Genomic DNA, 71,056 nt, shown 5'->3' with positions numbered 1-71,056 from the left:
ACGGCAGCGCTACGACATCACGGACAGGACTAGCGGTGATATAAGAGTAACATATCTACAATAATGGAACGCAACCCAACGCTTTCTATCAATATATTTATGATTATTTATATCTACACCTAGCATTTTGCTGCAATATATTTATGATTATTTATATCTTCACTTATCAATTATCACTATATTGACAAGTGAAGGTTCATGATCCTATCGTGAAAACTGCCCATCTTTACTAGAACAAATCAACATTGGATGGTCGAACTAGGACGACAGATCGGAACCCTACAAATCTTCATGGGTTCGGCCCTTACCCACGAGGGGCTACTGTTGGGGAACGGATCATCATCCCACGATGGCCGTACATGAGATACATGGAAGAGGCTTCGTCAAGAGAATATACCCTTCACCTATACGGTGAAGGCCGCGAGCACCCTTTTGCTACCCTAATGAAGGCCCCAAACACCCTTCGCCGTCCAAGCGAAGGCCTCAAACCCTTACCAAGGATTAAAGGACCGAAGGGAAGAAGCATGCCTTCAGGAGGAAGATCAGAAGGAGCGAAGGGTTAAGGATAGGTGAATGCACCTTATCCGAATTAAAACATATGTACTCATATAGATATCAATGTACATTAATACCCTTTGACCCTATATAACACATAAGGGCAAATCTGTAATAAGCTAGAAGTCTAACAATGGTTTGCTATCTAATTACCCCTTGTCCCATTGTCTCATGTAAGGGCATAGGCATATCACGGGGCTCGGGCTCAAGCCCCCCCCCCCCGGGCCCAACCCCTCTATTTTTTGCAAGAGAAGAAGGAGAAGAGGAGGAAGAAAAAGTAGACCCCCTATAAGCTTCCACTGGGTCTGCCACTATGTAAGGGCAAATGGGTAAAATGTACAGGGCGTTAGGTATCATCTACAAATACTCGCACCCTAAACTACCAAATGGACATGATATTCTAGGTTTTTTTTTACCATTGAATACATACTCCCTTCTTGCTACTCTCAGATCATTATAACCTTGCACCTAGCTTGTAACATCATGAGTTTTAAGCATATAGTTTATAGCAAATCTCACTCCAAATTATTTTTTTTATAATTAATTAAACTAACTAAAATCATGGAAATATAAAATTTAATGTATATATATACCTAGGTGTATATATACAAATGCAATTGTATTATTTTGGCTAAATATTCCAAAGTGCACTAAATTTATTCTAAATTAATCCATGCTGAACTGTTTCATATGCATTTGGTTTATTGCCCTTCTGATTCAAGTGGAGATTTGAAATTGAGAGAAATTTATTCTAAATTAATCAATGCATTGAACTGTTTCATATGCATTTGGTTTATTGCCCTTATGATTCTTTAAGTGGAGATTTGAAATTGAGAGACTCTCAATTTCAAATCTATGCTTAGATTCTATTTAGCTCAAATCCAATTTGAACTCAAATCTTTTTGATTCAAATCACCTTCCAAATCTCAAAGCCTTATTCTCTGTTCATAATTCAAATACGCTTATTTGAATCTATGCCAAGACCAAAGTCAAATCCAAATTTAAATACTTCATTTCAATCTACACCCCCCCCCCCCGCGCCCAAATTCTCTCTTTTGCTTTTTCCTTTTCCTCTCGTGCCACCTCCTTCCTTTCTCTTCTGTTCACAACCGGCTTGGCTCACATTTTCTCCCCCAACCCCGCACCTCACCGGTGCACCTGGGCCATGATCTCTCTAACCCAACCCACGTGCGCCCACCAAACCAGCCCTGCCGACCTCCCGTGTAGGCCATCGCACGGACACACGAGCAAGCACCGCCAGCCCACGTGTCGGCCATCCAACGGCCTGCCCTGTTCTTCTCTGCGTGCCACGCGAGCAGGGAGAGCGCCCACCTCCCTCCTCCAGCACAACGGTGTCGCACTGTCCCTGCCAAGCCACCACGATTGGAGCATTGAATTCGCCGGCAACTTGCATGTGCTCTCTCTCTCTCTCTCTCCCACCGCCCAAGCTTCTGACGTTGCGACTTACACACCCACGCGCACATGGCTGGCTCAGAACTGCCATGCCGCGGGAAAATGCGTGGGCGCCGTCACGCCGTGGGAAATATCGCCGCCAAGGACAACGCAACGTGAGCACCGCACTGCCTCACTACTCCCTCTCCCTCTATAAATAGAGCACCAGCCACCTTTTTCCCATTTTCCCCCATCTCGCCACTGCCGCCCAAATTCCCACAGCCGCCACCAAAATCTGACGAACTCGAGCATGAATCGACCGAGCCCGAGCTGTGTAGAGCAAGGAGAGGAGTGGTGCACAGCATCCCCGACTGGATTGGTGCGCCTTCCCCACCGGATTGGAGCTCGTGATGCTTTCTTCCCCGTCTCCGACCACCACTCGAAGCTGGCGCACGTCGAGCCTCCATTGCAGCACCCTTCCTATCTAGACAAACACGCGGTGAGCTTCCCCTCACCCTTCTCCTTGTTATGCGCATGTTACTTTCCCTTCAGCCCATCGCTGGCATGACTCTCCGTGATGACCAAGCACCGTCGCGCCTCGGCTGCACATCGTTGGCAGGGCTACGACCATGCTATTATCCCCTGAACCCCCTAGATAGACTCCCCACGACATGTTGCACCTTTAAGAACCCTTAGCCGGTCGAATCCCCCTCTCCTTCCTCTCCTCCACTATTGACCGAGTCTCCATCCTTATGGCCGCCTTTGATTGTCGGCTAGACCCGTTGCAGTGGTCATTTGCCTTCACCGACCCCCAATATGGCTCCATGTGCTCGCGTAGACCACGGACCCCAATACCTCAACCTGAGCCGTAGCCCTACCGCATCGACGGTGAGTTTTTCGGTGTTGCTCTGCCGCCCTTGCTTGCTGCTGCTCCGCCTAACCGGTGAGCCCACGTGCACGTACGCGCGTGGTTGGGATCGACCTCACACACGTGGCCAGCCAAACCAATCGTAGCTTGGCCCATAGACCGTTGGCCCATTAAGGCCAGCCCAACTATCAATGGCCATGCCCCAATGGGCCAGCCCAACTTTAACAGCCTGTTAAAACCAGCCAGCCCGACTGGGTGGGCTAAGTACTGTGCTGCCCGGTCCGGGTCCAATCCGAGCCCATTCGGCCCAACCTGAGTATTGTACACATGGGTCCCACCCATGAACACTACTATTTCATATTTTCTCGATTAATTTTATATTACATCTTTCAAGAGTCATAACTTCTTCGTTCTGGCTCTGATTTTGACGATTTTTTTTTTGTCGAAATTCATCTAAATTTGAGATCTACCTATCTATCATATTGTGGTATTCATTAGGACTATGTTGGCTTTCCATTTAATGTTGTTTGATTCTTCTCTAGTGTAGTTTGTTATTGATCGTAGTCGCGTTTGTAGAACCACCAGAGTCTTGTGAGTGTTGCGTAGGAAGCATCAGGAGTCCGGATGATCCTGATTACAACCAAGCCTTGGAGGAGAACTTCAGAGAAGGCAAGTCCTATTTCCTTGATCATATTGAACCCATGTTTTCAGATAATCTATACGATCAACTAAAACTTGACTTATTATAGCATGTGCTATGTATTGTGCTTTTACAAACTACTTATGGTAGTTACTCCGTTTCAAACACTTGCCATGCCTTAAATATCATCATCCAGAATACATATCACCCTAGAATTTACTTGTTGTTATCTATATTAATGTTGGACGATGTCTTGATATCTAGCGTGCTTAGGATTGAATGCGTCTCCTCGGAGATGTCGCTTTTAAAAATATATCTCTTCGGAGGTAACAATTTACTATTATCAATGTTAACTCATATACCATGAATCCTTGATGGTTGTGAATTCCGTGATGGTTGTGAAATCCTTGATGTCGTGTGGGATATGATGTGAGAGGTGTAAAAAATGGATGAAATTATTTTGGCGAGGGTAGGTAGTGTAGAACTCTAGTCGAGGATGCTCTTAGGGGCTTGAGTCACCTTTGTGTATTCATTTCTAGATGATACCTGTCCTGGCCATTTAAGCATCGAATCTTTCGATGTCATGTTTAGACCCCAGTGCAACCATGCATCCTGAATGGGTAGGTCTTGGTTTTTCTTCTCCCAACCGCGTTGGGCATCATAGTAGGAGGTCGAGAGCAACGAGGAGCTAAGTATCCATCTGTCCCTCTATTTGAATACTTTGACAACCGGCAAGAGCTTAAAAGGGGGGTTGGCATTCAACACATGGTCTCCGGAACTTGGGGTGTCTCGTAGAAAAGCCAGGTATGAAAGGTATTTAAAGTATCTCGGTATGATTCGCTCCTCCGTAAGCTATGGTTGGAGGCTGAGCATATCGTATGGGTACAGTGTACACCCTCTGCAGATTGTAAAACTATTTGAATATGCGTGTCCATAGTCATGGACATGTGAAGGCATGACCACACCTGATTAGACTCTTAGTGTGTGTGTCTTGATGAGTGAGTGTGTGTACTAGATGTTCGTGTGATGAGGTTACTGACTCAATCCGCCAGAATCTGTATGGTACTAGAGATACATCAGATGTGATGATAGGGACTGCGAAGAGAGGTGTAGCCCCTCCTAGGATCGAAAAAACCCCAGATATGACATGTTACTTAGTTTCAAACTATTTTAAACTATTTTAAAGTTATCAGTAGAGAATATAACGAATCCCAGCATAAATTGCTTTGCGCTTAAAACTGAGTCGTAAAGCCTTATCCTTGAATTACCCTTTATTCATCTATCAAACATTTAAAGTAGTATAGGGCTTGTTGAGTACCTTCCGTACTCACTCTTACTGTCATTTAGATGAGAAAACTATTCACTAGAGGCTAGCGCTGAACTAATATTTGTAGAGAGCAAATCTTCTCTCAAGGAACTAATTTAGCCTCACCGGATGGTCCGACGCTACCCTAGATAACACACCGGACTAATTCTTCCAGAGAGCAAATTCTCTACACAAAATCATCTTTACATTCATCGGATAATCTGGTGCCACACGGATGCTTTCATCGGACGATTTCTTCTAGAGAGCAAAACTTTCTACACAAACCACCTTTGAACTCACCAGATATACCGGTGCATACATCGAAACATACGCCGGACTAATTTTTTCAGGTCACAAAATCGTCTTTACATTCGTCAGATTATCCGACGCCTCACGAATGCCTTCATCGGACGATTTCTTCTAGAGATCAAAACTTTCTGCTCATTCCATGAATGTTGTTTCATTCCCCACGCGGCTGAATCCAACTCAGTCTTTATCCTGCCGTTCTATTAACTGCGCAAATGTCGTTATCCCGACAGGAGCAAGAGGAATTCCAAATTGGCCTTGACCGTCGATTAGCCAAGTCATGAATTTACATTTTTTGTGCTTTTGGCTTCCCGCGAAACCACCTTTGAACTCACCGGATATACCGGAACATACACCAAAGCAATTCTCTCTGCAAGAAATTGTCCATACTCTCACCAAATCATCCAGCGTTCACTACATGCCTCACCAGACTAATTCTTCCAAAGAGTATGTTTTCTGCACGAAATCCCTATTCTACTCACCGGATAGTCTGGCGACGACACGACCTTAATCACCGGACTATCCAGCGTGTACAAAAAGTCTTCCCATGCCATTTTTTTCTATCAAAACCAGGAGCCCAGCACTCCCATCCTCATTTTTCTCCCGCTTTTCGTTTAGCACATGTTGTCTTATATATGGATAGTTAGTTTGGTTTGAGACATAAATCCATCCTAGATGTGATTATATATTATGGATTCATCTCATCAATTTTGGTGGGCTAACCATTCCTTATGTTTATATTATTCATGTGCTTGTGAGGAATAAGGTGGTAATTGATGGATCTATTCCATTCTTCAAATAAACATGTGGAATAAAGAATGGTGGATTGAAAGAAAGATTTAGCCCAAGAGGATTCCAGAATTTGGAATTGACTTGAGGATAGATTTGAGAGGGATTTGGACTTTGGTTTGAATTATAAAGTTGGTTCAAATTCAAACCTTCACACAAAAATCCAAGAAAACCAAAATGCACGTGAGTCATTTTAATGCATGGTTTGATTTTAGAAATTGAAATTTAGAGTGTATTTGAGTTACTTATCTCAATTAACTACTTTCACTCAAATTTGGCTTGATTTATAAAAGTTCAAAATTTAAATTTTAGTGAAATTTATAACTGGTTTATTATGTTGAAGATGGTGTTGGAGGGAGAACCATTCAATCTTTCACCAATGGGACGAGTCATCTGTGAGTTAGAAAGTCTCATTAGTTTGAATTTTCAAAGTTTTTTGGTTAGTTTTTGTCCCAGAAATTGTACTAAGGTGGCACATGTTGTTGCATAGTTGGGTCCTGTTTAGTAGAGCTCCCAAACCAGCCCTCAGAGTGAAATCAGTGGGAGCTCTGCCAAATAGCAGTTTATGGTTTTTAGCTCCTAGAATGATTCCCTAAAATAAACTAGATGCTGGAAGCTAAAAAAACCAGCTTTCCATGCTTCACTTCCCTTATATAATCACTTTCTATATAGAGTTTATCTTAGAGAATCCCTTTCCCTAGATAATCATTTCTCGTAGAGAATTTAGATAAGGTGGAGCTCTACCGAATAGGTCCTTGGATTGTTAAGTGTTCCCTGGATACTAACCTTAACTGGGAGGGTGGCAGGAATTGAGGTTTTGGTGGCCAACGACATTGTTGTGCCATTAGTTAGATGGAATTTTGTATTCTTTCAAAAAAAAAAAGAACTATTACATTCAGTCACGTTCACAAAACTTAGGTGGAGTTTGGATATTTGGAAATGAGGGGAGGGAATGGGATATGATGAGTGTGATTGAATTGAACCTGCATTTGGTTTGAGGGAATGAGAAATGAGATGGGTTTGAAAAAAGGATACGAGGGGCTCATATCCTACTCATTCAAACCCAGCGGGGGAGGTAGGTTTTGGCTGGGATATGGAAGCTTGGCATCAACTACTCCTCCATCGGAACTCATGAAGATGTCATTGCTGGCATCGGTCACCGCCCCCCCACCCCCCAATGATACTCGCGGCATGCCACCACTCGATTCGATCCGTGCTACCGCCCTCCACTATGACTAGCACCGGCAGCAGCACACCACCCATCACTGCCATATGCAGGTCAAAGCCTACCTGGGAGCTCACCACTTGTGTCGTCAGATTTGGATCAAGGGTCCCGCGCCCGCTAGATCCCACGATCACCTTGCTGCAACTTGCACTCCACACACTGCCAGGTCCAACACTTGATGCCTACTTCAAGTCGCGCTCGACGGTACAACGCTGCTTCTAGATGGATAGTGATGTTGGATGTATTTTTTAGTAAGAGCATCTCCAGCGGATTTGTCAAATTTCACCCTCCATATCTCCATTTGGTTATCTACTCTAAAAGATTCCCTCTATATATTTCTACACACTCTAACAGACTAGCTAAATCTCACTCTACATATCAAATTTACCTATACTTTATTCATAACGGCTAGTTTTTTCGAACGGCTAGTTTTTTTTACAATGGTTAATTTTTTGCAACAACTTTTTCTTGCAACGGCTATATTTTAGAAAATAGTACATTTGTTTAGATGAATATTCATGATTTTTCCTAATTTTTGGGAATTAAATTTATACCCTAAAAATTCAAGTGAAGTACAAAAATTGTCAAATTAGGAGAATTTTCATTTAAAATTTTTAAGAGATTTTTAGTATAAACCAGTTAAAATGTTCTTTGTTATTATTCTATGTGTAAAAAAGGGTATGATTTTAGGAGCTCTTTAAAGTCACCTTTTGAATTTATGAAAGATGAGAGAAGAAATAGAGTTTTGAAGCAAAAGCTAACTTGTTGGCTTCTCTTGTCTCTCTACAAGAGTCACTATAGAAATTTGGTGAGCGGGGAGGTGAACGCCATATTTGGCTAGTGAGTGGAGTCGGATGGCAATGCTATAGGAATAGCCTGTCGTTTGGCTCTTCTGATGGAGTCATGCTTTTTGGTCTTCTGGCCAATTTTAGAAATGGAGAGCCGGTTAGAGCAACTCAAACTGGCTTGGCAAATGGCTCTCTATCGCCAAATGCCAAGCCAGACAGAGAACAACGCGTCGAGGAAAAATTAGACTATTTGGAGTCCATACTCTTCCTCTCGGGTCCGATATTCTTCTCCAACCGGCTCTCCAACCAGCCTCACTACTTTTGATGCTTGCTATCTGTCCGGCTTCGCTCGTCACATTTTGGGAACATGAGAGGCACGCTATCGATATACGTGTTCTGTTGCTCCAAAATGGTCTTCAATTTCCTCCTTCCTATTTAAAACCGTGGTCTTTCTGTTACTCTAAAAATTCTAATATCTTTACGTGTTTCATAATCCATGTGCAATCTATTTTAGTTGGATTCACCCAAAAAAGCTTATGTACAATTTAAATTAAAATTCTTTAAAAAATACTACTTTTATAACTTCTAACAATCGTTAGGGTCTCAAATAAATTTCAAAAATCTGAAAAATTTCACCAATATTCTTCTTATATGATAGAATAATTTCTAAAATTATTTTTAGTTTTAGGTTATATAGTGAAAAAGTGTGTTCTTTTGTAATGCTCCATTTATATTTTTTTTATCATTTCATGTGATATTCTTCTTTTAATTCAACTTAAATTAAAACATATACAAAATTTAGTCGTTGCAAATATTTTTTATTTATAGGGCAGAGTGAAATTTAGGAGGCGTGATTTAGAGAGTCGGTTGGAGCGTATAGAAAAATAGAAAGAAAATCTTTTAAAGATACTATTTATATGAAGATATAGAGAGCGAGATTTAGATAGGCAAAATTAGAGCACTAGAAAAATAGGGAGAGATTTTTTTTAAGATAACTCTATATAAAAATATACAGAGAACGAGATTTAAAAAATCGATTAAATATACTCTGAGCTCTTGTACTGGAGATACTCTAGGCTGTATTTCCGGCTAGAGTCTTCTTTCTCGTAGGCAAGCTAGCACGAGGGTACTTTGGTTTTCAACAGTTCCATTCCAAACTCCAAAACCAAAACATCCAAGCAAGAAAATAGGTTACAAACACGTTTCCTCATCCAAACCCAAAAGCTCATAAGGCTATCTCCGTCACGATCGGTATTTCCGATCCGTATTTCTATGCAGCGTGCCAGAGTGTCCTTTTATCGATCCAGCTGATCGGTATTGAGCTCCAACAGCTTCGGTTTCAGGCGCTACAGGGAAGCGGGATCGAAATACTGTAGCATTGGGAGCCGGAAATTTACCGATCGATTGGAGGTTCCGCATTACTATACCAAGTGTATATCTGGGGATCCGAAGGAACGAGGAGAGTAATAGAAGGTATAAAATAAGTAGCTGTTGGGATGAAAAAAATAGAGAATACTATAATACTGTTAGAGGATACTATAATAGTATTAAATGATGAATTTTTAAGTATCTTCTGAGATAATCTAACCCACATCATTTGCCTATCCCATTCCAACTGTGCATCCAAACACCACGCTAAGGTCAACAAAGACAAAAGGGTAAAACAGAGACGTAGCAGGGGCCCGCGAGACCAGAGATGATCGCTGCTAGTTAAACCAGCGCGAAACGCTCCGCCTTTAGATCCTCCTTTCACATCGGCGATCGGTGCCGGTGGCGAGCGGCGACACGAGGTCAGTTTGGTGCTCGGTTTCAGGCGTTTGATGTGTTTCTCTTGGCAAGAGGTAGATCGGAAGTCGAATTTGCTGCCAGATCTGTAAGATGGTTTTCGGTTCTCTCGGACCTTTTCTTTGTTTAGACTCTTCCGGTTCTAGGACTTGTGCCTTTGCACTTGGAAAGATCGGCGTCGTCTTCTTCTCATAGGCTCAGGCATTATTCATTTCTCTTTTCTTCCTGTGGATAGTGCTCCTTTTGATCCCCTTGTCCATTAAACTAGGTGTAGCGCTACTCAAGCTTGCTCCCTCTTGGATTCCTCTGAGTTGCTTGTTGCTTTTCTTTTTCATGAACGAGGAGACGGTATTCTCCTAGTCGAATCTAATCTCTATGCATTGCTGGTGCGCTTTCAGTCAGCACTCTGGCGCTACTCGAACCTTGTTCGCCTTCTGCGAAAGATTGCAGATTAAACCGTGGTAATCAAACCGAGACCAACAGGCGGAGGCGGCTGCTACCACCTCCCGGCGGCTAGCTGTTCATGGTCTCAAGGAGACACAGGAATTCGCTTCGTCTTCCTCCGAACGTTCCTCGTAGGCGTAGCCCCGCTTGCTAGCTACCTCCGTCTGAGGCCATGGGTGACGTGAGGCTGAGGTCATGGGTGACGTATCAGGAGTTCAGGACGTGGCCGACTTTTCTTTGCATTTCTCTGCTCGAACACACGAGAATTCCACATGCCGACGCATGACTTAAGTTGAGATTCAATGTAGATGAAAAAAAGCATGATGAGTATTAGATAGGAGGAATAAACTATTGGGATTGTTAGGCATGTGAAGGGCGTACAAAGTTGTGTTTCTCTTCTCTCCTTCCGTAACTTCCAGACACGTAGGAACAAAGAAGAGTCTTCGAGGGAAACGTAGAGGACCTCTCCGTGGCGCCTTAAATAGCGAGGCAACGTTCTTGGGAGAACGTTAGATAGCTCAGGGTTTGTACACCGCGCTGGAGCGATCGATGGACCTCGACCGCCACAATTTCCTCACCAAGCTCGGCTTCACGGCGCTGACGTGCAACTCGGCGCTCGCAATCTACAGGTCACGGGGCGACCCGGCCTCCGTCGCGTTCGTGGGCGGCGCCTACGCGGCCATCCTGCTGCTCTTCCGCTGCCTCCGAAGGTTCGAGCGCGGGGAGGGGGACAGGGGCAGGACCAAGGCCGCCGTGTGGGCGCTGACGACGCTGCTCACGGCGATGTTCGCGTCTCGGGTCGCCCCGCTGATGCCGACGCCCGTTGGCATCGTCGTGTATCTGATGGCGGCGGCGACCGCGGGTGCCGGATTCTGGGCCTTCTTTCTCAACCCCTGAAGCTAGCGCGGATCTCTTACGCCGGAGCCGAGCCATGGTTCGCCCCGCGTTGAATACATCTCTCCTCTCTGGGTGAGCACTGAGCACTGAACATGACATGTCTCGACTCGGAGCCATATTTAGAGAAACGAACATTCAAGTTTGTATCTTTTTTTAAAAAAAAATTCTAGTTTGTATAACTGTGCCGAACATCTCTGCTCTCTGGGGGAGCACTGAACATGGCATGTCTCGACTCGGAGCCCTATTCAGAGAAACGAACATTCAAGTTTGTATCTTTTTTCTAAAAAAATTCAAGTTTGTATAACTGTGGCGAACATTAATTGCTTGTGTGTGGTTGTAGGTTGCTGTCGTCTACCCTTGTTTGTAGCTTGCGATCTACAGGCGTGTGAATATCTTCTTCTCCTTAGAAGTGCTCCCTCTGTTTTCTTCTGATGTTCCACAGGTGAGAAATGGCTACTTGACATATTATGTATTCTTGAGTTTGCGGCTGTGTGCATTTCGCTATGCAAAGGCCGGAATAATGTTATTCTTTCGTCTAAAAAAATGTATTCTTGAGTTTTCCGACTGCTTTTGAAAATTTATTTGAACTTGTAAAATAAAATGCACTTGGATTATACTCCTATGTGCAAGTTGTGTGTAATAAGACGCGGGGAGAAATGTATATTCTGATAATTGTTTTCTTCCGATGTTGCACATATAAGAAATGGCTTCTTGACATATTGTGTATACTCAATTCTTCAAAAACTGTTTTTGAAAATTTATCTGATCATGTAAAATGCACTCGAAATATACTCGTTTGATGAGCAAGTTGTGTGTAATAAGTCGCGGGGAGAACAGCAAGCATATTTTTTATAATACTTATTCGAAGTATATTTTTTTTAAAAAAAAATTAAACCCTAATACATCATATAAAAAGAAATTGAGAGAGTATAAAACAAGAACGCTGGTATGGTTCTCTTATTGATGCCAAGTAAATCAGCATGGAAGAATTAGGTTTTCCAAAGCAATTCAGAATTAGCATTTCGAAAAGCCACCGCAAAAACAAATAGGTCCTTAGCCTCATTTTTCAATAAGATGCCAATGATTTTTTCTGGCATGGAGCCAAGTTAGTTTCCCACTAGCAAGGTTAGGCACTTTGGATAAGAGAGCAATTACACTAGCTCTTTTACAAGTGTAATGTATTCTTCTATGGTATATGCACGTCTTTTCTCCGCAAGCAGTACCATTTGTGCGTATAATCGTCATTTTTTTGAAATGATATATGTTTGAGGATAGCTCATGTGCTTTGCGAGTTTTCTAGTTGTGTAATTTCGTTGTCTCATTTAATTTAGTAGTTTTTACAATTAGTAACCAATATCTCTTAAAAGCAAATAGGTAGACTTCCGCTATGCCTTTGCTTGCAAGTATGCTTCTTTGATTGCTTGTCGGCATGGGCATAGCTACAGTAGTCCACCTGAGTGTACTGCCACCAGGGAAAAATCGCGGTTATTAGCAATTAAATTCCACATCTTGTGCATCATCTAATCTCAAACATGTGTAATATCTAGATCTAGATATGTTAAAGTGTGCACTCAGATCTTTGTTTTTTGACCGCACCCTAGCTAATCAGTTTGTTATGGAATGCGGTGGCGCTGATGCTGGCCTCGTACGCTCGAGGCTGATCGCTGTAACCGTGACATCCACTGTCAAGTTATTACCTCTAACCTTTCGGTTTATTAATTAGGGTTTTGCTAAGTAGTGAATGTTCACTCGATCCATCCCCATGGCCAAGGAGTGTGGATGGTGGAGGACGATCGCGACGGTGAATGATTTGTGTGTAAACTAAATTAAGATGAAATTAATTGTGTGATTTAATGCACTGTGTATTTCAGTTCAAATACATTGCCAATTATTCTTCTCTTTAATGAAATGTGTACAGCATCACACCCGATTTTACAAGACCAAATCAGATGTAAACTATATATATATACCATGATCAGTTTTATCATACATGTAGTGATATCATTAGTGATAAAAGTACTATATCAAATAAAAACAGTTTTTTGAATTAAATACTAGAGTTTTAAACAGCAGCGGAAGGATAAGAGGAAACTCCAATGAAAACTTCAGAGCACACCATATGCAATCGATTAGAGGCAACGCGATTTAGGACGCTCCATCTTCACTATAGTCTTTAGCTTCATTGATCTCCGAGTAATCTTCTTCAACTGAGTAGCATTTATTATTAAATTAATGTTTCAAAATTAGCATTTATTATTGAGTAATCTCCGAGCAATTCAAAATTAGCGTTTCGAAAAGCCACAGCAAAAACAAATAGATCCTTAGCCTCATTTTTCAATAAGATGCCAATGATTTTTTTCGTGACATGGAGAGCCAAGTTAGTTTCCCACTAACAAGGTTAGGAACTTTGGATAAGAGAGCAAGTGTTACACTAGCTCTTTTACAAGTGTAATGTATTCTTCTATGGTATGCACATCTTTTCTCCGCAAAGCAGTACCATTTGTGCGTATAACCGTCATTCTTTTTGAAATGATATATGTTTGAGGATAGCTCATGTGCTTTGCACTTCTTCTTATCTCTGTCACCGGACTTGTCAAATTTCATTGAGCAGAACTTATTTTTCTTGGGATCATATATGTAGTCCTTCTTGCTCAACTTGGATATCTACTTTGTGGTTCTTCTCATGAGGTGGGAAAGCTTGATGTCGAAGTCGTCATCATCATCTTCATCACTTTCACTTGATAATGGAAGTTTCATCTTCATCTTCTTTTTGTCTTTCTCAACCATCTTGGCTTTGAGAGTAAGATTCTTCTTGGATAAAGATTCTTCATCTTGATCCCCAAACAAGAATATCTTATGAGCATGAATCTTGCCTACGGCATCGGTAACGGTCATCTCATTGATATCTTTCTCATGAAGTAGAGAGATGACGATGTTGTATTGTGGCTTGGGAAGTACCATCAAATACAACGAATGATGTCCCCTTGAGACAATTGAGTAAGCTTAAGTGAGTTAATTTCCTCAATAAACATATTCATGCGAGAATACATATCATTACATAACTCATAAAGAAACATCTTAAATTGATTAAGATTGTTTATTAGCATATGATATCTTTTCTCTTGGACTTTCTTTGAACCCTCATGAATTTCACATTGACCGGTCTAAATATCATAAGCTAACTCATTGCTTCTTACTCTGTAGAAAACATTTTCACTAATTCCCTCAATGAGAGCATTTCTAGCTTTAACATTCCATCTAACTTATTTTTCGGTAAAAGGTTTTTTAAACCCAATGAAGGTGGCTAGCCAAACTTCGAGAAAAATAATCTCAAGATAACTTACCATGTGAACTTTCCAATAAGTAAAATTCTTTCCCTCGAACTTTGGCACACTACCACCAATCCCAGGGACAATTGATCTAGGACGTTAAGCCTAACAAGAGCACGTGGCTCAGCTACCAATTGAAAGGATCAAATAGCCCAAGAGGGGGTGAATTGTGCCATAATTAAAACTATTTCAACTGAACTTTAGAACAAGTAAAGAATCTTATCCTAGATGAATAGTAAAGTAACTACAACGACTAAATTTAATAGAATGCTAAACAAGAGAACATGCAAGCAACAGCAAGAAGAGAATTGTGAAGCATTAGCTTGTAAGAAAGTAAATGCGGGGAAGTAAAGAGATGGGTAAGAAAACACCGACTTTTTTTCCCGGAGTATCGAGGAGTTGGCACTTCCTCTAATCCCCGTTGGTGCATCTACTAAGGATATCGTTCCACCTTGAGTCACCAAGACTCAAATCCTCTATAGTAATAGTCACTTCTCCATCTCTGGATTGACGAACTTTAAACTAAGCACAAGAACTCAAGAGCTCACCAAGATACCTCCAATCACCAAGACCGGCTAGGTGTTGTCAACCACTAAGAGTAACAAAGCAATAGCTTCACTTGACTTAAATCAAACTTAGACTACAACTAGATGCACACTTGTTGCTCTCCTTGCACTAATGATATTCTTAATCTTCAATTAAGAACTTTGCAAATCACTCTAGTGCACTCCTTTGCCTATTAATCACACACTAAGTGTTTTAACTATTCTAGCTCGCAAGAGATGTCACTGAGATGAAATAAGGAGATATTTATAGGCTAGAGGCCCAAAACTCGCTATTGCCCAACAACCCACATTTTCTGTGAATGCTGGATGATCCGGCGTGCAAGGGCTCCAAACACTGAACCATCCGGTGTAAATCGTCTACTCAAGACTAGCCGTTATTACACTGAATCCTCTGACGAAGTCTCCGATACATACGCCAAACCATCCAGCATGTGTAAGTCCATTTTCCAGTGAACATAAAGAATTCCTCTGGACTTTACTTCGGTGAAGCCTCCGATATGTACGTCGGACTCTCCGATATGTACGCTGGACCATCCGGTGTGTATAGGTCCATCTTTCAATTAACACAAGGAACTCCTCTTTCTAAAAAAATACTCTGGTGTGTATAATGCATTCACCACCGGACCATCCTGCGTATACAACACTTAAGTCTTTCTTCTGAGACAATACACCGGCGTGTACAAATGCTTAAACGTCGGACATCCGGTATGTAGAGGATTTTCAAAACTTATCCAATTCAAATTTCTTTAAGTTCTATCTTCTTTTCAACTCATCCATAAGCTTTTCTAAGCTACCTAGTGTTAGAATTTTACAAGTGTATATCCAATCAAATTTAGACTCAACTAGAAAAAGCTACTATTCTTAGCCTCTCCTATAGTATGGTCAAAGAATAAAATAGAGCATATGCTACTCTAAGTATCCTTCGTCTTCTTGTAACACTTAGAGTTAGTATGTCCTTAAACTTGACATTCACATCCTTTGATTGCTCAACCACTCAATTAAGGGATCAATATCACCTAACAACATTGTGAACTAGTCTTTTAATCGTCATTCAAAACAGACTTGTTAGTCATAATAATATAGTTATTATTAATCACCGAAACACTTATCACTTACCCAGTGACCTAGATGCTACATATATCACATAAGCAATATATGGATAGTTAGTTTGATTCGAGAGATAAACCCATCCTAGATGTGATTATTTAATATAGGTCAATCCCATTTATTTTGGTGGGACAACCCCATCTCTTATGTTTATGCTCCCTCCGATTGCAAATATAGGTCGTTTTAGACTTATGCACAAGGATTAAGAAAATAGATCAAATGACCTTGTTGCCCTTTATTTATTCTGCATTGGAAAAGATAACTCATTCATTTATGAGAGTGGTAGCATTTATTAAACAATGGCAAGAAGGGAACAAAAGAGAAAAAAAATACATAGAAGTTCAAGAATGACCTATATTTAGAGAATAGTTGAGGAGGTTAAAACGATCTATATTTGTAATCAGATGGAGTATTAATTATGTACTTGTGAGGAATAAAATGGTGATGCATCAATCTATTCCATTTCTCAAATAAACATGTGGATTAAAAAATGAGATGGTGATGTATCACCTCGTTCCTTGAACAAATAGCCCAATAATGAACGAACGAGCTATAGACGTCTGTTGATTTTCTAACGGAGAAGCATCGAAACTTCTGCCCAAATTGAGGACCGATCAGCCCGATCACCAATCTGTAGTGGTCCATGGCCCGTCAGCTAACCAGTCTACAAGTAGGACTTTGACAAAATTATATCAGGAAACATAAATTTCAAACAAACTTCCGTCCAAAAGAATGAAGAAAATCAAACACATGTTTAACACCGCGCTCATGGCTTAGAAAGTTTACCAACTATTGAAGGTAATGCTTGAGCTGTCTGGTTTTACCAACGAAACTGTCGAGTGAATTTCGGACGTCCTCTCTCTGACTCCCTGAGTTTCTTTCCCCTCAGTAGCCAGTGGCCTGGAGCCTTTGCACGCCGTCCCAACGCTCAAAGTGAAAGTGCCGCCGACAAAGCCACAAAGGTGTGGACAGTGCCGAAGTGAATGATACTGTACTGCTACTTTGAATCTACAGCAGAGTAGTCTCAGGCCCCGTTTGGATACACTGTTTTTGGGCTTTTTCGCCAAAAAGCTAGAAGCCTATCATTTCTATCCAAATGTGTAGCTCCTCAAACGTGCTTCTCCAAACGCGGCCGACTTTTTTTCATGCAACGCAGAAGCCACTCGAATTGTGAGCTTCTACCGATCGCATTTACCAAAATGCCCTCAAAGTTGCATGGTATTTACCCACCCTTTGCCATCATATAAATACGCTTCCCTCATCCTCCCGTTCGGTTTCAGCCTCATTTCTCCCCCACTTGCCCGACTGCTTAGCTCACCCGGCTCACCTGCAGTACCACCCGCTCGCCTGTCTACCCTCGCTGCCCGCTTCCCTGTTGGCCCCGTTGCAGCATCCTACCTGCCCCTATCGCTCCTGCTCGCCTGGCGCACCACTTGAGCGGGCTCATCGCCCCTCCTCAGCTAGATCTGGTAGCAGGATCGACCATCTATCGCCGTACTACACCACCGCGAGTCATTGTTGTACCGCCGGTCTACCACTCGGTCAGCCTACAGTAGTCGCTACCCAAGGCGCTTGGCAGGTGAAGCCAACCATGCCGCCCTCGCCACCTGACACGCCTGAGGTACGAATAGCGCGCTTGAGTCTTGCCTAATACTGGATTCAATCTAATTTGTGGGCATTGTGTTATCCACAGTGGTGGGGGGAGCGTGCATGTTGCTGCCAGTGGGAGTGGATGGCCACGTCGGGTGCGCCGCGGCGCGGGCCGGTAGTGTGTGCCTCCACTACGGTTATGTGCTCTTTTCTGTTTTTCATTCGAACCTGTATTGTATTTATAGGTGCCTGAACTCTATTTTTGTATGTAGGGTAAGGTGGATTTGCATAGCACGAGGACCTACAAGTTCGGGCGGTAAGACAACAAGATTTTAACACACATTTCTTTGCTGCGCTTTAAGTGGTTAGCGATGCTTCAGGATCCATACACAACCAACAATTCAATTGGTTATTGCTCTGAGAGGAACCAAAGCAATCAACTCGTTAGATTTGATTTTAGTAACTTCAATTCGTACTTTATTAGGACTAGTGTAGTTTTTGCCACTTAGGACGTATTGATCTCAGATATGAGTTGGAAGCAAGGAGGAGTATGCAAGCTACAATATTCTGGAACAAAGGGATGCTTAAGTATAGCTTGGGTTTGGTTGTGTTAAAGTTTGCTTCTTTCTAGCATAAACCTTGGGTTATGACAGAATGAGTATGTGATAACATTTTTAGAGCAAGTAACTTGATTGTGTGAATGTTTGTGTAATCTTGATTCCTTTTTCCATATTGTTGTGTATTTTGAGTAGACAGGATTACTTGAACACCAGCCATGGTAATTATTAGGAACCTTATTTCAGAATAAATAAGCTTGATTTTATTGTATTAGGGTATGGATGGATTGGAGATGCATGCATTGATCAATGAGTTGTGTTGAACTTATGTGTTGTTCAATTTATGGTGAACTTATATGTTGTTCAATTAGATGCTGAATTAAGATGTTATCATATGTAGATGGATTATTCACATGAAGTATCATGGCCTAACTTCAAAGTTTATGTGGATGACTCACAAACTATGTTCAACTTATCTTAGGAGGAATTTAAAGTTGAAGAGGAGGAGGAAGAGGTTGCGGATCTAACAAGGCAATATCTTCCATATGTCATAGCGGCTGGTTTTGTAGGTAACTCTTACTACGAAACATATGAGAACAAAAGATCATATAGGACACCACAACAAACTAGTTATGAGTGGACAATAGAACAACTAGTTGATAATAGGGATTGTTACTCAATGTTCAGGATGTCTCCAGAAGTATTCTATGCATTGTATGACACTTTAGTTGCAAACTATAATCTTAAATCAAGTAGGTTATGTATCTCAGTTGAGAGTTTGGCTATATTCTCATGGATAGTAGGAGCAGGAGAATCAGTTAGTCAAGCAAAGAATAAGTTTAGGAGTTCTGATGAAACAATTTGTAGAAAATTTCTACATGTCTTGCGTTCTGCCAATGCCTTAGTTGCACAAAATATTAGATCTAGAAATCCAAACTTTACCATCATGTATTCTAGACTGCAAGATGGTAGGTTTTTTCCCCCTCATTTTAATGGATGCATCGGTTGTATAGATGGCACATATACGTGTCATTGTACTTTACGATGAGATTGTCGATCACAGTGGTCAACATGGCTATCCATCTCAAAATGTGATGGTTGTTTGTGACTTTGATATGAGATTTACCTTTGTGGTGGCTGGATGGCTAGGGTCAGCGCATGATACTCGTATATTCAAGGACTCATTAGGGAAATACGCGGCAAGTTTCTCTCACCCACCTGCAGGTAACAATTTTCACTAATCCAATGATTGTTCACCTTTTTGTGTACTCACCACTGACATGTGACCTTGCATGTAGGTATGTACTATCTTGTTGATTCCAGATATCCAAACAACTAAGGGTACCTTGCACCTTATAAGTGAAACAAGTATCACCTTTAGGAATTTCATCAAGGACGACAACCAAGCGGGAAGTATGAAGTGTTTAATCATGCTCATTCCTCTCTTCAAAATGTAATTGAGAGGTCATTCAATGTTTTAAAGATGAAATGGATGATCTTATTGGGCACCGACATACCCAATGGTAAAGCAAACTCAAATAATTCTTGCATGTATGGCCCTTCATAATTTCATACGTGACAATGCCTTGCGTGATGAGGAGTTTGAAAAATGTGACACTGATGAGGACTACATTCCGGGAGGTTCTCAACCACACCAAGTGGGAGGTGCTGGCGACACCGCTATGACAGATGAGCAAGACATGAACCAGTTTCATGACAGTATTGCTACCTCTTTGATGGCAAGTAGAATTTAGTAATATTTTCATTACATGCTACTACTACTACTATTTGGCGACTTTGGTATTCTAACGTCACATAACCTACTATTTATAAAAAATTCTCTATGATGGATGCATATATTGTTTGATGTCGTTGTTGTACATATGTCATTGCAGCTTTATAAGGGTTTAAACAGGTCAATTACACTTTAACAGTATATTTACAACTAATTGACTAAACCAGAGGCATTTCAAACATTTTCTCATTCAGCAACAGCTATTACTACAGCTAGCCCATCCAAAAGCCAGCTATCCAAATGGCTTTCTTCTCAGCTTAGAAGCCCAACAACCACATACGCTTCCCTGGCCAGCCAGCTAGCAGCTGCTTTTGCAGAAGCTACAGCCTATCCAAACGGGGCCTAGTTGTCAAAATCACCGATCACCTAGCTAGTACTCAGGTGTCACAATGCTATTGACTATAAATTTTTTAAAAGTTTTTAAAATCACGGTCTGAAATATTATATTTTTAGGTTTTCAAAGTAAATATTTTAGAAGTTATTGGCAATCAAAGTTTTAAAAGTTTGATCAGATTTTGGTCAAAATGTTATATATTTAAAACTGGAAAGAGTACCTCCAAACGAATGCTCCTTTTCCCATCCCAGCCTCAGATTGTGACTTGACTGTGCGGTGTGAGCCTTCAATAATCGTGCTAGGCACCAAAGGAAGGGAAGTGCCGCTGTTCTATTTCATGGGCGCGTGTTAGTACAGTAACTCACAACTTTCTTTTTTTGGAAATTTTGTCCCTATGTAATTTTTCTTTTTTGTAAAGTTTTCTAAGAAAGTTATCAAGACAAGTTTTCTGAATAAGTTTTTTGAAAAAGTGAACAGGAAAAGTTTTGAGGAAAATCTTAAGGAAAAGTTAACGAGAAAATTTTGCTTAGAAAAGTTATTCGGAAATGTTTTCAAAAAAACTAAATTCCAAAAATGGAAAGTAGATGACCTATCGGGAGGCACAAGCAGGGCTTCGCACATGCGTGTGCGAATCAGACTTTTCGTGACCGGTGTGACACCTGAGACTTACAACGGTCTCGGCCCTCGACAGGGTGTCAGTCCGAAAGCTCATTTTCGCTATGAACATGGGCGGATTAAGGGGGTTGAGCCCCTCCTACCGGCATGTGGGCCATGGAGCTTCTGTTTTTGGATGAAGGGGAGGGAGAAGAAAATGGAGAGGGAGAAGAAGAGGAGAAAGAAAAAGTTAAAGTAAAAAATGGAAAAGAAGGTGAAGAAGGCCCCTACTCTGCTGCCCTACGTCCGCCACTGACGACAATAGAGGCCCCGAGTACCATGCCCACACATCTGTTGCGGCGCGAGCGATGGTGACCGGTGAGTGTGAGTTTGCTGACCATGCATCGAGGCCAGTGTCACTACTTTGAAGTTTGAACTACTACTGTTGTTATAATATGTAGTACTACTCCAGCTCCACGTCCACTTCATTCCAGATTGAAAGTTCATGTCAGCAATGGTGAGACAACTTGAGCGAGCACTGGTATCACCGTCGGATGTAAAAAGGCGCGTACACCACCCCTCTCACCGCCTAGGGAAAAAAAGCGTGCAACCTCCTCACGGTCGTGATAAATCCCATCTACGGAGTCCTCCCAACAGCATGTGGATTGCCTTCCCTCTCGTCTCCTCCCTAATCCCCTTCTTCCCGACCTCCTTCCCCTCCAAATCGTCATCTTGTTGACCTCCAAATCCAGCCTAGGTATGTGCTGATCCATCAGGTTCCTCTTCTCATATGCTTTCACTTCTAACCCCTTGCTCATTTCATAGATCGATTGGCTACAGCAATGGGCAAGTTTTTTCCTCTCTTGGCCTGCAGATCTGAGGTAAACACCATCCTTTTGGTTTTCTTCTTTGCATATTGGATCACGGTGAGCTAGTGTTGATTTTTTTTTTACCTTTTTCATCACCTCCATGTGTGGTCCATGCAAAGTCTGCCATGTGAGGTACTACAGTTTATTCACTCTATTCAGGCCCTCCAATCTCAAGGTATGTGCTACGTCATCTTCCTCCTCTCTGATTACTCTTCTACTCAACCGATCTGATCAGCACGTGTCGGTGGATAAACACCACAAGCAGGGATCATGAGGGACCTCCTTTGAGATTCGGCTCGGGGGCTAGTCCTGGAACTACCTCGTACGTGGGATTAATACGTGTGGGACTTAGGCGGGATGGATCATCGTCGGCTAATAGCAATGAATGCACCAAGGGTTTAGACAGGTTCAGGCCGCACGGAGGCGTAATACCCTACTCCTGTGTGTTTAGTATGTTATCAATGCTCTTCGAATGCCTTTCTCTAGATCCTAGCTCTCTCGTCTTCCACTGTCTTCCTCTGTGTTACAAGGTCTGGGGCCCTATCTTTCAGGTGTCCGAAGTCCCCTCTCTACAAAGTACTCCCCCCCTTTTATCTACCGGGGGGAGGCCCTCCAGGGAGTGCCCAGAACGAAGGCACAAGTTCCCGTAAACAATAAATGGAAAGCAATCATCATGGGTCTACAGTTGATGTTACAGAGGATTGAAAATACATCCCTCGGATGGTCCCATCGGTCTTCACGTCCCAACTTTAGCAGGCGCAGGGGCGCCCACCGGCCAGTCTCTGAGTACTCTCTCATACCCATCTGGTCAAAGTAGGTTTGACACGGTCTGATGCAACAGGGCGATAGGTGATAAGCCTCAAGCCCATCAAAGATATCTTTAAGCCGTCTTTCTTTATAGGCCCCGCGAGGGGACATACGATGGGACCCGCCGTATTAATTGTGCCTACGCCTTCCTGCCAGGCGGTGACAAGGACTAATGTATTCAGTATGACAGGCGTGGGGGAGAGCAGTTGGATGTGACCATCCACGCTCCCTATTAAATGCAGCATCGGGCCTCCCACCGACCGACACCTCATCGTGGAGTCCTTGCGGGATCCACCGGCATGGGGCTCACCGGGTGCTCGGAGCTCTCTGGGTGCTCGGGAACCAACTGCTCTTGGCCCCGAGCATCCACTCCTGGACCTGGCTATTCTCGGGTCCTCGGGGCATTCTGGGTACTCGGGGACCAAATGCACTTGGCCTTGAGTGCCCACTCCCGGACCTGTCTCTTCTCGGGTCCTCGGGGCACTCTAGGTACTCGGGGACCAGCTATTCTTGGCCCTGAGCACCCACTCCCGGACCTGGCTTCCCTCGGGCCCTCGGGGAGATGGGCCCCGAGGGAAGGCGCCATGTGGCACTGCGTTGTCCTGACCTCGGGACTCGGGAACCCCCGGATCCCATATCACCGACAGCACGCATCACCACAACAGGTCGTTTCTATAGTTGATGTTGTCTCTGCCCTGCCTCTTGCCCTCCAAATCGTTGTGTATCTGAGGTATACTCCCATCTTTTTGCCCAGTTTGTCATGGATTTTGAATCTTGATGTTGCCTATTACAATTATTGCAAAGATTTTTCTACATACATAAGTTACAAATTTATAGCTCATGGTGATCTCTAACAGTAATGGATATTGTTTGTTGCTAAATTATCTTGCTTGATCTTCTATGTGTTGAAATTTTATTTATGGGCCAGGCACGTGGTGTGCTCGCTCACCACGCTGCTCACAATGATGTTACCATCACGTATCACGGGAGATCGAGAAAGTGTGAACCCGCAGTTGGCGCTAACGATGACAGTTTTTGGTGTCTTGATGTGCAACTCTACGCTCGCCATTCACAAAACCAGTAGCGATGCGGGTTCCAAGTTGTTCGTGTTTCTCGCATATGCCGGCCTCGTCACGATCATCAGCCTCTTTTTAGGTGAATTCAACGACCACGCCAATGGTGTTGTTGGGCAGGGGCAGGACCAATGCCATAGTGTGGGCACTATCGACACTACTCATTGTGATGTTCGCGTCGAGTGTGGCACCGCCGATGCTGCCGGTCACGGCTGTGGTGGTGTGAGTGATGGCGGTGACCACGATCGCCAGTGGGATCTGCAATTAGCACTAGTGATGACAGCCTTCGGGGTCCTGACGTGCAACTTAGATCTCACCATCTACGACACCCACAACGACATTGGCTCCAAGGCGTTTGTCTTCGTCACATATGCTGGGCTCGCGACGACCGTCAGCCTCTTTCTGGCTAAGTTCAACTATGGTGCTCACGCTGACAAAGCGATATGTACGATTGAATTGTCTTTCCTTCCCTACGAGCTTAATCTTTTATGTGAGTTGATCGGTACATGCAACTCAATATGGTATCAAAGTCAGAGGTATTTGAGTTCGAGTCCTTAAAATGTAAGTGAATTGCTCACATTTTTTCCATCAGTTTAGGCTTCTGGTGGGTTGATCGGAGAAATACGATATATACTTAGTGTGATTCTACAGGTTAATTAGTCTAAGGTTTTTATGGGTATGTGTGTGCATGTTTTTTGGTATGTGTACAGAATATACATAAGCATAAGTATACATCTATGTGGTATTCTATATGTGCCATAATTACTCTTTCTAGTTAATGTTATCATTTAAGCTTATCTAGCATTTATACATAATTTCTAGGCATTTATCTATTAACTATACTAATTAAGCTAGTATTTACTCATATTGAAATTACATTTAAGCCTAAAAGAACAAACATGTTGACCTAGAAAAAAAAACTAGTCCCTCGTGTTTCCAAAAGAAAGGATGTGTCAGTGACTATTAATACATCTGTAGTTACTGCAGAGGATCCCGGTGGAAAAGAAAGAGACTGACTTTCTTGCAATGCTCGGATCGTGTCATCATTTTGTATTTATTATTAAGAGAAAGACTGTAAGCTTTGGCGGTTGTCACCGAGGCTGTCGGCTTTGTTGCCTCGTTCCACCATCCGTGACATGAAGAAACAATGCATGAATATATACATGATGTAATGTAAAGTTGGTTGCCTGTTGATTCATCTTTGTGTACGTCCGGCTATGCATGAATCTCCACCCGGTAAGCAGTCAAGCTATTACCCTTTCTCTTAATGACATACGTGCACTGCACATTCTTAAAAAGAATCCGCCGTTACTTAAACAATTTTGAAGATGTCTAGTGAATTATTCTTGCAGGTTAATGGTGGGGGTGACAAGTTTATTGCTATTCGGTTTAGGAGCACAATAATTTCATTAGAATTTACTTTTTAACAGCAAAATAGTATAAATTTTGCATGAATCTTGCAAAGACGAGATCGATGGCATGTGATAGAATTCATCCGTTTTATCATGGTATGTTTACTTGCTCAAGCTTACTAATTAAGGTGTGGATGGTGGAGGAGAACATCGCAATCATGAATGATTTGTGTGTAAAATAAAATAAAATAAGATGAAATGAATTGTGTGATTTAGTGCACTGTATATTTTAGTTCAAACACATTACCAATTGTTCTTCTCCTCAATGAAATACATGCATTACACATTCTCGAAAAACATTACCAATCGTTTGTATATTCAATATATTTTTCCCCTTTTGTGAGGACGCATATTGTACATTCTTGTAAGGGTTGCAATAACAAGTAAATGATGAGTTGTTGATCTAAGAAATGTTTTCCTGCCACTTGCACTGCTGGTTGGTACCTATTTTTCACAGCATGAACAAAAGAGTAAAAAAGTTGTTGCCTTACTAAAATTTGGAGGCAGGGAGCGATCTAGTTTACCCAATGTTTACCACCGATAACTGTGACACGAGACTATTTATCTTTCCTACAAAGGACAGATTAACAAGTTGAAAACTCTAACTGCCCTCGGGAAAAAAAATCTTATGATTCGAGAGGCGAGTATCACCGATAACAATAACTTGAGGTAGCAAAATCACATGTCTTTATTCACATTTTGTGAAACTTACTATGCATAGAAGTTAGCTAAGGAGTTTTACAAATCACTAGCGGGGTGCTTGAATGAAGAGAAGTTTAGGCTTAAATCCTAAGGTATTTTGATAGGCGCTCATTGGGTTGAGAAAGACTAGAGCTGTCAACGAGCCGAGCTTGAACAAACTTGTCCTGTCAAGCTCGAGCTCGCTCAAATGAGTCTACGGTGGCCGAACTTGGAAATGGGCTTGAGCTCGACTCAAGTCAAAGCTCGAGTTCAGCTTGTCTAAACTTGGTAACATAAGAAATCTTGAGTAGGTCTTACCAAGTAGAAAAGTTAATACCGTATAGACTTGGTAGGGTGATAAATTTAAATAAAAATGCAATACTCATTAATTCAAGTCTTATCGAGGGTGAGTCTCACGAGCCTTGGATTAGGCTCAAGTTTAGCTCATTTTGAGATCGAGTCGAGCTCCAATCGACGAGCTCAGCATGGAACAAGTCGAACTCAAGTAGCTCGGTTGGAGTTTTTTTTTTTTTACAGCCTGCGACCATTCTAGAAGAGGAAATGTCATCTATAGCATCAAACTAGCCATGGTACCCAATAATGCCATCAATTTTCCCCCTTCAAATTTCTTTCATCCATACCACTAAAATCTCACAAACCCCTGATAGGAGCTAGATGGCATTAACCAAGGTACAAAATACCCCTCAGTTCATCATCTTCGCTTCCGCCTCCTCACCGTCGCTTCCAGCCTTTAGTCTCTGGCCACCGGCCCTTTCTTCATTCGTTGATTTAGGCCCTAATTGAGACCCCTACGGCCAATTGGATCACGCCATGCCAACCCTTTTTTTCGTGGGCTCCTACCTTCGGTTGTCGTGCAAGAAGCACAGGCCACCACCACAGCGCTGACCGTCGTGGGCACGTGACGTGTTGGAGCTCGTGTCTAGACTGGCGCCAAGCAACGCCACTGCGGATGATGCTGTCGAGCTTCGCCGTGTGCATGCGACGGACTGAAGCTTGCGTGCAGACTAGCGGCCAACAACGCCACCGCGGAGGACGAGCCTCGCATGTGCCACTACTTCACTGGCCACCACAGGAGTCCGCACAATTTGTCAACCGATGGAACTACAAAGTTGTTTTAGAGTTTTTTTTGCTTTGTTTCGTGCAGAGTTTTATCAGCAGTTAGTGTGTTCTACATTCAGAAGCGTTTGTATGTGTGAATCAAAGTGGTGAGCACCATGTATGTGAAATGAATTCAACTTTGGTTCAGGTCATGTATATACGAATCAATTCAGCTCATGTGTGTGTCAATAAAGGTAAATACATATGCACATTTCAGCAACATGTATCCTGTGTGGAAAAGTGATCAGTTCAGCACCATGTATCTAGAATGCAAGACATATTTGGTGAATACGTGCATGTAACTGACAAATTTAGTAATATATTTTTAGAGGATAAGAGAATACAGACATCTCCAGATATTTGGATAAACATAGCATTTAACAAGTACATAGGATTCTAAGCTTTCAGCAAGTACACAGGATTTGCAATGTGCTTCACTATTGCCCCCAAAATATCATTCAAGACACATGACTCCATTTTGCACACTACATGAAAGAAGTTGCAACATCCGGCTGAGGCAAAGTCATTGCAGTAGTCAGCTGAGATGAACTTGTTGTAGTAGCTGGTTGCAGCAAGTTGGCATATGTACCTTCCATTCATAAAAGTTTAGTCACATCCTAGATATGACCTGCACCCTTTCAGGAATCCATCAATGCACGGCTTGAAGGCAACAAATAGCCTATTGAACACCGGCTTCCCATTACGAGTCTTGACATCGATGTCAACAATGCTACCTGGGTTGGCTCTCTCGGCAGCTGCCTTGAATCTCCAAAGCCCTTCAAAACTATCATTCCATGATCCATGTATAATGTCTAGAGCCTTTTGCCTCCCATGCCACACTCTCCCATACTCCGATTTCACATTGTACTTCTTTTCCAACCTGTCTTACAATTTCCTAGACCCAATGTTTGGTTCTTCAATCATTATGTTTTCCCCCTATATGCAATCCAAGCTTGTGAAGCCATCTTGCTGGGAATCTTGTGTACATATATGTATGTTCATCTCCAATTTCCATGATCTGCAAGAAAGCAAGGTAGTTAGATTACACCCAAACACTAAAAAGAGTAAATGAAAAGGCAGAACTCATAAGTACCATGAAGGTTTTTGAATCTTTTATCCTTTTTTTCTTTTTGCATGAATGAACCATTGACAATCATTGCTGCTACAACATTTTGCCTTGTACCTTTTCTGCTCAAATTCACGCTTAATGGATGTTGCCATACATCAAGCTTGAATGTATCACTATCAACAAATGTGGCATCAATTTCAAAAGTTGGGTCTTCTATATCGAGCATATACACAGGCACAACACCATCTTGCTCATCTTTAAGAAGCTCCTCATCTGGTACAACAGCAGGGTCATGATCATTAGGGACATCTAGGAAAAAGGTTTCACTAGGGGGCGGACAGTGGGTTGATAATTCCATACAGATGTTCCTCCTCAACACCAATTGGTCCATCTTCATCCAGGTTTCTCTCAACAACAACACCAGCAATATGATCATCCTAAAATATTGTCTGTCATGCTAATTTGTTCTTCACTTAATTGGTTGTGTTGGTGTCTGAATTTTTTCCTAGTGGTGCTTCATTTTCAGCTCCTTCATGAACCACAATGCCCCCCACATCATAGTCCACCACTTCCAAAAAAAGACTTAGCTACTTTAACAATGAACTGGACTCAACTAACTCAGCTAGCTCAGTATCGGTGCTCATATTTATGAATTGACCTAAGCCATAAAGATGACATATCTTGGCTTTCTGATGCACTCCCCGTTGATAAAACAAGCCTGTCTCTTTCAACAAACAACTGAGCGTAAATGTTCTGTAATCAATTACTATGTCCCATTTTCTCCCTTTGCAATATACCTTCAAGTCCTTCCTCATATATCACTCCACCTGAATAAATACTCGATACTCTGATGTAGGATCAATTCTATAATAGCAAAATTATTGAACTATCAACTACACATCTGAAGATGGGAAGGATTATGACGTGTGAGCACTTACCCATCACAATTTTCCTCCGAATCAACCATTCTTCAACTTGTTCATTCCCTTGATCTAGCACAAAACCCCCGCAACAACCATCAAAATCCACCAAAAAAACAATGAAATTCTTACCTAGGATTTCCAATACAACTAAAAAGGGGAGGAAAGAAGGGTAAGAAATCGGTTTCCATTACTTATTGGTGGTGGAGAAGCCCTTTTCTCGCCCCTGCCAGGTAGATGACGAGCAGCCACCCTTCGTCACCTGACCAAGTGCTATTTTTTTCCTGATTGGAGAACGATGCTCAAGTCCCAGAGGTAGTCTGGACAATGGAGGAAGATGTAATAAAGTGGTGATTGAGCATCTCATGACTGATGGTATGGATGAAAGAAATTTAGAGAGATGATAGTATGAATGAAAGAGGGAGAAAAGTGATGATATTGTTGAGTACTATAGCTAGTCCGATATATTTCCTCATTCTAGAAGGAACCACCAAGTCACCAACACGACAAACCATTGCGCCGTGTTGTGGACCGTAGAGGCCGGGGCGAAGGCTCCAAGAATCCGGGCGGCCCGCTAGCCACAGATCTTTTCTTCCCTTTGCTGCGCTGCTCTCGTCTCTCTCCCGGCTCCTCCCTTTCGTCGAACCCCCCCCCCCCCCCTCCTCCCCCCAAAACCATGGCGCTCGCGTCCGGCACGTCGTCCCGCCTTCTCCTCGGCCGCCCCGCCGGCACCGCGCGCCCCCACCTCGCCGTCTCCTCCTCTGCCTACTCCTCGATCCGGTTCCTACGCGGCCGCATGACCGTCTCCCTCCGCGGCTCCGCACCTCCAGGTCCGTGGTCAGCTCAGATGCTATTTCTTTGCCTCATGTAATCGGAGACAGTGGAGCTATTTTTTTAAGTAAAAGATATGGGTTTGTTGATGCTGGGATAGCGGAATTTGTGCTGTGGAGACCTATGAAATGAGCTTCGATTGGATTGATCCGTACTGTGAGAGATATTGAACGGTAGTATAAGAACCGATGTTGATGCGGCACACCTCGTTATCTAGATGCATGGCTTCAAGAAGTTGGAAACTATTGTAGCTGTGGATAGGGATGCTTGGTAGCCTGGGAGATTATCGAACGATTCATTAATGGGATAACTGACAATATAAGCATTCGAGACCTTCCACAGAATTCCTATTATGCACATATGTTGCAGCCTATAATGCCTTTTGAGTTACTAATTTAGTATTTTGTTGCCTACTCCGTTCTGTGCGTGGCGATTTAGTTGGAGGCAATTCCTAGGATTATCACTTGACCGTCCCCAACCAAATAGTAGATCTTTAATTAAGGAGGTTTTAAGCCGTGCCTACGTCTGGCCTCTGTTATCAGAGAAAGAAGGAACATGTACTCAAAGTTTGAACCTGTATTCAGCCATAGTCCCAAAAAATAATAAATTTAATCCACAGGACCATGGTAGACACTCTGTTTTGGAAGTATTGGATAAACCTTCTTACCAGAATAAAACTTATATTGATAATAGATGTGATTACTTATACATTTGATCATTACGTTGTATAGGTCCAATTGTAGGTGGTTAGGCTTTTTGGCACAATTCCTTTTCCTTAAAGGTGATTTGCCTCTAGCATATTATATTCTCTTTCTAAATCTATGTGTAATTTACAAATACAATGTTGCTAGGCCACTCATAGCCTGGACAATTTGCAACTAGCTTATTATATTGATTAGGTCAGTCGCAACTGTCACTTCTGTAAGCATTTCTTTTTTCCGCTGTACATGATTGGGAAGTTGTAGCCTTGTAGGTTGAACTGACCTTTAATACCTATTCCTTTGAACCAACATCAGTCACTTCCATAAGCATTTTTTGTTGCCGATGAACATGATTCGAAGCTACAAGAAGTGGACTTTAGTAAGCCAGTCCACATCAGTCTTAGGTTCATCTTTCCCATATTCGCAAGAGAATGGATGTTAAGGGGAACTATCAATATTAAATGTTATGACATGGTGCAGTTTTATGGATATTAAGTGCTGTATACAAACACCATATAATAGACAGAATTTCACACAAGTTTCATTTAACGCTCAATGAGTAATTTATTGATTATATTTTGCAGCAGCAGCAGCAGCAGCAGCAACATCTGGTATCATTGCTCCGGCTATTTCATTGACTGAGAAAGCCTTGAAACATCTTAATAAAATGAGGGCTGAGCGGAATGAGGATCTCTGCCTAAGAATTGGAGTGAGACAGGGTGGATGCTCAGGCATGTCCTACATCATGGAGTTTGAAAATCGTGCAAATGCCAGCCCTGATGATTCAGTTATAGAATATGATGGTTTTGCAATAGGTAACTTCTTCATCCTCAACTATGCATTATTTATGTTAGGATTTAGGGTTGACAACTGTTTCTACAATTAGACTTCAAAATACCAGCTTTTTCAATGTTTTTTGAGGGTTGTTGTCTGAAGTAGCATGGTGCTGGCAGCCTGGCAAAGTTATTAATGATATTAAGTTGGATTGTTGGACATGTACTTCTATAGTAAAATTGATGAAGCTAAAGGAAATGCTTAATTGAAAAGCTTGATAAGTGATAACTAGTCATGAGGATATCCTGCCTGCAGTTTCAGAGTGGCTGTAGGGACTTTGTCTTCTTTTGAATACTTGCTACAGTATAAGGAGAAGCTAATCTTTCAAAGTTCTGTCTTAGAACTGATTGTGGTTCTCTATGTCCTGAACGGACCAACTGTATATATCATTTGATTCAACAGATCTCTAAGGATTGTTTTGCGCTTCTGCAGTCTGTGATCCAAAAAGCCTCCTCTTCATGTTCGGAATGGAGCTGGACTACAGCGAAGCGCTCATTGGCGGTGGCTTCACCTTCCAGAATCCAAATGCAACAAAAACCTGTGGGTGTGGCAAATCTTTTGCGACCGGGAAAGAAACTGAGAGCACGGCAACTGCCTGCAACAACTGAAGAAGTGGAGAAATAGTTGTGTCAAAAATGGGATCATATGTAACATGCCATATAGCTTTGCTGCTGTTGGTAAAACGAGTCTGATGGATATACCACAGATGCATACTGAAGGGTGTCTCGATTTGTGCTAGTACAAGTCTGCCTGTATCCAGTATCCAGTGGGACTTTTTACTGCTGTAAGCTTGTAACTGCTCAATAGGATTCAAAGATTAGTTACCATTACCCCCAGATTTCGATGGTGTGGCAATCAATCGGACGCGTTAAATTCCCATCGGACGGCGTACGTGGATGGAATCCCGTTGCCAGTGAGAAGGGCATTTATTTAAATAATATTATTTTATTAGAAAATTGTAAAAATATAATCCAAAATTAGATAATTGCATAAATAGATATATGTCGGCACTCGGAATGTGGGGATCTATCGGCACTCTAGGTGGTAGTGGGTCCTGGTGCCTATTGGCATGCAAATGAGATCGAAAGGGTCGGCATTTTGTGTGTCGACAGGCCTTAGGTATATGTGGATAGGTATGTTGGTAGAGGTCGTTAGCTGATAGATCTATTTGCATGTGATATGTCGACAGGTCTATTAGCAACCTGCGCGTTGACATATATGGTTTTTTAGTTGTTTTGTGTTGTTTTTTTTGGAAGGAACAATTATTTAATAGGATGGTAAATTGCAATGGAATACACTCATAAATATTGAAATGTTAAATTGCGTGAAGCACCGGTGGGCCAGACACCGACTCAAACAACAATAGTATGTTCGGTACAATTTTCATACTATCAGCTATGTACTGATGATGAACTTAACATACCTTAGGGAATTTGAAGAAGTCGTATTCAGATTGTAATAACGATATTAGCATGTACAGTACAATTACAAAACTAACCTAGACAAGTAACGATTCTAAACCTAACATGCCTTAAAAAATTGAAACTAGCCGATTACTACCGACACTCTACTAGGTGTAGCGGTGTATTTTCCCTTCCTCACCGTCTCGGGTCCAACTTCACGAGCCCGACGTGCCGTCTTGTGCTTCCGCTCCCTATCTACCTCATGTGCCTCCTCCTTCTGTTGTTCCTCTTGTAAGCGCTTGTGTAGCGAAAATAGTCTTATTAGATCATGATTGTGATTTTAGTGATTAATGACAATATAGTCATTGGGACTGATATGTTTATCAAGAATATATGTTAGTAGGTCTTATGTGTGCAAATACATCAAGAAGCTACTGCAGTCGGGATAAAGTTTGATTGAATTGGAGAAGTCTCAGAAGAATTGACCTCACCGAAATGTCTAGTGCATAGGAGTTTGCACTTATCGGAGCATTGTGCATAGAGGCAGATAGCCTCACCGGATAGTCCGGTGCTCTATGTGTTGAACTAACTGGAGTATTTTTGACAAATGGGGAGAAGACTGAGAACCTCACCATATAGTACGGTGATCTGCACAGGGTAACACCGGAGCATTTCTTGCAGAGAAGAATACAAGTGCAGAAGACTAAAGATCAACCCACCGGAAGGTCCGGTGCTTGATTTGTGCACATCGGAGTATAGCACCGGAGCATTTCTTGCAAATACGACTGCAATTGCTCAAGAATAAAAATCAACTTATCGGATAGTCCGATGATCACAGAGATAGTTACACCGGAGCATTTCCAAGGAAAAGAAGAGAAAGTTTAACTCATCAGATGGTCCGATGTGAATAGAATGAACATTGGACTAATGCACCAGAGTATTTTACACAGAGAGGCTGCAGAGGCTCAGATGGCTCAAAATAACTCACCGAAAGGTCCGGTAATGGATTTGAAGGCACATCGGAGTGTCCGATGTTCACAGAGGCTATGAGTGAAAGTCCAACGGCTAGTTTCTGAGGTTGTTCTCACCGGATGATCCGGTGTTAGTACTATTATTTTCACCGGATCATCTGGTATTAATAGCTTTTTTGAGCCGTTGGGAAAACGGCTAGTTGTCGGGTTTGAGGCTATAAATATCTCTCCACTCAGTCATTTGAAGGGGTGGCATGCTGCTAGAGTCCAAAAAACTTCATAGACACTTGAGAAGACATCCAAGCCACCAAAATGCACAAAATGATTATCCAAGGTAATTAAGCACAAGATTAGAGAGTGTTTAGTGCTTATAGGCCTAGAGAGAGTTGTAGCTAGGTGTTGCAGCTTAAAAAAAGGGATCAAGGAGTGATCCTAACTTGTACCAAGTGGTACGTCGGTGCCTTGGAGTCTTGATGACTCGTCGACATCTTGTGCCTTAGTAGTTCAAGCTTGTTGACCATTCGACTTGGTGTGGAGCGGCAACAAGACATGTGTATAGGGACACGGAAACCCTTGGCTTAGTGACTCAAGCTCCAAAGTGATCACGACGGTAAGAGAGCGGAAAATAGATTTGTGGTGATGCTTTGCCTTGGTGGTTTGATGGCTCATCCGGGTTGAGACATTGTCTTTGTGACTTGGTGGCTCAATAATCGTGACCGGGTGCCAACCGGTAGTATATCTTTTGTGAAGCTCCAACGTGGACTAGAGGGGACATTTATACCATCGATACCACAGGATAAAAATCCCTTGTGCCGAGTTTGTCTCTCTATCCTTATTTACGTTTCCGCATTTACATACTTATAATTTACCTTGCTAGAGTAGGTTGTAATCCTCTTAAGTGGTACAGTAGACACACTAAATAAACATAGAGTATATTTAGATAGAAATTGAGATAGGTTTATCTTGTAAAGTTTATGGAACCGAATAGTTTTTAAGTATCCTAATTCACCCTCCTCTCTTAAGATGTCACCGTTCCTCGCAGCTTGCAACTATTCTACTACAAAAATTCTATTTATTCTAAATTTCTTCTCTAATTTCTATGTTATTATTCCTATATCTCTAAATTTCTTCCTCTACTTTACGTCCCTATGTTTCTACCTAATTTTTATACAACTATTTTCTATTCTAAGCCTCTATGTCTCTAATATTCCTACTTTTCAACCTAAATTTCTCTAATCCTAATTTTTACAACAAAAAAAAAATTACCGCTGACGTGCCGCTTGTCGTCGCCCACAGTTGCTAACATGCCGCCCGTTGCCAATGCACCGAGCCTCGACGCCGCACTGCCACATGCTTCCCTTCTGCTGCCCCTACTTGTTGCCGCTGCTCGTGCATCGCCTCATCGCCGTTGCTTGACTCACACTATCGCGCGTGTTGATGTGTCGAAGACAAAAGGCACGGGAGCCAAATCGGCAGCCAGAGTATTATTATAGGCCTGTAGGGACTCTGTGTGCCGACATGTACATATTTGTGCAATTATCTAATTTTGGATAATATTTTTGTAATTTTTAATAAAATAATATTATTTTAAAAAGGGTTTTCAGATTTATGTCATTATAAACGTTGCGATTTAGAGATATGCCACTGCACTTCACTTAATTGGAATGCTATCATTACAGATCAATTAGCTTTGCAAACATGCCATTTTGTACGTCTGATGCACCTTTTAATCGCTTTGTATTTCCGTATGGATGATTTTGCCCTCAAGAGGATTCATTCAAGCGCCTAAGCAACCTGCCTGTTTGGTATGACCTGACCACTTCTCCCTGTTCGATGAAACACCCTAACCCTAGTGGCGCAGAGGCGAGTGGACGGCGACAGAGGCGACTGGGAGGCGGCTGAACGACAGATGAGCTCTTCACCAGAGATGGAGGCAACGTCAACTCGGCAAGGTGACCCCCGCGAAGCAAGTCATCTTGGAGCCATAGCCCGTCGCTATATCCTCGTGATGAGGTTGCGCATCAATGGAGGAGGTCAGCGATTCCGGATTGAGGTACCCTTCTCCCCCTTCTGGATCCCAGTAGGATTCCAGTAGTTGGATATTCATATTCTGGTAGGATTGACGAGGTTTAATCCACTTTGTGGCTAGGAATTTTTTCACGCTACACATTAAGGTCGAAGGATTTCTCACCACAGATGCAGATGGTAGGAAATGTTATATAAAGGGCAAGGCTATTAAATGGGTTGTGGATGTAGAATCATTTTCTCTAGAGTCGTTGATGGAAAGTCTTTTAACCGAGTTGAAATGGGGAATGAACCAGACTACTACAATATGGTTCCATGATAAGTTGTTGGGTGAGGATGCCAGATTAGTAGATGAAACTCAAATTTTAGGGTTGTTTGACATGTACAAATCAGAGATGTGTGTGGATCTTGTTGTAGGAGTGTATGAGAGAGCTATATCTAATGAATATGAGCGCAACTTGTTGCAATCTGTGTGTGTTGTGCCACCTGAAGAACCGCTTAGTCAGTCATGCCCTCTAACTCCTAGTCAGCATGCTCAGTCCATTCCAAATGTGGATCCTTTATCTCAAAATTTTAGTTCACACACAAACACAAACCAAGACAAAGAAGGGACCATCTGCATCTAAAGTAGCAGATTCTAATGAATCTACAACCAAAGAGGCAGATGATTCACAGCCTGATATTCTTGACAATGAGGAGGAGTATGTTGAAGTCAATGATGAGCACTTTGATATTCATGTACCACCTTCGCAACCTCTAGAACCCAATGAGGCAGCTGTAGAACCTTCTGAGACTGCAAAAGCTAGTGCTGTCACAGGGGTTGACCCTTTTGAGGCCTAGAGTTCAGAGGATAAGGGGTGTACTTGAACCAGGGAGAAGAAGGATGAGATGCAAAATATGCAAATGTCTTGGGCATTTTGAGAAGACATGCAAGCTGATTGAAGCAGATGATGCACTTGCAGATGGTACTGAAGAAGGTGAAGATGCACTTGCAAATGGTACTAGAGGAACACCTTAAAAGAGGTATTGTTATATTTGTTTGTCCACATATATGTGCATGTACAATGCAGAACCACTTAGTGACAAAGTTGTTTGTAGGAAGAGACAAGGAGAAGGCACTTCCTCAAGCAAGAAGAGAAAGACACCCAAGAAGAAGAAGACTCCTAAAAAGAAGAAGACACCTCAGAAGAAGGAACAAGCTGGCTCTAGTGCTCTACCTCCTAGAGTTGTTAGGAGTCTAGCATATTATCTTGGCATGTGAACGTATATGTGTATTATGCATGTCCTGATGAACCTTCTGTGATGAACTTATATGTGGTCAAGTTGTTAAGTTGTGTCCTAGTATTATCTTGGCATGTGGTCAAGTTATGAACTTATGTGATGAACACATATTGAACTTATATGTGTGTTATGTATGACCTAGTGAACTTTTATGTGGTCAAGTGGTGAAGTTATATAAGATTTATCTGTGATGCTTCCTGGTAAACTTATTTGATGCTTCCTGATACTTGTCTATGATGTGAGCTGATAACTATTATACTGAGTTTGTGATCAAGAATACAAGTTATATGTAAGTATATTTGTGAGTTGATAAGCATCAGGTGGCTAGTACACACATGCTATTATACAGGTTGAAAGCATCAGATGTCAAGTGCAGACAACAAGACATATAGGTTGAAAGCATCAGATGGCAAGTTATACAGGATGAACAAATGCATCTCCGAGTACATAAAACAATACATGTTGTCCAGAATGCAACTATGAATACAAAGTGACATACAAATGACATATTGTTCAGAATTCATCTATGAGTACATACAACACACACCTAAATCTATCCAGGAACTACTAGCTTATCCGAGTATATGAATTGGCAAACACTAATAGAAACTGGTACTGCTTCAGTATACTCTTGATCAAAAAATACTAATAGAAGCTGGGCTCTGCCTGATCTTTGATTGTTGGGTACCCTTGATTGTTTTCTCCCTCTGTGATCAAGGACAGCAACAACATCAGTATAAAACGGCACTGGTAAAGCTCCAAATCTCCCTTCTTGCTTGTTGTGTCAATGCCTAGCCCCTAAAGCTATGTAATAACAACATTAGAACACATTCACATAATAAGAGTATCAGCAGACAACATCTCCCTTTCTTGATCAGAACTAAAAATCAGAGTGCAATGAAGAAGAAATCAATGAAGCTAGCTACTGCCCGTGCAACAATCTCGCCGAGCTCCTCCTCCAGAGAACACGTCACACTAGCATCAAGGGAATCACCGGACCGCATCTTCTCGAAGCTCCTCTATAGTGGCGGGGGGCGCGGGATAGGATCCTACCATCGCATTGCACTTGGGGGCTCTCCACAAGGCATGCGCCGTGGCGGTTGCAGACGCTGGTCACATGGACATCGCCAATGACTAGCAACGACAGGGCCGTGGGGAGGTGGATTGTGCGATCGCCGTGGGAGACAGAGCAAGGAATGTTAGACAGGGGAGATAGAGAAAGAGGATGAGTGGACACAAGTCAGGCACATGAATGAATCGATTTGAGGGCAAAACCGTCCATATGGAAATACAAAGCTATTAAAAGGTGCATCAGATGTACAAAAGGCCAAAAGGGCATGTTTGCAAAGTTAATCGATTTGTAATGACAGCATTCCAATTAAGTGAAGTGCAGTGATAGATCTAAACCGCAACATTATAATGGCACAAATCTTGAAAAAGCCTAAAAAAATTCGTGCGAAGCTGCCGTTATCCAAAGCAGCTGGAGCCTGGAGAGTAGCCGCTGCTCTCGACCACGTCTCCCCTGCGCTGCACGAGGAAGCAATGGCGACCACGGCGCCGCTCCTCTCGTCCCAGCGCGCTCGCCCTGCCTCCCTACCGCTCCCCCGCCGCCTCCCGCCCCCGCATCTGGCCCTGCCCCTCGCGGCGCCAGCGGGGCTGCGGCTTCGCCGCGCGCCGGCTCCGTGCACGGCCAAGTTCGGCAAGTTCGACGCCTCCGACGCCCCCGCGGAGGCCGAGGAAGCGGAAGTGGCGACGGCGGGCGACGGAGCAGCGCAGCAGGCGGAGGAGGACGACAGGTCAGGCTCTCTGCTACGATCCTCAACTCGTGCGTAGGCACACGAAAGTTCGTCGCGTGCTGAGGCGGCCGCGTGTTGCGTTCGTTTGTGCTGTGTGGTTCAGCTGCTTGCCGTCGGACTTGGAGGGCGCGATTCGGCAGTCGGGGAAGGCGAGCGCGGATTTCGTCAACTCCGGAGGCTTGCGAGCCATCGTATGATTCCTATTGCTCATATATGTATTGCTTCAATAATTCGATTCAATCTTATTCTTATGTGCTGTAAAAATAGTGGTTGCAGTACTCATTTTGTGCTGACCATGCATCTCTATCATACAATTCTTGAGCATTTGTGCTTGGTTGTATCACGACTGCAGGCAGAGCTGCTGATCCCTCAGTTGGAATTCCTCAACGAGGAAGGAGCACAGGCTGAGCTCTGGGCACTGTCGAGAATATTCCTGGACACACTTGTACAAGAGACAGGCCAGGTTTGGATACAAGGTCGTTTAGCAGTAGACATGGCTTGTGTTCTCTTTGTCGCCCACTTACAAATTACGATTGCATCGCTCTAGCTCCTACCTGGCCCTGATTGATACATAGGATTACTACTTTGGCAGTCGGAAATTTGTGGCTTGCGCTTTATGTATTTGCTCTTTGCTGATGCAACTTGATGTTTACAGAAAGTTACGGCCATTTTCCCCGATGCTGGAGCAGCTGCCCTTCTGAAGTATCAATGGAAAGATGCACAGTTCAAGTGCTCTAGGTACTACTTCACTTTCTGTAGTCCGCTCAGAGAAAGACAGAAAGTGATGGTTGCATATCGAATTGATGTAACATGTTATATCTCATGAATTCCTGAATTCATGTGACATTCTATCAGTATCAATACAGAAGCACAGTCGTTTTTCTCTTTCGAAACAAAGCACAGCTAATTTTCTCACTATCAAGAATTGTCTGGTTCTTGAATAGTACTCAGATTGCAGCTTCAATCTATTTTTTTACTCGAATTGCAGCTTAAGCGACCGGAAGCCAGTTGATGCTGAGGATGAAGTTGCTGTTATGATTATCCCTGATCATCAGATGCTGGAATCTGTTGAACGCATCGCATCTAAACTTTCTGACGATCCTGTATGTAACTTATACCTGATCAGATTGCAAAATGCAGACAAACTTGCATTACTTATATAAAAAAAAAGGAATTTCATTTAGTGTTCCAAGCAAAGTTGGTAGAATAAGATTTACATGAACTACATAGAGTATTAGTCCATGTATGTATATATGCAGGATCTAAATGTGCTTGCACCAGCAGATTAGTATACATACCTACATGTATAGTCATCACATGAAAGAGCCCATACAGATTTTCATGCCTAATCACATCCATCCATATTCGCATCAAGCCATAAATTTAAGATTGTATATTTTGAGCAGCAGCCTTCCTTATATTTCTCTGTTTTATTATTTGTGTATATATTCCATTCAATATTATATCCTGATGTAGTGTCGAATTTTAATTTAATGAAGATAAGACCTCTTGTCATGTGGAACCCACGTCTTGTTAGTGGAGATGTTGGAGTAGGCTTTAATGTTCGGAATCTACGCAGAAATTTCTTAAGGTAAGTCAGTGGAAACATCTGTACACTGTTTTTCTGTGAGGAACATCTGTGTACTGCTGCCTGTCAATGTGTAAAACTATCTCTGCTTCACAAATCATAAATGACTATTGCTTACAGAGACCAGGGTGTGGACAGAGACACATCTTTTGTGAATTATACTGCTATGTTCTAAACATGTAGTTGTACCTGTAAACCATTTGGTTAATTCGGTCAATTTTTTTCTAGAAATGTTCAATGAATCGAGTAAGCGATTCTGTGTTAGGAAGATAAAAAACCATGGGGTTGGGCAACCTACCTTAACTCTTATCAATTCAACATGTATAATTTTTGTTGTCAACTGCAGGTCTAATTGAATTAGGGCATGTTTTCTTCTTATATATTGGTTTGTCTTTTTCTTTTGCTAACATCCATGACTCACTTTGCAGTACTTTTACCACTGTTTACTCAATGAGGCCGTTGCCGACCGGTGCAATCTTTAGATGCTATCCTGGGTATGTAGATACTTGTCTTTTCCATTCATACATGATCCAAATAAATTTTCGTCGAAAGGATAAGCTAAGGTCTATGTTTCTTTTATTTATGTTACAGAAACTGGAAAGTGTTTTATGATGATCCAAAAAGACCAAACCGGTATTTGCTTGCCAGAGAACTCACAAGTCGCCCTGATGCAACAGATATTGAGGTAAGGCACTGTAACTAACTAATATTTTATTTGTTGTTGTTTTCTATATTTGATCACTACCTATTTAAGTAATTATACTGAATTGAATCTGTGCACTGTTGAAAAAGTGAGTCAAATTATTCGACTGCTATAGAAACTGCAAGCACCCAATAGTCTAAACAACATTTTTGTGACTGTACGCACATTAAGAAGCCAAACTACTGGCATTCAATACAAGCTGGAGAACATCAATTCTTTTTTTAAAAATAGACCATATATTTGCTGTTGGTAGGAAAATTGCTTGATTACATATGCTGCTGTACTTTATCAATAAAGTTGGTACGGTCCATAAAAACTACATTTTAAAAAAAATTGACACCATTCTAATTTGCAGAGGATATTTGGAGGTGTCGATGAGCAATCTGAAGGGGCACCATCGTTGCTCAATAATGTCAAGGGCGTGTTTAGTTCTGTGAGCCAGTTTATGAGGGTCATCTCCAAGTGAAAAATCACAGCAAATCTTCGTCACATTTGATGCCATTGATAATCATCTTGAATCTTGATGGCTTATTCTTGTGTTATGCAAGAAGATGGTTTTGGTGCATCAGTGCTGCGATGTTGCTAGTCTGCAACTCCCTGAGCAACTGTGTACAGATAACATACCGTAGATTCCTTAAATCGTCCGAGGATCCTACACCGTGCAATTCTTATTTACATAATTGTATAAAAAATTTCAGTAGATAGATCTTTTTTCTGGAAGTTGTGGAGAGTTGAAATGTAACTACAATTATTTCTTGACTTTTAGTCACTTGTGTTCATGTATCATAATCTGAGCTCACTTTTTGCTTACTGGAAAAAAGGAATGGATTGAAAAACTGAAACTCATTTCTCTGTTTTACATGTGTACTGTGAATCAAACAATTTCTTTATCCTAATATCCTACAGTGAGTCAGGATATCTACACCAAATGATGAAATGACCAAATTCCAATAACTTTTGAATGAACTAGACATATTCAGAATATTTAGCTAATGTGCTCCCTGTTCTCCACAGGAGACGTAGAAGCACTGTGAGAGCCTGACAGCCCCAGCGACGGCTGCAAGAACGTCCGCGCACTCGAGCTCTGAGCCGCCACCGCCGACGTCGGCGGCGGCTGTTCCAGAAGTACTGACGAGCATGCCGCGCTCGTGCTTGACGGCGACAGCCCCAGGCCGAGATGTTGCCGCCACCTGAGCCCCTGCAGCTGGCTGCCCTCACCTCCCGCCGATGACCCACCGCCCTGCGTGCCGACGTACGACGTGATGGCGGCCGCCAGCGCCGTGTGGAAGCCCGGGTCCGACGTGATCGCCTTCGCTATCGTGTCGGTGAGCTTCTGCTGCTGGTTGTGGTAGAGCACCGGGCCTTCTCCGCCTTGTTGCCTTCCATTGATGCTGCCCAGTGCAGCTTCGGAAGAGCTGAGCTTGCCGACGTCGTACGACGACGCAGCTGGTGACCCATAGCTCAAGTACCCAGCACCACTGGCCGGCCATGCAGCGCTGGACAGCGCGCTCGACCCGGAGCTGGAGAAGGAGAAGCTCGTGGGAGGGTACCTAGTGCCGTGGCCGAAGCTCGAGGAGAACCTGTTGCTCAGGGAGAAGGCCTGCGAAGTGGCCGCTGCTGGCGAGGTGAGGTCGAGTGTGATGGTCGGGTAGGACAGGGTGGAGGTGATGGACGCGGCGCCGGCGGGGAGGCAAAACGGCTTGGGGGCGTCGGGCGCTGCCGGGAAGCCGAATCTGAGGTCGGTTGCGGAGGCGGCCGGCGGGGCGGTGGGGAAACCGAGGGAGGTGGAGGAGCCCGACGTGAGCATGGACACCGCGGCGGAGGTTGTGGAGGCCATGGCGGTGGCGGAGGCGGAGAGCGGGTGGTTGTGCGTGCCCTCGTAGGTGGTGATCAGGATCGACATGTCGTCCGCGCATCTCTGCACCTGCAAATGTGCATGGTAAGGACACGGATGCTTAATGATCCCAAAATCAAGGCATGCAGCAGTGGCTAGAAGATGAAAGTAATCTATACTATATATAAAATACGAAGTTGTTCTCGTTTCAGTTCTTACCTTACTCTCATCTTATTTAATAAAAATTTATAAAATTTAAATAATTTACTTACTTTTTCTATCGTCTAAGTACCAACTATGGATATAATATATATTTTACTCATGAAAATAAATAAAAAATTAAAAAAGAAATTATAATCTTCTTTTTTTATCCTATCTAAAATCAAATTACACCATCGCTCTTCACAAAGTATTCATTCAGCGGCGCTCCTATCACGTATCCATATCTCTATACATTAATATTTATATTTTTGTTGCAAGTCTAAGTACTTAACTAGTTCCATTTCCATGCATATGCCACTATTACTTAGCTAGTTCCATTACCATACATATGCTACTATTTATATACAAACATGTCACTAATGCCGCACCGACGACATGCAGTCTCAGTCACATCACAGCCAGTGGTGTATTGTAGAACACACACTTAATCAGTGTCATGTCGTGGAATTTCTCAAGATGAAATTAAAAGTTCAGTCGTGTTAAGCCGTTCTGTACTCTTCAGTAGTACTACATGTTTTAGATACGTCTGGCCTTAAAAAAATCCAATTAGGATTACTTTCTAGTATATTTGTCAATTAAAAAAGTATAATGTTAATATGAAACTAATAGTCATGGCAAAAATTCAAACATCAATAAAGTATAAATAACAGTGGTCTAAAAAATCGATTACTCCTATTTCAAATACCTATATTTTAGTAGAGTGAGTATAATACAATGAACAGCGATCCAACAGCTAAATCACGATCTCCGAGATGGAAATTTCAAGTGATTTTATAAAAATAGTAAGTACAGTTTTTCTACCAGTATCCTTCTAATGTGTGCAGTATATGTGCATGCGTGTCCTTATTGTTACGGAAAATGAAATTATACAAGTATCGGACAATTGCTAAATGCGAAATAATGCCATCTTTTTTAAGGGTGCAACAAGGACATACGAATATATGCATATGCGTCTCTTACACATAAAGAGAATAGATCTGCACCGCATTCTGAATTCGACATATTTTTGAATTTGAATTAAAAAAACTAAAAAAACACAAAAAATAACAAAAACTTCTAGAAATACTAGAGAAAATTCTAAGACCTTTTGCAAAAAAAAAAAATCAAAAATAATATCATTTGTATCATATTTCATGGAGAGAAAATTAAAAAAAGAAAAATGTTGAAATAAGTCGTATGAACGGGATGATTTGGCCTGTCACGTTAAGGAAAAGCTTAACATGTAAACATATTTTTTAGGCGTATCTTAAGAGGATCTTTAAATTTTGTTTCACTTCATTTAGAGTTTTATTAATTTCTTCATGATATTTACAAAGTTCACAAGTATACAGTGAATATGTTAAGAGACAATACTGTAATTAAAATTTTCATACCTACCATTATTTTTCCTACATAAAGCATAGTATAGTTACACTAATAAAAGTGGTTTCACTAATTTAGGAGATGTGATGGGTTAGTTATGAATTAATCTAGTTGCAACCCATTTTCACTAATTTTGCATGTTAAAATAACCATTTCATGAGTTCATGTATTTTTAATAGACATATGATCATGTAAGAAGACTAAAAAATTAATTTCATGATTTTTGGATTAGCAAAGAATTAACTATGCATTTAACTAGGTTTAGTAAATACATTTTCTCACAGAAAATATTTATTTTTTTATAAGTATATATACTTTTATCATGTAAGTCATGTTACAAGAAAATAAACAAAATTTGTTTCACTTTATTTTTAAGCTCATATGAATTAGCTATTGATTTTTCAAGGTTGAGTTATTTTTTGGATTTTTTTTAACTTCACTCAAATTCGAGAAATACGCTCGATAAATTGGGAAATTCGACTAGCTTTCAACAACTTCATTCAAAATGCGGAAAATTCAGTCGGTAAATCGGAGAATTTTCTCGGTTTTTTTTAATTCTACCAGTTTTTGCTGACTCAATTCGATTAATTTTTGTCTCCAATTTACAAATTTGATCGAGTGAATTTATCTGAATTATCACCATATTTTGATCGAATTTTTTTGTTTTCACGAATATAAAAAAATCGCTAGTCCCGATTTTTAGGTGCCTAATTGTTTTGTAAACCTGGGTCCAACTAAATAGCACGCGTGTGTGCACCTAACCTTACACATCCTACATTGGCAACTTAGAAATAGAAATGGTCACTACCTATGGGCCCGTAACCCTGCCCCTCAGGGTTGAGGAGGATGTGACTCAGTCCAGCCCTTTTTGAGCACTAACTTTCCAAGGCCCAAGTTCCCTTCAAATTCCGAATGGGAGGGATCAACATCAAAAACGTTTTTTTATTTTATATTTTAAATTTTCAAATTTTAGCAATTTTAAGTGTCTATTTGAAAAATTAGCTTAAATAGACGTATATCGTTCGTGAGAAGAGCGAACATTCCAACAGGCGATAAACGCTTATAATTGCTATTTCTTCAAACAGCCGTAAAATATTACTAAATTTGAAAAATTAAAATATAAAAATAAAAAATTCCACCAAAACCCCCCGAGCAAGCGCGCGAACCAGAAGCCCGAATCGGCGAGGCCGCGGACGAACCCCCGCCGGCGCACCCCTCCTCCGCTCCTCTCTGCCTCCGGGCACGCCCTCGCGGCATCGACCCCGCGAGAGCGTCCGGCGGCGACGGCGAGAAGAGGGCGGCGGTGCTCAGCAGGCAGCGCCGCAAGTCCCGCGTCGCGCTCCCTAGCTGTCCCCGCCGCCGCCGCCTCGCCCTCACAGCGTCTCCCCCGCGATCGGGTAAGGCTCCGAGTCTCCGATCTCCAATTTCTCGTTTTCCCGGACTTCAAAATTTTGATCCGTGCTAGGCGATACTAATTGATTGCTTGATTCGTGAGTTTATATGCGTGATTTAATTCGTTGCATTTGGTGGTTCCGGTCATGCTTGTAGATGAGTTCGTAAGACCTAACCCTCAATTTAGCATGTCGACTGCCAATTGGCAGATTCCATCGACTAAACAGAGGCTTGGGTGGACATTGGATCCATTTAATTGGGAATTAGAGACCTCGTAATTAGGCATCATCATTTGTTAGTTAACTGGTCCATGTCAACCAATCACTTGCAATTTTAATTCCTCGTAAACCGCAAGCAATGATGGTTCAAACTGAGCATAATTTGGGTCATCCATTGACTTCAAACCCATGTTCTGTAGCAATTGTATAATGATGCCTTTGTTTAATTGGAGACTTAGATTCAGTACCCACCCCAAGTCAATCTCTTGCGAGTATATTGTGTTCATGAGTTCATCTTAAATAAAGTAGCATTGTAAAAGGAGACCTGGATTCAGAACTTGGATTTTCCTTGTTAGAAAAAATATACAGCATTGTATTTTGGAATGAAAAATGTCTAGCTTCGGAGATGAGCAATATTGTTTGATATAGATCATATGCTTAATGTACCTGCTTCCTGACGGGGCATCCTGCTGCAACGGTGCACCGATAGTAGGCGCGGGGACACGGGTTCCCCTTGGCTATCTTCTGCCCGTACTTCCTCCATTGGCATCCGTCATTCATCTGCGCAACAATAGAAAGCATGTTTGCATCTTGTTCAGTTCATCTCATCACCATGTGTTTCTAGCTACCCCTACATAACAAGTAAGCATTATATTTCTCTGAGAATGTATGTGTCTACGCACCGTTGGCGCATCACACCTTGCCCTTACGGACACCCTAGCCTTCTTGGCCTGAGGCAGTGGACCTATGTCTTCCTCAGCTTCCACGCCAACGCTCAAGTTCTTCAGCGTTTTGCTGGGCGGCCACTGCTCTGTTGTCTGAACTGCGTCGTCCTTGGCATCCTTCGAGCTGCCTTCAGGACTCAAGGTCAGCACATCGGGCTGTATCTTCACACTGTTAGTTGCACCAACTTTGCAGTCTGATAATCTAAGAGAGAGGCCTCCTTCTTTAATATTCATGAAGTCTTCTCTCCCTCTGCCTTCGGCAATACTACTCTTCTCTTCCTTCTTGTGCATGCTTGTGCTCGTGCCGAGGCTCAGTGAGACGAATCCAGGCTCCTCGATGTTGGTGGTCAATGCGATCGTAGGGTCTGCAAGCTTCTTGACTTGTCCTTGTTGAAGAACGTCATGGAAGTGCATTTGAAGAGATCGGTAGTCCTCTACAATGCGTGATAGCATCTTTTTTAGCCTCTCGTTCTCTTCTCTTACCTCACCCATCTCAGCCCTTGTGGATGCGAGTTTGTCCTCCTGAACCTGAAGCCGTCAAAACACAACTGTCAGATCCAGTAGTCATTTCTGAAGCAAATCACATATGATAACGGATAGTTGTCTTGGTGTAAACCTAGAAAGACTATTGATATAATTATAATGCATCCTGACCTTGTTCTGAGCCTTCAGATTTAATGAGGTTTGCTCTGATGCTGAGTCCATTTGAGATCTTTCCCTTGTGCTTGGTGAACACACCTAGGGGAAAAAAAGGCTGATCAAAATACCGCAGTAGATGAGAAAAAGTAAAATTACACGGAGCTAATGAAACTAGGTTGTCTTCTCTTATCGTGAAATTCTGGTTAGGAAATTTCAGGGTAAGGAACTTAGACTTCAAGCTTAATTGTGCTATTTCTTCTGAAGTAAAAGGGAAAAGTACTGATTTTATCCTCCTGTGGTCAGCTATGAATTTTCCGTGGTTAATAAATTATTGAATATGCATGTATCAATAGTTATATACCTCTTTTTTTCTGCTTGATTTGTTGAAGTACTTGAAAAAGTTGCCATCCGGCATCTGATCATCATCTTTGATCTGCAATAATAACATGGAAGATTGCATTTGTAAGATCAATGAAAAACACCACAAAAGTATCTTGGGGACCAGCTATGAATGGAACACGAACCGTTCCAATTCATAGTTTATCCACATGTTTTGTCTGTGTTACATACATGCACCAGAACTGGTGGTTCCTAATATTTCGTAATAAGATGGACACCTGGTTGATTTGGACATCATATTTTGTCTCTAAACATGCATCTCTAGTCCTAGCTAGTTCCAATCATGCATATATATACTGCATTTCTGAAGGACCTCCCTTTTCACAGATCAAGAACAACAAGCCGAGAGAGAATACTCACCTAAGTCCTGATCGTACTTAATCAAATACTGAAATACACAAGCAAACTCTTCAAAGCTTCAAACCACAGAACAAAAGGAGAAAAATTCCAAACCTCGTCTTTCAACTGCTCTTCACGGTTACCAAGCTGCTTCTCCCCCTTGATCATCTCTCCTCTTTGATAGAAGCTAGCTAACTTTTGAGGAGCACAATCCGTCTTCTCTTCTTCCCTAGCTTCTCTCTATCTTGAGTTCTTTCTTTTCAGATCTCTTTGTTCCTGCACCAGTCTTATGGCTTATAAAGGCAGGCCATGGCCTCTTCCTCTCCTATTTGGACTTTGGTATAAAAGAAGTCGTGACCCAATGCTTACCTATGTTATGCGGTCAACATCCAATATGTCAAATATCGCCGCATTCTTCCATGAATTGGAGACGGAGAAAAAAAAAGGCACAGGCGACTGAGATTTATGTGGACTTCAACGTGAGCAACATGTTGCTGTTGTTGAGAAGCCAATTAAGATGTGCATCCAAATTGCGTACGTCCGGCTGGATGAGCGGGTCCACAGTTAATGTCCGTATGAAGCTTCCACGAGTCATCGCGTCAGCCGACTATTATAAAACTGTCCTCACGTCAGAACTTGATTTCAAAGCTTCAACATAGGACACTAGAACAATCGGATGGCTATAGGCAACTGGTATCCATAGGATAGTACCCATGAAAGGAGCTTATGCGTTTACCGTTGTGGAGCTGAAAGCTATGGATAGCTCGTGTTGAATTTATGAAAACAGCTGAAGTGACTAATAAGCATGCGATTTTTTGGAGTCCAATCGGAAAACCATTGGTTTAGATGAAACTAGATCACAGAGAGATAGTCGAAATTTTGTTTCACGAAATTCAGTCAAAATTAATTTCTCATGCTTGAGTTCTTCACTGACTACTTGTCTGTATTGGCATTTGATGAGAGTAGAGGACCACATACGTAGTCTTTTATCTGTATCACTATTCGGTGAGACTAGAGGACCACATGCGGTGAGACTAGTGGACCACATGCGTCTTTCTCAGAAGTCGATCAACATTTATCTTAGAGAAAAGTCCAACTAATTCCACGAGCTGTATTTACCTGCATGATATGATACGGTGATATTAGCTTCTAAATTGAACCAATTGCTTTGGATGCATATATGAACAGCCATTGAACATGCAATTAAGTTTTGTAATGCTGATATCTAGCGATATTTCTCCAAGCTCTGAATCACATGTCATTGACTTGTGATTCAATATGTATCATTTGATTAAAAATAGTATTAGTAGTACAGTAGTGGGTTTACCATTTGGTCCAAAAAAAAGTGGAACCTATATTAGGAAAAATGCAGAAATCTTACACTTGTTTAAAAGCCTTTGATGTATGTATATGCTCAGAACATGCAGGTCACAACAAAGTGACCAAGTATATAGCAGCTTCTGCCACAAAACAAGGGGATATTAGTTAGAATAATTAGAACTGATATTAATAAAAAGATATACAATCTATGATGCATCTAACCGAAAAAATTCCTTGTTCAATAAAAGTAATGATTTGTTGCTATCTAGATCTATCATCAAGGACTGAGCTACCTGCAAAGCTTGGATTACGACTATATATCTCCTTAGATCCAAGGTTTCCCCTGCCTCAGGTGCATCAATGGTCCACTTGTATGGTTGTCTTTGGGAAATCAACAAGGCGACACATTAATCAAATGCAAGACCATTGACCTTAATCATAACTAACTTTTATAGAAATTAAGAACATGATGCAGTGCTGTGATCCAAAGTTAGCTGTACCATTTTTCTAGAATAACGTGTGGATTCAGCTGGGGTGGTCTTTGAGATTCTGACTGCCTCTTCTGATGACACCATTGGTGCTCTTTTAGAGGCTGAGTCCATGGATTTGATTCTTTTTAGATCACAATAATTTGAAATCTCCATTTTCTATAACCTATTTTCCTTGCATGCTTGCATGGTTCTAGTCTTCCAATAGTAACCGTGTTTATTGCCTTCAGAAGTGGTAGATACTTACCCTCCTACAATTCAGTGCAATTTATACTTAAATCCTTAAGGAATTGCTCTCAGTGCTTTTTATTAATCTTTGTTTGCTTTTCCATTTTGGACCTTCATAGCTAGCGCATATAGATCACTAGATAAAATTAGATATGTGTCACTCCATAGCTGGCGTTGGCACTTTGAACTTCTCAGCATACAGCTGAGGTAATCAGTTACTGTGTGCAGTGCCGTTTAAGGTTTCTCTTTGAATCTGTGTACAAACTGGCCTGGCTTTACATCCTTATGTTAGGTAGTGTGATGCAGTTAAGCTCAGAGCTTGCAGAACCATAATTTTTAAAACCAGTCCAGTTTCAACTAAACAGTAACTTCATGTTAGTTCTCTTCAAGTTTGCTTTGTCATCTGTTTAGCTGTTTAACTTATGATGGTATTTATTAATTTAACTTATCAACTAATGGAACATTTTCTTTAAAATCAGTCTTTGATCTTTCTCAGTGTCACATGCGTACATTTGTTTGACTTGGAAGAAAGTAAAATAACTTGTTAACTCTCATAATTTGAGTCCTGTTATGCGCAGAGATCAGATTAGTTATATTGGTTTGTTAGTTTGAATCAGATTCAGTTAGAGATAAGATTAAAAATATGTTAGTTTAAATCAAATAACAGTTAGAGATAAGTTAGAGTTGGATTTAAATTAGGACTTTGTAGGCCGCTGGGTTATCGGCTATATATATACACGACACCAGCTGTGATTAAAGAATCAAGCAAGCAAGAGAAGAATTAATCTAAGTCTCCTCCAATATTCTAAGTATCTTCAATCTATAGTCTAATCCTTCCATTAGCAGCCAACGCCGCCCAGCCATCCACCCAACGGGTGTTTATCCTAACACCTGTTGAAGTTACAAAATGAGCAGTGTGATAGATATACATGCATTTATCCTTATCCCTTATTCCAATGCTCTGTTGCTCCCCTGTTTCTGATCTGGATTCATGGATCAGAAGTCAACTCAAGTTATAGTGTTTCTGGTTAAGAGGTAAACAAATGTCGATGAGCTGTTACAATTAGTAAGGTGTTTTGACCTTTAGACTTGGAGAACTATTTGTATTTGTACGGTACATGTTCCAAGTTCCATTGAATTCATGTTCATCCTTACAGTTGACTATAGCTTGCCTTGTGCCTTTGTGTATGTATATATTCGTTGACTTCACTAGGTATCTTTTTGTATTTTACACTTTGAGGCCATGTGTTTTGGTTAGTTGCATGCAGAATCTACCAACCTATGCATAAAAATGAAGCAATGGACTGTGCTGCTTCTACTAATCTAGCTCTTCGAAATGTACATAAAGCAATCATGAGAAGCATAAAAGAACAGTGGCTCAAGCTCTTGTTCATCGACGTTGGGTGTTGGACATCAAAGGGGCTCTCTCAGTCAGTGCTCTTGTGGAATATCTTCATCTATGGGATCTTTTGGAGGAAATCAATGTGCAGCAAGGTGTGGACGATAAACACATTTGGAGATTATCAAGGTTAGGTGTTTATTGGACTAAATCTGCTTATAATGCCTTCTTTGTCGGCTCCATCACATTTGCTCCCGGGAAAAAAATCTGGAATACTTGGCACCTCTTCTATATAAGTTTTTTCTTTGGCTTGCCACCTAAATAGATGCTGGACCGTGGACCGGTTGGCTAGGCAGGGGCTTCCAGACCCAGCCTCCCGCCCCATCTGTTATCAAGCCTATGAAACCATCCATCATATTTTGATCTCCTGCGTGTTTGCCCGACAAGTTTAGTTCACCGTCCTTTCGAAGCTCGGACTGCAAGCTGTGGCGCCTCAGCCGGGTGTGGTGACTTTCTCGAGGTGGTGGTGCCACGTGATCAAACAGGTTGACAAGCAATATAAAAAAGGGCTTAGTTCCCTCATTGTCCTTGTGTCTTGGAAATTATGGAAGCATTATAACGATTGCGTTTTCAACAATGCAGCTCCTAATGTGGGTCTAGTGGTGCATTTGGTTGATGGTGAGGGTACCCTTTGGTGTGCGGCTGGTGCTATGCATCTCAGTGCCTTATTAGCTGGGCCTTAATTTTTTATGTTTCTTGTTTTTTTCTTTTGTGTCCAATTTCTTTTTTCAGGCGTTTTTGCCTCTGTTTTGCTGTTCTTTTCTCTTTTGGTGTGGTGTTCTATTGTTGTACCTTATTTTTTTTCTCTTTAATGAAATAACACGTATCTCTTCTACATATTCGAGAAAAAAAAAACAGATTTATGGTTAGATTTAGCAATATATAAATGTTAGGATGCAACAATTGCAACTGTGCAAGCTGCACCGTTTTCCTTGAATGTCTGAACTCTAAAGTGGAAGGAAGAGTTAGGTACAACATATAGTCAAATGGTTAGGGTATAGCACAGTACACAACAGACGGGTAGTTTGACATACTGGAATTAGTGCCACTGGCCATTGTTTTAGGAAACGTACATGGGGATCATGTTGGAGGTAACCTATGTTTACGCGATTGTCAAAAATATTTGGTTTAGGCCACCAAGAGATTTGACAAGTAGATCACATAGGGTTGTTATATCGGTATAGGACAGATCGATCACACGAGCACAATGAAAAGACTGAAAGTACGTGTCATGCTTATGTCATATTAGATCGGTATAGGACAGATCGATTATAGTAGGGATCAGGAGGAAGCATCAACTTGACGTCCAACTTATGTCATGCTTATGCGCCATGCATCAACTTGAAGATTGGCTGTGTCTTTCTTGATTGCACACCATGCAAGCATAGCAATATTTTCAGAGTAGAGATTTTTTCCGTCTGTTTTTTGCCTTGCTATTCTTAAACTAGATGCTGTGCTGAATAATAATTACTTCAGAGTATAAGCAATAGTTATGAGATGAAGTCAGACTCAAGGGGTGTGTATGCGAAAAAAAATGCATTCTTCATATATTTTTACCAAACAAATTAGAATATATGGGGCTGAGCTTTTTAACGATCCCGTCAAAGTGGTGCCTAATAGCAGGGCAATCCACATGCGAGACTCATTGTCATTGGGTGAAACAACTGGGCAACCAATTGGAAATTCTGAATATTCGGATTTCAATCTGGTTGCTTGAAAGCAAGTGACTTGCCACGACACAGCCTTTGTTTTTGTATTGTTCTTGTTGAATTCCTAATGAAATAGTGGGACAGGGAGTTCTAGCTATACATTGAATGAGTTACTTTATTTACTCCTACTTCCTCGTAGAGAGAGGGGGGTTTTCTCATCTATATATACCAGAGGATTTAATCCATTGTAATGTGAATTATTCATTGTAATAAAGTAGAGATGTCTCTATCATACATTGTGCCTCTTGTTCTTCTATTTTGGATTTTAGACTGTTGGAGAGTCGAAGAGGGAGAGATCCTATTCGCCAGTAACTTTATTCAATAGTTCGGTCAACTTTCGTGGTCTGTACAGTATTGGGAGTCCTCACATAGCATGTACCAACCATTATTCTCCTATTGGTTGAGCTTTTCCATTGAACTGAGCACAAGTGGCATCCGGTGGTCAAGATCACCGGTTCCGAATTTCTTATTGTCGAGTTCAGAATTCTCGATGATGAAATTATGGAAGTCTTTGGTGCATTTTCCTATTGATGGAGGGCTTGAATTGCTGTTGAACAATTTGCAAGTGGTGTCGCATGGTTGTAGGCTTGTAGTCACACATGACAGTTTCCTAATAGTTTGAAGAGAAATTATTGGGGGTGGGGGGGGGGGGGTGAAGAGAAAATTGTTCTAATTGTGAAGTTAAAAAAAGTTCTCCAGTTAGTTTCATGAAGTAAATCAATAGTACTGATTTCCCCCCCCTAAAATTCCCATTTAAATACTTTTGCATTACTGCAAGTCGAATGCTAATTCGGCTCAAATTTCGTCATGAAATTGCAGAGGCCTTAACAATTTCATAGGGTTATGTTGACACATAATTAGCCCTATGCACTCGTGGAGCCATCTAATTGTTGTGTGAAAACCTTGTGATACACGAAAAGTGAGTATCTCGTCTAAAGTCTGAATTCCGATTGGGCTGGAAACTTCCACGTACTTTCAGCAGCGGCGCATCTCTTTCTGTCATTACTTCGGAATTCGAACAACTGCAGTGTCGAGCATGGACGCTTTTTCATGGTCTACTTCTCTTCTTTCGGTAAGGTCACATGATCCCTTTTCAAACATGTTGTTCGTTTCCTCTTACAACTTGTTCCAATTTTGATCTTTCAGAAAAACTTCTTCCAATTTAGTTGCGCGTGATGGAGATGGTTCATTTCTTTTCGTTAGTTTCTTTGAAGAGCCATGTGAATTGGTACGACTTGGGAGTCCATAGATCTAATGTACAATTTGATGCTCTGGTACAGAAGTATCAGTTGGAGACTATTCAAACGTTGTATTTGACCATCTGCGAGACACAAGTGGACAAAATCATTTGTCCCAAACAGACTAGGATCTGCTGTCCGTAGTTATCTCACAACACGGATCAAACGTGCTAACTGTATAGAGCCTAATTTTTCCATTTATTTTTTCTTTTTTAAAAAATCATTGAAGCCTCACTGTCAATCACCAATCAACTCGTTGACCTTAAGAAAATTTTGTACTCTCTATTTCAACATTTTTAATATTTGAGACTTCCATCAAAGAGAGGAATGCTCAAGCTGCCTATGATAGTAGTAAGACAACACTATTATTGTAGCATCAAATAAATTGGCAGCTGGTGCTAATCACCCAGCTGTATCTGATACCCAGTCCTACAGCACCTAGAAGACTTATTTCAAAAGTGGATAACATTGACATGAATAAACTAGATACACCAAAATCTGGCTGCATTCGCAATCCAGTAGAACCCAACCACGTAGAGGAAAATGGAGAGAGCGACAAGTTGTTCACAATTCAAAACGAGACGTAATCCAAGGTCATAAAATTACTCTTTAAATAAAATTATCTCATAGAAGCAGCTCATACTTGACATGGGCAATGTGATTTGTCCAGCTCCTCTTTCACCTTTCCACTTTGGCCTCAGTTTTTCAGCTCTGACGGTCTGACTCGTGCATGTGGCGGTTGGACTCCTGAAGATCATCAGTAGCTTCGGACCTAGCTGAAAATCTTATGGCAGTCTGACCGGCGAGTGTGGCGGTCAGACCATCGGGTTGCAGAGGTGAAATGCCTCTGACGGTCAGACCAAGAAACTGGCGGTCTGACCGCTAGAACCTGCGGACTCCAGAACAAAACTCGAAGGGGTATTCTCCCGTGAGAGGTGTGTGTGCTCATTTGTAATAGGGAGAGTTCACTTGTGAGAGAGAGCTAGGGTTAGGAGACTTGAGGGAGAGAGTTTGATTCACCAAATCCAACCACAAAAAGAGTGAGATTCGTGGGGTATTTGGAGCTTCCCCTCCATTGTTGGCTCTCACTTCTTGTACTTCATCTTCTAGTAGATTGCTTGCTCGTCGCTGCTCAAGGTTTTTCCCCGCAAGGGATTTTCCACGTAAATCCTTGCGTCTACTGTGGATTTGGTATTTCTCTTGTCATATGTGTTGATTGGTCATCATATTGCTTGTTATTGGTGCCATCTCTCAAGTTTATGGTGTATGGTTGATTGACATATGAGGTATGGTAGTGTTCTTTGATATGTTGATGTTGAGATCAAGGAGATTCATGTTCTAGTGAGTTAATAGTTGCAAGTATATGCTTGTTAATTCATTGGATAGCTTGTGGTGAAGAAATTTGAAGCTTAGGCTTTGTTATTATTCACACCCACAAGGTGTTCGATGAAATTCTTGTGGCATATTAGCTCACCGATTTGCCATGCTTTTGCTGCCCCTCTGCGCATGCTTTCGCTGCCCCTCTGCGCTCACAAGTGGTATAAGAGCCTTGGTATATCAAAGGCACTTGTTTAGTCGTTGTCTTGCTTCCAAATATTAAGTTTGGAAGTGAGCAAGTTTGATGGCAATGATAATTTTTGGTTATGGTAAGTAAAAATACAATATGTGTTGGTTGACAAGGGCTTAGATAGTGCTATAGAAGAAGGTGATCTAGATTTGGCATCCACTTCCAGAGATGAGGTGAAGAAGATTGACAAGAAAGCATCGACAGTGCTCCGTTTGACTCTTGCAGATAATGTGTTGAGGTAAGTTTGTGAGGAGAAGAGTGCTATAGCTCTTTGGAAGAAATTAGAAGCTCTCTATTTGTACAAGTCACTCTCAAGTCATTTCTACCTCATGATGCACTTGTTTAGGATGCGTATGCCAGAAGGCCCTCCTATCAAGCAATATATTGATGAGTTCAACAAGACGATGCTTGACTATCAAAATACGGGAAGTTCTATGGACAAGGAATATTTGGCTATCTTGTTCTTGTGTTCACTCCCATATTCATATGACAACATTAGATACCAGATTCTTTATGGTACTGATTCTATCTCCATGGATGTTGCTACTTATATTCTTTTTGTCAAATGATTTGCTCAAGAAGTCTCGCATGGAGGGTCATGGTGAAGGTGATGGTCTAGTTGTGTCATGTGAGAGGTTCATAGATCGTGGTCTTAGTGGTGGTGACTCTTCTAGCAATGTTAGAAGGAAATCAAAGAGCCGTTCAAAGTTACGTTCGATTAATAAAGGCATTTGTTGCAACTATTGCAAGGATTTGAGCCATACCAAATGGGATTGTCCTAAATTGAAGAAAAAGAGGGACAAACAAAATGATGGCAACAAGGGTGAAAATTCTTCAGCTACTGTAGCAGTTGCAAATGGCGATTCAGTTGAGTCTGGTGAGTTATTTGTTGTCAGTGCAAATTCTTCATCAGTTGGACATTATGTTTCTATTGCATTAGCTGGTTGTGATATGAGTTTCAGCACTGGTTGGGTTCTTGATTCTCCTTGCTCTTATCATATGTGTTCGCATAGAGAGTGGTTTTCCACTTATGAACCTATGGATGGTGGTTCAGTTTCTATAGGCAACAACACAAAGTCCAAAGTTGTTGGTATTGGCACAGTCAGATTCAAGATGTTTGGTGATATTGTTCGTACACTCACAGATGTTCGTTATGTTGTTGGGCTGAAAAAGAATTTGATCTCTTTCAAGGCACTTGATCGATAAGGCTACAAGTTCGTGACTCATAGATATCAGATCAAGGTGTTCAGGGGCTCCTTGTATGTGATGAAGGCACTTACTACGCCAAATATAGATTATTTGTATTTCTTGTAGGGTAGTTTGCTTACTGGGTCAATTGTAGTTGCTTCTTATTCTCAGATGGATGATGACACTATGACTACATTATGGCATATGAGATTGGAGGACATGCCAGAGCGTGGTATGACAGAGTTGAGTCATCGTGGTCTGTTGGGCAGTCGAAAGACAAGTAGTTTGCAGTTATGTGAGCATTGCATCTTTGGGAAGCAAACTCGTTTGAGGTTCAACAGGTCTGTTCACACGACTAGGGCCATTCTTGACTATGTGCATACTGATTTGTGGGGTAAAGCATCGGTAACTTCTATTGGAGGTGAAAAATATTTGCTAACCTTTGTTGATGATTTCAGCAGGAAGGTTTGGGTCTACATCGTAAAGTCCAAGGATGAGACATTTGTTCGTTTTCGTCAGTGGAAGGCTATGGTGGAAACACAGACAGAAAGAAAGATCAAATAATGGCACTGAGTTTCGCTCGAGAGAGTTTGAGAAGTTTTATCAAGACGACGACATTATTTGACACTACACCATAGTTGGTACTTCACAGTAGAACGGAGTTGCGGAACATATGAACATGACATTGTTGGAGAGGACCTGTTGCATGCTCTCTCATGCCGGGCTACCACAGAGTCTTTGGGTAGAGGCAGTTACCACAACATGCTATTTAGTCAGCCGCTCACCTTCGATAGCTATTGAGTGCAAGACACCAGAGGAGGTGTGGTCTGACAAGCCACATCAGTATGATCACTTGAGGGTATTTGGTTGTCCGGCGTATGCTCATATTTGCCAGAACAAGTTGGAACATCGAGCATTAAAGTGTGTCTTCCTTGGTTATGGTGATGGAGTTAAGGGGTATCATTTGTGGTGTAAAGATACTAGACCTCCTAAGGTGATCGTCATCAGAGATATGACCTTTGATAAGATGACGATCGTTACTCCAGCTTGTTGACAGTTAGGAAAGGCTTCCACTTCTAGTGGAGTGTCTACAGGTGGTGGTTCAGAGGCCGAGCAGGTAGCATAGAGGGTAATATTTGAGGTGGAGACTCCAGTGACCGAGTCTACTACAGTTGACCGTTAGCAGCAGGAGCAGCCATTATTGTCAGAGCCTGCAGATGGTGATCAGGATTACACTGATGAGGTAGATCATGAGTCAAATGCAGCTGATAGTTAGTTAGAGGATACAGTTTTAGGTGAAGCTTCAGAGGCTTCAAACTCTCCTATAGCACATCATCTTCAGCGATCAAGGAGAACACCACAGCACTATGGAGAATGGGTCACACCAGTTGCGAGAGGCAGAGGTACAGTTGCTTTCGCTTTGACAGTTGCTGAGGATATTGAGTATGATGAGCCTAGCACTTACAGAGAGGTAGTTCGCAGTCCTCAGGCAGCTAATTGGATCTAGGCTTTGACAGAGGAGATGGAATCATTGCACAAGAATTGCACTTAGGACTTGGTGTTGCCGCCCAAAGGGAGCAAGATTGTTGGTTGTAAATGTGGGTGTTTAAGCTCAAAGATGCTTATCCAGGAGTTGATGCTCCAAGGTACAAAGCTAGATTGGTCGAAAAGGGCTTCAGTCAGAAGGAAGGAATTGATTACCATGAGGTATTTTCTCTAGTTGTGAAGCATACTTCGATTCGGGCTTTGTTAGATTTGGTTGCTCTATTTGATTTGGAGTTAGAGCAAATGGATGTGAAGATAGCGTTTCTTCATGGTGAGCTTGAGATCTTTATGGCACAACCAGAAGGCTTTGTGGTTGAAGGCAAAGAAAATCATGTTTGTTTGCTAAAGAAGTCATTGTGTGGCCTGAAGCAGTCTCCAATGCAATAGTACCATCGTTTTGATTATTTTGTCAACAGCCATGGATTTGAAAGAAGTTCATATGATGCTTGTGTGTTTCAGTAGGTTCTTGCAGATGGCTCAAGGGTGTATATGTTGCTTTATGTTGATAACATCCTTATTGCAGGAAAGAGTCATTCTGCTATTGATGAAACAAAGGTCATGCTCAATGGTGAGTTTGAGATGAAAGATATGGGTGCAACTAGGAGGTTGTTGAGTATGGATATTCGTCGTGATAGGTCTTATGACAGACTTTGGCTTTCACATAGTCAATATATTGAGAAGATTCTGCATCGTTTTCACATGTCACAGGCGAAGCCCGTTTCTACTCCATTGGCTGCTCATTTCAGGTTGTCTACTTCATCTGGGCCATTGGATGCAGAGGAGGAAAGGTACCTATCTAAAGTTCCTCATGCCTGTGCAGTTGGTAGTTTGATGTATGCTATGGTTTGCACACATCCTAATATTACACATGCAGTTAGTGTTGTGAGCTGTTTTATGTCAAAGCTAGGTAAAGAACATTGGAAGGAAGTATAGCGGATCCTTCGGTATCTTAGAGGCACAAGCAAATATGGTTTGATGTTTGATCAAAGGGTAGCAAATCTGGGACAGATTGTTGGTTATTCTGATTCTGACTTTGCCGGTGATCTTAATGAGAGGCACTCCCTCATTGGTTATGTGTTTCAGCTTTGTGGGTCTTGTGTTAGCTGGAGGGCAACCTTGCAACATACTGTTGCATTATCTACCACAGAAGCAGAGTTTATGTCTTTGGCTAAGGCAGTGAAGGAAGCTATTTGGTTGCATGGTTTTCTTGGTGATTTGGGCATTGAGCAAGTTGATCATGTTGTCTTTTGTGATAATCAAAGTGTGATTCACCTTGCAAAAGATGAAAAGTTTCATGAGAGAACCAAGCATATTGATGTGCGTAATTTTTTTATTTGGCTTCATGTGAAAAAGAAAGCTTTGTATGTTGAGAAAATTGGCACAAAAGACAATCTGGCTGATATGTTAACCAAGGTGGTTCCAAAGGTCAAGTTTGAGTATTGCTGGGACTTGGTTGGTGTTCGTGCTTGCCCAAGTTAGCTCCATGTGGAGCTTTGGAGGCGGTGAAGTTGCTACATGTTAATTGGTCACTTGAAGACGAAGCATTTGAAGATTGAACTTTTGGCATCAAGAAGCTTGATGTGTTGGCTCTATGGTTCAATTGTCGCAGAGGTGGAGAATTGTGATTTGTCCAGCTCCTCTTTCACCTTTCCACTTTGGTCCCAGTTTTTCAGTTATGGCGGTCTAACTCGTGCATGTGGCAATTGGACTCCTGGAGATCGTTAGTAGCTTTGGACCTGGCTGAAAATCTTCTAGTGGTCTGACCGGTGAGTGTGGCGGTCAGACCGCCGGGTTGCAGAGGCAAAATGCCTCTAGCGGTTAGACCGGGAAATTGACGGTCTGACCGTTGAAATGTGCGGACTATGGAACAAAACTCGGAGAGGTATTCTCCCGTGAGAGGTGTGTGTGCTCATTTGTAATAGGGAGAGTTAACTTGTGAGAGAGAACTAGGGTTAGGAGACTTGAGGGGGAGAGTGAGATCCACCAAATCTAGCCACAAAAGAGTGAGATTCGTGGGGGATTTGGAGCCTCCCCTCCATTGTTGGCTTCCATTTCTTGTACTTCATCTTCTAGTGGATTGCTTGCTCATCGTTGCCCATGGTTTTTCCCCGTAAGGGATTTTCCACGTAAATCCTTGTGTCTACTGTGGATTTGGTATTTCTCTTGCCATATGTGTTGATTGGTCATCATCTTGCTTGCTATTTGTGCCATCTCTCAAGTTTATGGTGTATGGTTGATTGGCATATGAGGTACGGTAGTGTTCTTTGATATGTTGATGTTGAGATCAAGGGGATTGATGTTCTAGTGAGTTAATAGTTGCAAGTGTATGTTTGTTGATCTATTGGATAGCTTGTGGTGAAGAAATTTGAAGCTTATGTCTTTTTTATTGTTCATGTCCATAGGGTGTTTGATGAAATACTTATGACACATTAGCTCACCAATTTGCCGTGCTTCCGCTGCCCCTCTGCGTTCATAGGCAAAGTAGATAGCAAATATGACCGAGGAACACTTATCTTGTATCTGGTTAAAAAAGGTAGGAGGTCCCTTCGCTGCTGGTTTCTGTGTGCTAAGGATATCCATACACTTTAAAACTATACAACTTTAAATCTTTTACTTAACTTGAAGCAGGCTCTCATTTCGTTTGCAACTCTTAGTTCGTACCCCACCATTTACCTTGCTCAAGCTTCACCACTAATTGTCACATTGTATTTAGAATACCACTGCAACAGTATTTCATTTTTCATAAACCTCAAGGGTGATCAAATGAAACAAAACCCCACATGCAATTGAAAATTGGGAATAGAAGTAAGTTCAAGCTTTGAAAATTTGGATTTATTAACATATCATTACAGTAGCTTGCACAACCACACAACACTTATAATAATGACGCATGTCAATGCTTTTATCAAGCATTGAATTGTGCATGTCAAGAACACAAAATTTCTTTAGTTCCCTTTCGGTTGCATTGCATAAGACCTGCAAATAAGATTTGATTCCTTCCGGTTAAAATATTAAAGCTCTAAACTCATTGGCTCTTTGGTATTGACATGGGTTATTTATTTTTTTCGCGAATATGCAGGAGAGCCACGTATCTTTATATTAAGTATGAGAATAAGTACATAGCCTTACACGACGCCCCAAAGGGGCACCGCAGCACTCGATAATTAGAAGGGAATTACAAGTCGATGGAACAACTAGGAAGAGTAGTAACTAAACTAGGTAATCGAACCGAAGCTATGGAGCCGGACCATGATGATTGATAAGTGCTTAGCCCTGGCTTTGCACCATAGATCTATATCCACACGGATAAGGGACATCAGGATGTTAGTGGAGACTCGATGATTGTTGAAAATAATGTCATTGCGCGACAACCATAACCTCCAGCATGTGAGGAGGACAAGGGAGTCTAGCCTCTTGAGATGCTCTTTCGTCACATGCCACCTCAAGTCAACCCACCAATCGAGAAGAGTAGTCACCTCTATACAAGCATGTATTCCCAGTGTGCGCCACCAGATCTCCCTCACAAAGGTACAATTAAGGAGCGAATGATCTGTGGTTGCCGTCCAGAGCCTTCCATGTAGCCTAATCCAACCGAAGAACTTCACCTTCGTTGGAGCCCAAGATTTCCATATCAACTTAGCCCCCTCGAACCGGATGCACCCTAGGAACATAGCTTGGTAAGCGGATTTTGCCGAGTACTGTCCCTAGGCTGTCCACTTCCAGACAATACGATCATCGACATTGTTCAAGGTGATGGTTTGGAGTTGGTCCCATAACCTTAAGTATTGAGTTATGGCTGCTATGCTCAAGGACCTGGTTATGTCTCTAATCCAGCACTGGTTGAGTAGCGCCTCCCTCACTAATCTGCTCTTCGATTTATTGGTAGGAACACATCGATAAAGATCAGGAGCCATGACCTTGATGGAACCACCGGCAAGCCAAGAATCCGTCTAGAATAGCGTCGAACTTCCATTCCCCACTTCAAATTTAGTGGACGCATCGAAAAGAGTGATAACCTCTAACTCGAGGTGCAAAGGTAGACTAGCCCAAGGCATGGACGAATCGCAGCGCTGCCACCATAGCCAATGGAGGCGCAAGGCTATCCCGGTCAAACAGAGGTCTGTGACGCCCAGTCCACCATATGCAGTCGGTCGACACACACGAGCCCAAGAAAGGGTGTTGCGACCCCTCGTCGTTTCCCTGTCACTTGTCCAAAGGAAGGTCATCCTGATCTTGTCGACATGTTTGATTACCCAGGGGACACCGCTATGGAGATTAGCGTGTGCAGAGGGGTAGAGGACAAGACCGACTTCACCAAGGTCGCTCGTCTCGGTTTGGAGATCATATTCTCCTGCCAAGTAGGCAGTTTGGTGACCACCTTGTCAATCAGCGGTTGTAGCTACCCTTTGCGGAGCTTGCCCACCGTGAGAGGAGTTCCCAAGTATTGGACAGGGAAGGAAGATGACCCACGTGGAAGATTGTCATTGATGATGCCCACTTGCTCCTCAGAGCAACTGATCGGAATGGCATCACACTTGTTCAAGTTGGTGCAGAGGTTAGATGCTGTCCCGAAGAAATGAAGAATATGAAGGTGTGATTGAATGCCCTGAGTGGTTGGTGACATAAAAAGGACGACATCATCAACGTAGAGGGAGCAACGGTGCAAGATGGCGTCTGTGACACCCTCCTCCCCGGCCAGTGCAAGAAGGTGAGCGAAGACATCCATGACCATCACAAACAAGAAGGGAGAAATGGAATCCCCATGGCGCAACCCTCTAGCATGGATAAGAGGTGGTCCTAGTATCGAATTTAGTAGGATAAGGCGCAGCCCTCTAGCATGGATAGCAGGCGCGCGCCTTCGCTCGAGCCCCCATAAGGCCAACCACACACGGGCCTTCAGGGCACCTTCGACCAGCCTTGACGTTGCGTCTCAATTCACCCTTTGGTCTCCGTTCGAGGTCCCGCCAGAGGCTTCGCCTGCACTGATACTTGGCGCCCCGGGTTGACCTTCGACCTCCGTTCGAAGGCTCGCCAGAGGCTTCGCCCGCACTGATACTTGACGCCGCGGGTCGACCTTTGGTCTCCGTCCGAGGGCCCGCCAGAGGCTTCGCCCGTGCTTTCTGAAACATAACTGTATTATTCGTCATTGTACAGTCACCAATGGACTTTGCCTCACGATCCGAAGGGACGCATAAGACCATTCCCCAACACGGTTGTCAAGTTGAAGGCACCATCCTCATCGGATGAAATATGCACCGTAACCGAGAATTGCAGCACACTGACAGGCGCTAAAGAGAGTGGACATCGATAGACAACAACCACACCACCTCTATTCACAGTGGCAGGCAAAAAGGAATATCTCGAGACCGCAGGTCCACACATATCATTGATTAGAAGGGGAGTAAGGACATCGAGCTTCATTTCTTGCAAGCAAACAATCGAAGCGTTGTGATCTGTGACTAGCGTTCGAACAACATGCCGGTGGGCCTCGCAATTGAGCCTCCGGGCATTCCAGTTAAGGATGTTGTAATTATTCATGAGAAGTTGCAACAACGTCAGCAAGATCAGTAGCGTGCAGCGTCGCCTCGTCAATCCGCGCTCTCAGATGCTGCCAGAAGAGCCACGGTCGCTTGCACCTGGCCGGGGAAGAGGTCTTGTATTACCCGAAGGTGGCGATCAGAGAGTGGCTGCTCGAAAAGCTTGGAGTAGGCCTGGCGAAGATGTGGTGTAATCTCCTCGCCGTCCTTGAGGAGTCCCAGCCGGCGCATTAGTAGCAATTCCCCGCGTTTTGAATGGTCTAACCGTAGAACAACCGGATTTCCTGGCAAGGCGGTTGCTCCTTCTTAGGGCATGATTTGGCAGAGGAACACGCGAGTTCCAGCCCGACGTCATCGCGAGGGGGGTTGGGACCTCCCTGGTCAGCCGCCGCACGTGGGCTATTTATATATAGAATAAGAATATAGGTGAGAATGACAATTGGATGTTAAACATTAAAGGAATCGACTTATAACCACGGCATCATGGCATAAAACAGCTAAGATCTCATTAAACCTACTTCTTGGAAGCCTCTCTATTGTTCTTCAAATTCTGGAAAGTCAAATCATCTTCATACAGTGCATTTGCTTATCTAAAAGCCACCATGGAAATGATAGTGAAGAAAAGACATGGTTCCGTAGAGGAAGATGACACGAACTAAATCGAACCGGTCAGATCAGACAACAAAGAAGAAATTAAAACTACATGTTTGCTGTTCAAGGATTGCTGGAAGGAAATCGCTACACTTATTTATGTACTTCAAAGTGGCAAACGCAAACAAGAAAGTGCAAAAGAAAAACAAAGAAATGCAAAATGTCCTACCTTTACTTTTAAGTTGACTCAGTAAGGTCAACTTCAGCAGGTGCTCCAAATGTGCTGTATCCAAATATGCTGCAAAGTACTATAGCACTGAATATCAACTCCAGCAAAATCGGTATCGAGTGATACAGTGCTGTAGAGAGGATATATGCTGTGCATTTACGGAGTTACTGTAGCACCCGTAACACTGTAGTATTACTGTTTATATAGTCTGCCAGTGGGCCCAGAACAAGGAAACGCGGTGGGGTTACTGTATCAACACTGTAGTGGTACTGTTTATAGAGGCTGACAGTGGGACCGGAGAGAGAAAAAGAGGAGTAGAAGGTAGGAAATAGGGTAGCTGCTGGAGATGAAAAAATAAAAGATTCTGTAATAGTGATAAGGGATGATGTAATAGTATTTTTGATGATGAAAATTCCAGGTAGCTGCTGGAGATAGCCTAATGATTTATGTGTTTACACTTTTTCATATCTTTGAGAAAAGTATGTTGACAGTGTGTTCCAATTAACTTGTCTGTATGACTTGTCATACTCATCTTCTTTGTATAGATAGTATCTCTCTTCGGTAAAAGAATTTTCGTTGTTCTATAATGGTAGTAACAATGTGATATAACACAATGGACTCAGCCAATGAAACCACAAAAGGTTACCTCAAGATCAAGAAACATCACAAGTCATATGCATGGTAGATGTGAATGGTATGAGCTGGTTTTAAATCCTGTCAAATGATTAAATGCATTATTTGAGGAAGCATGAATAATGTTGCTCCTTGGTTATCACACTGCCACACTGGAACTGTAAGCCCTACCCTTCGGTCCGACTGTTGCTACTCAACACAGCAGAGCGGCCAATGTGGCTAGTTTTTGCTGTCTGCCCATCACAACCAGAGATTAAAATTCTGCTAAAATTTCAGCAAAATTTCTCGAATTTCGGAGGAGAGAAATATCCAATTCTAGAATTTTCTTTTACTAACATGTGATATCAGAGAGCAGAGATGTAAAATGACCGAAATTTTGTTAAAATTTTGCACCCGTGACCCATTGCGGCGGCATGGCCTTGCCTGTGGTACCACTACCGTGCCACCTCCGTTCTCAATAGGAGCGTTCGGCTATGGCTATGGGCATGCTCTATCACTCGGCGCCGTCGAGCTCAAAGATGAAATAATCAGACAAAAAACCCGGAATTCTAGCTGATATCACGATCGATCGGTGAAAAATCACTGGAGGCGGACCAAACTGAGCATGCTAGCTGCCAAGGAAAGTGGCACGCGCGTTGGCCATAAGAAAAGTATATTGTACCCCTGTTTTGTAGGTTATTGAATTTCACTCTATACCACTATTGAACTTGTATCATTACAGATCAAATTGTGATTATTTGAGAGCGTGTGGTAAATCATCCAGTTGTGGTGCTTTAAAAAAGACACATCGTTGTGTGTCGCTTTCAGTATGGTTCTGGATGACCGTGAAGTCGCTTTCAGTGATACCCCTGGATTGTCTTTCCCTATAATCACTTTTAGTGATGCTCCTGGATTTCTTGACCATTAAAAGTAATGTCATGGGTTATCTTTCCCTATAGATCGAGTTTTTTTTTTAATTGTGACTGTTTCACATTGGTCCAACAACACAGCAAGCATGTTCTATATTCGTCCACTATCTACGTTAAGCATCATTCCTTGTTTTCTAAATCAAGATTAATAGCAAAAGAAATTTAAGGAAGGAAAATATTTGGCTGCCACTATAACTAGCACAGGTCTGCCATAGATGTTCAAAGAATCATGTACATATGCCTTGCCAGTTTGGCACAACCCTTTCACTGACTCTTTTGATAATTCTGATACACAAAAATTATGTGGCATTTTCTAATGCAGATGAAAGGAAAGCATAAGGTACAAAAGGCATAAATAAATTCTTCACAATGTCATGCATTTAATGGGTAAAATGTTGGGTTTTCCATGATATTGCAAACGACAAAGCTTGAGAACAAGCACATGTTTTTAAGCTGAAAACTGACAGAACAAGCTCATGCTTTCAAACTGAAAACACACAGAACGAGTCCAAAGGTGACAAAACTAGTCCAAAGCTGAAAATAGTGATGCGCAAGTCTTAGCTTCTGGATCGGCAATGTGCCTCTTGCCACGATGTCTTTGTTCTCTAACTTCTGCCACCATGTTTACAATGCTGCTTTATGTTATTATAGGATTCTGAAAACATAGTGGTGTACTGAAAATGAATAGGACATAAAGAAATTGATTTTTGTTAGTTTTCTTTCGCCAGGCATGCAAACTGCCCACAGAAAATTATTATTAGTTAAGACTAGAGTAGTCGTTTAATCCATAAAGCATTATAGCCGTGGTTCACATGTCTGGAGCATGTGTGCAGCAATATTTTGGTTTTGATTGAAATCCTAGTCAGGTTAAAAAAAAAAAGGGAATGTACTTCTCTTACCGGAACAAGAAAGGAGATATACACGAGAGACTCATGGATTACTTCATCAGGATCACAATACCAACCATGGCAGCAAGCATCAGCGCAAAAATCTACATTACCTGATCTGCCTTACCTGGCAAGAACACCCAAGAACAGATCTGTGTTACCTGGCCACGGCTGCCATCCTCGCCATCGTCTCCGCAAGCCCCTTCGCCGCTCGCATGGTGAGATTTGGGGGTAGGGTTCAGCCTTATCTGGTGGAGCAACCGGGAGGACCTGAGGGTGAGAGGGTTCACAGTGGGTTTGGGACTCGACTCGACCAAAGGCAAAATTGTCATTTTCATAATGTCTGATAAGTTAATTAACGTAACATCACGGTAATAGTCTGAAGTGAATTTTTTTGGATTAGCAATGGTACATAATGAAATCGAACTTTGTCAATAGCAAATCGTCAATTGGGATGTGTTCTGATGGCAATTAGGGTATTTTCTGATGGCATACAATCAATTTTCTCAGAGAAAAATCAGCGTACGTACAGCTTGAGCGCACAAATATGGAATCCAGCAAATTCATCTAAACATCCATCGGGTAGCAGCGTAGTAGCTTCCAGCAAAGACTGCATTTACAATAATCTAAGGTAAGTATTCCAAGAACGAAATGTCATCCTTTCTCTGGCAGTACAAGTCAAGTCATTTCTCAGTTGCACACCACAAAGAACTGACATGAGGGGCCTTAGCACCTTGGCGTGCAGTCGCTCACTTCAACAACGGGGATTTGCTGCTGCCTCGTAAGTCAGAACTGAGATTTGTTGCAACTCTAGACAGCAGAGAAATTCTGAATAGCAGGAGCCCTACCCCTGCCTGCTTAACTAGAAAGGGAATAAAAGGAGTAACCCCAAAAGGCATTCATCAACTAACCACATCACAGACTACCCGAAAGTTATGCACCAAATCAAACAATATCATCCTTTGAGTTGTGGCCACTCCCTGCATGTGCATCATCGATCACCTTCGCCACTCATATTCAGGTCCGGACTGTGGCCTGTTGTATGGCCGTGAATCCTCGGGTTTGATAGAACTTGTAAATGTGCTCCAGCCCATGAGGTGTGGGATGATGTACTGCACATAGAATAATATGATTAGGTATTGCTTTCATGAATTGATGTGAGTGTTGAATGTTATTTACCTAAAAGATAAAAGGCAAAACATATGCCCAACTGTTTTTGTTAGACCTGAACATGATGAGAATGACTGGCTTTATTGCTTTAGCAACAACCAACATTTGAAAAAATCGATAAGAGTGGGACAGCAATGTTAACAAAAAGAAAAGGACAGGAATAATTCGACAACAAGAAGATGCAGTGAACATCAAACCTTTAAACTTAGTTGTTAACAGGACACATCTACTTTTGCATGTTGCACAAAAGATTACATCAGAAAGTATGTTGATGAGTTTAAATCATGTCATATGTTTATATGTGTAGAATAATATCATATGCTAATATATGCAGAATAATAGAAGTACAACTAAGTGAAATAATCAACAAACTAGAACTCATATAGAATCTCCAAACAATCACAATGAACTGTAAATTGAAGCTCCTATAGAAGGATTAATCATAAAACAGGGGGGATATGCTGCGTACATTGAAAGTCGATACAATGACAGCAAATTCTCCTTTGCTTATGGGGATGTAAATGCTCTCATCAATGTTCAGAAGACGGTTTTGGACACCTAAGAGCAACAGATGATCATAAGATCAATTCGCAAACATAGAGTCAGATGCAAACAGAATTGTAACATTAAGTTGGCGACTACATACTGAGATTGAAAAAGCGACCATTTCCATCTGGTGTCGGCTCGACCTTAAGAACTTTGCGCACTTTACCTTCATCGCTGTTTTTTTATAAAAAGGGATGATAATAAGTTTTAAGGTTTTCATGATGCACAGTACCAACGTTGAATCCACATGTAACAGTGTGCAACAAAAGAAAATATAAAATGAGACTAATGTAATAATGTGATTAACTATGCTATGGACAATCTGATTTAGGAAAGACTCATTGAGCTGACTTGATTACAGATATTTGATGAAAAACAATATTATATTAACCATTAACAATTTTAATATCTGAACACAAATAATACACTTGAAAGGTTAAAAATAGCACTAGCAACAAATCCCATCTTTTCTTAACTAATAAAATGAAGAGAGAAAAAATGCAATGTCTTTTAATGAGCAACAATCATAAGTCCAACTATACTGGATCAGACTATTTCGCTTCAACTCAGAACTCACATACACAGCGCTAAAGAAGTTTCATATGCTGGCACTAATACCTTTTCATATCATTGGACAGACAACAAAAGGTGACGAAATATCTTGCAGATGCCCAGGAGAATTAAGAAATGCAGCAAATTTAACATGGCGGTCCACAATTCTCACGAGACATAGAGAAAGCATGTCACATCATTTACATGCACTTCTGTGAGCTAAACAGATTCACTAGGAAAAGAATGCAAATAATCAGATACATTAAACAAGACCAACCTCCTCCCCTTGAAAGGATCATGAAAGAACTCGCATGAATCTGTTGGACCAAGACTAAGCAAGGTTCCTATCTCCCACACAGATAATGAGAACACCTTCATAGCATAGTATGAAACAAATTCATGTCAGCAACAGTATATGGATATCGCAAATCGCAAGACACATTATTACATTTATGGGAACAAATAATAATCCCGTTAATAAACCGAATAACCAGAGACATAGCAACAATACATGATTCGGGATATGATACAAACCAGCATTCATTGTGATTGTTGCTAAACTTCCAATAGCATATATTTTCATCAAAAACAAGCTTGAGTGCTGATAATTTCTTCCCCATATCAAATGAAATGCGAACCTCGGCACCTACTTTTAAAATCCCAGGCTCTCAAATTGGCGACTTTGTATATGACAAAAGAAGAGGACTGTAAACTAAAAGCCGAACCAATTAGAGCATATACCTGCTTGCGAGTCCAATCATACTGCCGTGTGGCCACGGCGGGCGCGAACTGCAGCAGCACGAACCCCTCTTTCGCCACCTTGTATGCCCCAGACTACAAGTTTGCACACGCACAGAACACCCATCAATGTAATAAGAAACAATGGCGGGTGCACAAACCGCAGCAGCAAACGCCACCTACATCGAGCGGCACGAACTGAGGCGGCCTCGGGTCGAACGACAGCGCAGCCTTGCCCTTGTAGATGGTGTAGCTAGTGAACACCCTCCCTTCCTGCCCGCCGTTCAGAGGCGGCGGCCGCCCGTACCCGTCCCCCCGCGGCGGCGGCGGCGGCGGCGGCGGGGCCCGGGGGTCGAAGTAGTCGGAGTGGCGCGGGGAGGCGACGGAGCAGGCGAGAAGGGCGGCCTTCCTGGAGGAGGTGGCAAGCAGTTCTAGGGTCAGAGATTGCGGAGCCTTGGGATGGAGGTGGACAGGAAGGAGCGGAGGCGGCGGCGAGGGGAGCG

General features: G+C 42.1%; 5 protein-coding genes across 11 annotated transcripts in view; 3 read left to right on the top strand and 2 right to left on the bottom strand.

The window, feature by feature from the left end:
- Positions 1-9,689: 9,689 nt before the first annotated feature.
- Positions 9,690-11,676, top strand: LOC133926235 (uncharacterized). 3 transcript variants are annotated; one of them, XM_062372056.1, is made up of 3 exons: positions 9,690-11,067; positions 11,166-11,260; positions 11,336-11,676. In XM_062372056.1, the coding sequence occupies exon 1, from the start codon at positions 10,648-10,650 to the stop codon at positions 10,993-10,995; it is 348 nt and encodes a 115-aa protein (XP_062228040.1). In that variant the 5' UTR covers positions 9,690-10,647; the 3' UTR covers positions 10,996-11,067; positions 11,166-11,260; positions 11,336-11,676. The 3 variants fall into 3 exon arrangements, with proteins under 3 accessions (XP_062228040.1, XP_062228038.1, XP_062228039.1); XM_062372054.1 differs by lacking the exon at positions 11,166-11,260; XM_062372055.1 differs by having other exon boundaries at positions 11,166-11,676.
- Positions 11,677-29,389: 17,713 nt separating this feature from the next.
- LOC133926234 (uncharacterized) lies at positions 29,390-32,013 on the top strand. Of its 4 annotated transcripts, none has more exons than XM_062372053.1 (3): positions 29,390-29,647; positions 30,943-31,164; positions 31,616-32,013. In XM_062372053.1, exons 1-3 carry the CDS (start codon positions 29,494-29,496, stop codon positions 31,789-31,791), a joined length of 552 nt encoding a protein of 183 aa, XP_062228037.1. In that variant the 5' UTR covers positions 29,390-29,493; the 3' UTR covers positions 31,792-32,013. The 4 variants fall into 4 exon arrangements, with proteins under 4 accessions (XP_062228037.1, XP_062228036.1, XP_062228035.1 ...); XM_062372052.1 differs by having other exon boundaries at positions 29,391-29,647; positions 30,940-31,164; XM_062372051.1 differs by having other exon boundaries at positions 29,391-29,647; positions 30,937-31,164.
- Positions 32,014-38,327: 6,314 nt separating this feature from the next.
- LOC133926233 (uncharacterized) lies at positions 38,328-41,796 on the top strand. Its single transcript, XM_062372048.1, has 9 exons — positions 38,328-38,659; positions 38,763-38,850; positions 39,012-39,122; positions 39,315-39,397; positions 39,648-39,762; positions 40,159-40,250; positions 40,676-40,741; positions 40,839-40,932; positions 41,306-41,796. Exons 1-9 carry the CDS (start codon positions 38,406-38,408, stop codon positions 41,414-41,416), a joined length of 1,014 nt encoding a protein of 337 aa, XP_062228032.1. The 5' UTR covers positions 38,328-38,405; the 3' UTR covers positions 41,417-41,796.
- On the bottom strand, positions 41,777-48,567 carry LOC133926232 (WRKY transcription factor 72A-like). Of its 2 annotated transcripts, XM_062372047.1 has the most exons (7): positions 48,450-48,567; positions 48,195-48,356; positions 47,704-47,775; positions 47,358-47,441; positions 46,662-47,231; positions 46,426-46,539; positions 41,777-42,874 (listed from the first exon to the last, which is right to left on the bottom strand). In XM_062372047.1, the coding sequence occupies exons 2-7, from the start codon at positions 48,246-48,248 to the stop codon at positions 41,936-41,938; spliced, it is 1,833 nt and encodes a 610-aa protein (XP_062228031.1). In that variant the 5' UTR covers positions 48,249-48,356; positions 48,450-48,567; the 3' UTR covers positions 41,777-41,935. The 2 variants fall into 2 exon arrangements, with proteins under 2 accessions (XP_062228031.1, XP_062228030.1); XM_062372046.1 differs by lacking the exon at positions 48,450-48,567 and having other exon boundaries at positions 48,195-48,413.
- Positions 48,568-68,109: 19,542 nt separating this feature from the next.
- The window catches only part of LOC133926230 (single-stranded DNA-binding protein WHY1, chloroplastic-like), a 3,050-nt gene continuing 103 nt past the window's right edge, over positions 68,110-71,056 (bottom strand). Inside the window, exons 1-6 of the mRNA XM_062372045.1 lie at positions 70,737-71,056; positions 70,557-70,649; positions 70,093-70,187; positions 69,364-69,437; positions 69,187-69,275; positions 68,110-68,659 (exon numbers count right to left, since the gene is read on the bottom strand). The exon at positions 70,737-71,056 is cut by the window's right edge and continues 103 nt beyond it. Of these exons, the coding sequence (XP_062228029.1) occupies positions 68,546-68,659; positions 69,187-69,275; positions 69,364-69,437; positions 70,093-70,187; positions 70,557-70,649; positions 70,737-71,056 (785 nt within the window). The 3' untranslated portion in view covers positions 68,110-68,545. The remainder of the gene's footprint in view (positions 68,660-69,186; positions 69,276-69,363; positions 69,438-70,092; positions 70,188-70,556; positions 70,650-70,736) is intronic.

The sequence above is a fragment of the Phragmites australis genome, chromosome 8, assembly GCF_958298935.1.
Source record: "Phragmites australis chromosome 8, lpPhrAust1.1, whole genome shotgun sequence".
In the NCBI taxonomy this organism is placed as follows: Eukaryota; Viridiplantae; Streptophyta; class Magnoliopsida; order Poales; family Poaceae; genus Phragmites; species Phragmites australis.
Note: the sequence above shows the minus strand (reverse complement) of the source record. Positions and strands in the feature narration are given on the sequence as shown.

Bases quoted from the DNA above. Each gene is read 5' to 3' on its own strand.
- LOC133926235 (XM_062372054.1), top strand. From the start codon at position 10,648: ATGGACCTCGACCGCCACAATTTCCTCACCAAGCTCGGCTTCACGGCG.
- LOC133926234 (XM_062372050.1), top strand. From the start codon at position 29,494: ATGGCGCTCGCGTCCGGCACGTCGTCCCGCCTTCTCCTCGGCCGCCCC. The intron at 29,648-30,933 runs GTCCGTGGTCAG...TATATTTTGCAG, and splicing joins CCGCGGCTCCGCACCTCCAG to CAGCAGCAGCAGCAGCAGCA. The intron at 31,165-31,615 runs GTAACTTCTTCA...GCGCTTCTGCAG, and splicing joins ATATGATGGTTTTGCAATAG to TCTGTGATCCAAAAAGCCTC.
- LOC133926233 (XM_062372048.1), top strand. From the start codon at position 38,406: ATGGCGACCACGGCGCCGCTCCTCTCGTCCCAGCGCGCTCGCCCTGCC. The intron at 40,251-40,675 runs GTAAGTCAGTGG...CTCACTTTGCAG, and splicing joins CTACGCAGAAATTTCTTAAG to TACTTTTACCACTGTTTACT. The intron at 40,742-40,838 runs GTATGTAGATAC...TTTATGTTACAG, and splicing joins ATCTTTAGATGCTATCCTGG to AAACTGGAAAGTGTTTTATG.
- LOC133926232 (XM_062372047.1), bottom strand. From the start codon at position 48,248: ATGATCAAGGGGGAGAAGCAGCTTGGTAACCGTGAAGAGCAGTTGAAA. The intron at 46,540-46,661 runs GTGCGTAGACAC...ATTGTTGCGCAG, and splicing joins CAAGGTGTGATGCGCCAACG to ATGAATGACGGATGCCAATG. The intron at 42,875-46,425 runs GTACATTAAGCA...GCACATTTGCAG, and splicing joins GATGCCCCGTCAGGAAGCAG to GTGCAGAGATGCGCGGACGA.